Genomic DNA, 72089 nt, shown 5'->3' on the forward strand with positions numbered 1-72089 from the left:
CCATTTCCTCCTCCAGGGGATCTTCCCGACCCAAGGAATGAACTCATGTCTCTTGTGTCTCCTGCATTGGCAGACAGATTCTTTACCACTGAGCCACCTGGGAATCCCTGGAAAGGAGTACCATTCCCTAAAACATTGGCAGATGTGAAGGGGAAGATGGATTTACTCCCAGCACTTGACTATAGAACAGTTATTTCTAGGCATCCTCAGTGTGTATGTGTGTGTGCTAAGTCGCTTCAGTCATGCATGACTTTGTGACCCCATGGACTGTAGCCCACCAGACTCCTCTGTTCGTGGGATTCTCCAGACAAGAATACTGGAGTGGGTTGCTATGCCCTCCTCCAGGGGATCTTCCCAACCCAGGGATTGAACCCATGTCTCTTAGGTCTCCTACACTGGCAGGCAAGTTCTTTTCTACTAGCACCACTTGGTGTATTCCCAAACCTGTCCATGGTCCATGCATTTTCTTCTGTTTCAGCAACATTCTGAAAGTGCAGTGATCAAAGGTAGGCTGACTGCCAGTGCCACACTCCCTAACTGTGCTGGCCCCCTAATTGTCTTCTGGGCACAGCAGCTGGTTCTGCTCCTCCACAGTGCCCATGGATGCTGCTGCTGGCTCTTACTGAAGAAACTGGGAGAGGTGCTTCTGCTCCAAATTATCACCCCAAACCAAATCATCATGGGTTATAATGATGGCATTCAACTTCTGGTTACAAGTCCTCTTTGTTAGAATTTCAAAACTAGTTCTTGAAGACAGACAGAACTAGTCTCACTCCCTCCATTTCCCCTGCTATCTTCATCTCTTCCCCTGATCACTTTGAATTTCCTTCTTCCTAGTCTAGAACATAAAGGCACCATGTACATATGTTTATGGGAAAACACCAATGTCCAGGGTGGTCACCTGCTTTCCAGTTCTACCAAAAGCAAGAACACAGGTCTTCCTTTGAGCTAAACTGGGACACATCGTTGAAGTAACCACATCTTATGGGTTTTTATACCATTTAGCCACGGGTCATTACAGAAGAGGGTCCTTGAAGTTCAACTACATGGTACTTCTCAAACTGTTGAGGTGTGTGTGAATCACAGGGAGAATCTGTTAACAGGCAGATTCTCAAACAGTGGTTCTGGGAACAGGGCTTTGAGCCTGCCATTCTAACAAGCTTTGGAGTCATCTGCAGCCCGTGCTTTGAGAAGTCAAGTTCTAGTTTGAGGAATTTCCTCAGAGTACAGGGGAAGGAAGGAAATCACAGGCATTTATTTAATGCATGGCAGTGTGTCTGGTGTGGCTTACATGTTAAGCTAGTGACAGTCTCATGAATAGAAGAACAAACTTCCCCAACTCTCCTTCCACTGTCTTTTCTGCTGTAATCAGCGGTGTTTCCCTCGAGTCAATCTTCAAATGTGGGTAATGTTGGTATCTCATTTTGGCATCTAGAGAAGCTTTCTGCTAGTCACTATGGAAAAATCTCCTGAAAGAAGGTGATGAAATTAATATTTGCTAATATTTGGGGATTTGTTGCTAATTAAAAAATAAAGATCTAATATTTTGCTAATCATCCATGATACTGTGTATGTGGCAATTTATTAAACCTATGGAAACGTTCACATAACAGATTTCCTTAGCTGAAGTCACTGCTTCTTAGAATATGGTTTCATTCTATCTAATAGAAAGATAACTATAAAGTAAAATCCTGTGCATTTATTCCTTTTTAAAGATAATTGAATTGACAGTTTCAGTTTTAAACATAGATGGAATTTTCCTGGAAGAAAGATACTCCAGTCAAGCAGAAAGCCTTCTTCATTTGCCTATTATCTTAAAAATGTGCTTCTAAAGCAGGAAGCTTAATGAACCCTAAATCTGAGAGAACACAAAAATTGGGGTGCTGAAAACTGGAGTTCAGCAACACAAAAATAGGGCTTTCCAGCAGAGAAGGGAATTGCCCCCTCTGACAGAAACATCTGGCCCCCAATTCATACCTGGATTTCTTAATGTCTCATCCTTCTCCCGACCCCTCCCTTCCTAATGCTCAGGTTTACACAAGTGCTGGCAGAAAAGCAGATGGACTCCACTCACGGGCTGGGAAGAGCCAGAAAGACTAATGCAAGGTGCTCCCTTCTGACCCTGAGGTGACTGCAGACTTGATCAAAAGGGCTCTTTCCCTCCAGGGAGGAGAGATAATGCAGTCCTATTGCCGGCTGGAAACATGCCCTGTCTTTCCGAAGGCGGCCAGTTCAGCTGTGGTTTGTATGCAGAGTCCTCAGGAGGGTGTGCTGAAGCCATCAAACCCATATCCCCTGGAATGTCTCCTGGGATTCAGGCTCTGGCCAGAGAACAGAAATGAAGTAGCTGTTTCCAGCGATTTACAATTCTCCTAAATATGAGAAGGAAAATGTGTGGAGACATTTGAGCTCAGCAGGGTCCTTGCTGAGCGTTTTAGGGAAGTTCCCCCGTTGCTCCTGGCTGCATCTTGTAATTTTGCATCTCTGTGAATATTCTACCATTTGAAACCTTTCAGGAATACGAAAGTCATTCAGAGAGGAAAAATCCCTTTTTTGTTAACCAGCAATATGTAATATTTATTGAAAATCTTAAAATGTCTTCCCAAATTAAGATCTGATTAAAAAAGAAGCCAACTGTAGAGCCAGGAGGTCAGATTATGTACACATATATTCAATTCATGAATCTATCAAAGAGAAAGGATTAAAGAGCCCTTCACTTATATCTAAAAAGTTTGAGAGGGCTGTAAAAATGGGCCCTAATAACCATGTCTATGAAAATTTATATATACATATAACCCTAGGTTAAATCAAGCACTAGGTATAATATAGAATATAAAATAATAATCATTTACATTTTCTTTTGTGAGAGAATATGTTTTAGTAGATGAATTTGTTCAATATTTGCTAAATATACACATTTAGTTGAGACATGAATAGTACAGTAGGAAGGGAATTGATAGTGGTTATGAAAAACAAAGACATAGCATTAGTTTATGGTAATGGATCCAAAGTGATTTCTTTTTAGCCACATAGGATCTCAGTAAATAATCTGTAAGCCCCTCCAGAATAACAGAAACACGTTTAAAAATTGTATCCGTAAAGACTAAAGGAATTGAGTCTATCATGTAAATTCAAGGACTCACAGATTATTACAATTGGAAAAAGTTAGATTTACTATTATTAGTTAATACAGTCAATAAATTGGTAAAGATTTCTACATCATATTACTTACATATTTTAAACCAGTGACGACATCTAGAGCTTGCTTAGATCACATTACTGTCTAGCAATGGTTTGATATATAGAATGAACTATTTGGCTTACTCAGATTGAAGATGTAGGTCCTAAATAAACCTTCAGATATATTTTGTTTGGTAGTTCAGTATTGCTGTAGTTGCTTTAAAGAAGTATAACTTGATTAAGCTAGCATTGATTTTCTAGTTTATGGAAGGCCCTGTCATTACTTATTCTCTTACTCATAGCTTCTTCACACATTTAAATTAGTTGCCTAACCCTTGAGGGCATTTGAGTTTGCAACATGGCTTTATTGTCAGACTTCAAATGTTATAATCCTTCCCTTAATGTTGTACACTCTTTGAAAGCAGCACAGTATTTTCTTTGATTTCCTAACAGTAATTATCACAGTGTCTTAAGTAAATGGGTATTTCTTTCATATATTCATCTAACTCACAAATCTTTACTATGTACCTATTCTGTTTTACATACCACACTAGTCAGTGAAGATAAGGATGTGAGAGACAGTTCCAGCATGTGAGAGACAGTTCCAGCACACACTCTTAGAAGTCTTAACAGTTCCAGCACACACTCTTAGAAGTCTTAATAGAAGTCTTAATAGTCTTTAAGTGACGTAGGATTTGCTTATTTATTGATAAAATATGTCTTACCTTAAATTCTCTTCTATCATAACTTAAGAAAATGAAAGGATTACTATTCTCTTCCCAGAAGAAAATATATTAAAATAAGTAAATGTTATAGACTGAATTGTATCTTCTCACAATTCATATCTAATTCACAATTAAATTTCTAGCCTTTAGTACATCAAAATGTCACTGTATTTGGAGATAGAGTCTTGAGAGAAATAATTAAGGTTAAATGAGCTCATTAGGTGGATTCTAATCCAATATGGCTGATGACTTTATAAGAAAAGGAAATTTGGAGATAGACACAGAGGGAAGACCATGCAAAGACATGGGGAAAATTTGTATGGCAAAGAAAGAGAATCCCAGAAGAAACCAGCCCTGCTGACACTTTAATCTTGGACTTCTAGCCTCCAGAAATGCAAGGAAATAAGTTTTGTTGTTTAATCGCCTAGTCTATGTTACTAGCAAGTTAATACAGTGCAGTATTTTGTTGCTGTTATTTTGGTTTGTTTTTGTATATCTGATTTATTTAAATTCATATGTAAATATTCAAAACAACAAAATAAAAGTGAAATAAAAGAAAACACCTAGAAGAAAATGAAGAACATTTAGATGACATTGGATATGACAATGACTTTTTATCACAATACTTATTAGATACCATAATCTATGAAAGAAAGAATTAAAAAATTGTTAAACATCAAAATTAAAATAATTTTTTGCAATTAAAAATTTATGCTATGAAAAAGATAATGTCAAGAGGATAAAAAGACAAAACACACATTGGGAGAAAATATCTACAAAAATATAAAAAGGTGTTATCCAAAATATACAAGGAATTCTTAAAACAATAATAAAAACACAACCCATTAAAAAATGAGAAAAACACCTAGACAGACACCTCATCAAAGAAGATACACAGATGACAAGTAATCATATGAAAAAATGTTCAGCATCACCTGTCAATAGAGAATTGCAAATTAAAACAACAATGTTATACTACTGCCTATCTATTAGAAGGATGTGAGTCAACAGTAACTGGCAAAAATGTGGGTCAACAGTAACTCTTTTTCGTTGCAGCCACTTTGGAAGACAGTTTGGCAGTTTCTTATAAAACTAAATATACTCTTATCATATGATCCGGCAGTCATGCTCCTTGGTATCTACACAAAGGAGCTGAAAACTTATATCCACACAGAAACCTACATGCAAATGTTTATATCAGCTTTATTCATAGTTGCCAAAACTCAGAGGCAACAAAGAGGCCCTTCAAGGTGAGTGGACCAAATAAACTTCAGTACACACAGACAATGGAATATTATTAACCATTAAAAGAAAATGAGACACCAAGCCATGAAAAATATGGAGGAACCTTAAATACATGCTACAAAAAATTGTAGAAAGCAAATCTGAAAAGCCTGCATACTGTATGATTTCAACTATATTGCACTCTGGAAAAGGCAAAACTATGAAGATAGTAAAAAGACCAATGGTTGTCAGGGGATGGAGAAAAGATGGGGGAAGAAGGTGGTGGAGAAATGAATAGCCAAAGCACAGAGAATTTTTACAGCAGTGAAACTATTTTGTATGATACTGTGTTGGTATGTGTGTGCTAAGTCGCTTCAGTCATATCCAACTCTTTGTGAGCCTACAGATTGTAGCCTGCCAGGCTCCTCTGTCCATGGGATGTATATAACATGTCATTTTACATTTTTTCAAACCAATAAAATGGACCACACTGCAGTGGACAGTAATGTAAACTCTGGACTTTGGATGACTGTGATGTGTCAATATAGGTTCACTGGTTGTAACAAATGTACCACTCTGATGGCAGATGTTGACCATAATGGAGGCTATGCATGTGTGCAGTCTGGCAGATATATGGGAAATCTTTGTGCCTTCCACTCATATTGCCATGAAGCTAAAGCTACTCAAAAAAGTCTTCAAATACAAAATTAGAAAGCAATTTAGTTCTCAATGTATTATAAATTTTATAGCTTTGACATTTAAAATCATAACTTCTAAATTCTGGTCAAAACCAATAAATTCTTAGCAGATGCCTGAGTATTTTTGAGAAGCTGAAGATAAATTCACCAAGAATTGTAAATAGTAGTGATTTGGTAATGTTAGAAAATGAATCAGAGATTCGTAAAACATGACACCAATAAAGTCCAATAAAACTTATACTTGTGAAGCAAAAAGTTAAGAATGCATCCAAAGCTAGGCGTTCCTAGCTTACATAGTAACTCATCCTTTGTAGCCCAGTTGTGTGTTCTTCTCCATTTCATTTAGGGATATTTATTCTACATCCATTTATATCTGTCATTCCTTCCCTTATACTATCCATTTAATGTATCCTTGATGGTCAATTCAACAAATATTTATTGAGCAAAGTACTCTGCTTGTTCTGAAGGTTATGGAAAAATGAGGGACCTAATACAAACATCATATAACCAAAGTAAATTGTAGAATGTGCAAATGGCATAAGAGGATAATCAAGAGAATTCATAGTGAGAAAAATGAAATCAAGGTTAAAAGTATGTGGAAAGATTTTGGAACTTTTGAAGGATGGACAGTATGTCAGCAAGTGGGGAAAGTGTGATTAAGCAATGGAAGGAATCCGGACTTCCCTGGAGGTCCAGTGGTTAAGATTCTGTGCTTCCACTGTAAGGGTCTCAGAGTAGATCCCTGGTTCAGGAACTAAGATCCTGTATGCCATGTGGTGCTTGTCCAAAAAAAAAAAAAAAAAAGAATACGAGGAATAATAAAGGCAAGGGAACTTGAGACATGTTCTAGATAAAATGAGTAGCCTATTTTGGTGGGAGGAAAAAATGAAGAAAAAAACGAGACTTGGAAAAGACGATTGGAAATATTAGTTAAGAAGATATATGGTTGAACAAGATGAATTCCCTAGAAGTGTCTTGGTATTGGAATGTAGAAGTAATGGAAAACCAGTAAAGGAACTTAAGACATAAAGTGACTATTTAGAGCTGTGATTTTAGGTAAATTAACATGGTCATATTTAAAGAAGGATGAATTTGTTACAAGAGGTTTGAATAGTGCAATATATATACTCAATTTGAGACACAACTGAGAAAATTTACATATATTCTTGTAAATGGAACCATATTTAATTTTTATATTTGTACCTATGCTAAGGTAATAGATAATGAAATTTTTTTGAGAATTCTTTTGTCAAGAAAACCCCTCTTAAAGAACTGTATTCTCCTTTTTATAGTATGGCTATTTATATATAAATTTCAAGCAAATTAAATATACAATAAAATAAAGTCAATTCCACAATGTTTAACACCTTATGTTTTGGCCACACTTTGAAAGGTAGAAAAATAATGAGGACATTATTCCTGTTGTTCAGTTCATCTTGATCTGTTTTAGATTTTAAATTCCTAGACTGATGTAATTTCTTAGTGGAATTTTAAAAAATGTTTATTCAGATTTTTAGGTTGATTAAATGTAAGGTCTATAAAAATGACTAATGATATCATATAATATGAAACCTAAAACTCATTGTAGTTTAACTCTTTGAATGTTTATTCAAGTTATACATCAGACTATGGACAAATTCAAGTAAAGAATTAAGGGCTAAAGCAAAAGCTGTCTCTTTCTTTTTCAGTAGGAAAGCAGTGAACTTAAGTGTTCAGAGAGAGGATAATTTCTGCTTAGAAGGTGATTGTGTAGGTGAATCCCTTAAACTTGTCCTAAGTGAATTGATCCTGTATTCTCTGCTTAAGTAACTGGTCATGTGCTTGATCTAAGGCCAGTAGCAATCATGCACAGATGATGATTTTATATAAAAAATGTTTAATTTACTGACCAAAATCTAATTTATATACCCTTATCCAATCTATGGGGCTTCCCCGGTGGCTCAGAAGAAGCCACCTACAATGCAAGAGATACAGGAGGTGTGAGTTGATCCCTGGGTGGGGAAGATCCCCTGGGGGAAGGCATGGCAACCCACTCCAGTTTTCCTGCCTGGAGAATCCCATGGATAGAGGAGCCTGGCAGGCTACAGTCCATGGGGTCACAAAGAGTAGGACGTGAACTGAAGCAACTGAGCACGCACACATCCAGTCTATGAAGCCTGAATATTTGAGAAGAGACAGACCTGGCAATTACAAACAGACATAAATTTAATTTTAAACAAATTGTATACTGTTCCTCAAGTTTTTTATATAGAAAATAAAGCAGTATTTCTTACACAACTAGTGTTTTAGATTTTTCAGAGTTATCTTTTTGTTAAAAATAGTTAGACATTGAATCAGCAATATGGCTCATATTGAAAGTTGATACCCTCTGCTATTTTTTTTTCCTTTTTGTCTATGACAATGGGAGATGTTTGGTAGGTCAACATGATATTTGGTTTTTCCTCTGTTCTTTCAGGCCTAATTTTTTCAAACTTTTATTATATAAAATATTTTCTTGGATATAGTAGTGTAAGTTAAGAAAAGTATGAAAAACAATATTCTTACCATCTAAAAGTCTATCCACCATTCACAATTTAGTTAATTTTTGTATTATGTTTTCTATCTGTATAAATTATTTTTCAAAAAATTAATATACTGTATATAGTCGCATGGGATTTCCCAGGTGGTACAGTGATAAAGAATCCACCTGTCAATGCAGGAGATGAGCATTTGATCCCTGGGTTGGTTAGGAAGATTCCCTGGAGAAGGAAATGACAACCTGCTCCAGAATTCTTGCCTGGAAAATCCCATGGCAAAAGGAGCCTGATGGCCTACAGTCCATGGTGTCTCAAAGAGTCAGACGTGACTGAGTGGCTGAGCACACACACATATATATAGTTTCATTACTTTGCTTTTTTCTATAACATGTCCTGTATAATTTAAAAATTATCAATTTATCAATCCATGGGGTTACAAGAGTCAGACAGAATTTAACAACTAAACCACCACTACCACATTAGTTATTAGTATTATACATTGTTACTAGCTATTATTCAAAGTTATACCATTTAATGATTATACAGAGTATATTAGAGAAAAATTTTATTCTATTTAAAGTTTCCAAAATTCTGGAATTTTTCTATTATAGATTTTCTCTACTGCAAATAGAAGTCCTGCCACTATAAATACATAATTTGAGGCTCTTCTATTGTCTAGGTTAAATTATTATAAGCACAATTGCTGATTCAAATATTATAAACATATTTAAACCTCTTGAAAATTTTGTCAAAAGAAATTCTAAAATTTTTTTTATCAATTTATATGACGGAGGAAAAATGAAAACTATATCTAACTCTAGTCACCTTGGACACCATTAGTATTAGATGCAAAGGAAAAAAAGAAAAAAAATTTCAAATTATTCTACTCTGCATTTTTTGATTACTGATAAAAAAACTTTCATATATTCATGGGTCATTCATATTTATTTTTTGTGAATTTCCTTTTATGCCTTTTACACATTTGCAGAGCATATGTTTTCATCTTAAATATTTGTATATTCTCACAAAAGATTAATAGTGCTATTTATATGCCACATGCATTGAATTTTTTTTCAGTTTATCATTGATTTTTATTGGAACTTGGGATTATTTTTGACATGATAAAGTTTCATTTGTAAGTAGTCAAATATATCTTTTTTGTTTTTTACAGTTTTGATTAATATCTTTCCTTGTGTGCTTTAAAAAAACTTTCAGACAAATATTAATCTAGATATAGTACCTTCAATTCAATACATATTTATGGTATGACTTCTAAGTGCCTAGCAGTAATAAAACAGAAGTTCTAGGAAAATTAAATATGCTGCCTCGGTCCTCTTGTTTTGTTATTACTGTTGCATACTCTCTACATTATGTTAGGCATTATAAATTACATTCCCCTCCCCACAAGTGAAAATCTAGTCCAAAAATATAAGAGATTTTAAGTGAGTCCAGGACTATCCTAGGACTAGCTGTTTTAAAGAAACTGCTTTGAGAGGCTCAGATAACCCTCACCAATATTGGCAGTGTAAGTGTAGATTCAAATACTTTGCCCTATGAGTCTTGAAATTAGTCATAATATTGTCAGTCCAACATACTGTATACCAAGGTTGAATCCTGAACTCATGGGCTTATTCAGATCCACAGCCTTAACCTAAGACTTAACAATTGTGACAAAGTTGTCACAATCTGTGTGTCTTGGTTGCATCCTGATGAGCATTTTATTTCCTCCATGACTTGAGAGTACTGAATTAAATTATAAGCCACTTGGCTAGCCTCCTTGGCTAGGCTATGGCCATGTTGTGTTTTGGGAAGTCCAGATAGTGTATCACCAGTGTCCTTGGACCCCAGACACTGATTGGAATCGCCACACTGCAGGAGACCTGGGTTTGATTCCTAGGTTAGAAAGATCCCCTGAAGGAGGGCATGGCAATGAACTTCAATATTCTTGCCTGGAGAATCCCCATGGACAGAGGAGCCTGGTGGGCTACAGTCCATTGGGTCGCAAAGAGCCAGACACAACTGAGTGACTAAGCACATATTTACTCCTCTTTACAGGAGGACTCATCTATCACTTTTCTTTTGTTCTTAAATGCCAAGTAATTCCCTCTCTATACCATTTTCAGCTGGTGGCAAAGCTATTAAAAGTCATTATTAAAAATCAGGAAAAACAAAACCAAAAATTACCACATGCTTTTTTTAACATATATACCAACTTATTTCATTTATATGCATATACTCTGTTTTACATCTTGCCATAATGAATTGTATTGTATGTGCTACTGTATGTACTCTTACCTAAGCTAATATATCTGTGGGTGTACTACATTCCATCCCTCTTACCATCAAAAATATTCTGGTTTTTCAAATACCCTCACTGTATTTGGCATCAACATTTTCCTCTTTAGTGACCATTCTTCTCCACTGACTACCTGATTGAAAGCAGAAAGTTATAATGAAATAGTTTTGTAAACTTGCTATCTCAGAAGACAATTCTTCCATTCTCTCTTGAATTTATTTCGATAAAATTCTAGAAGGCCAGTGTTTACTAGAAAACAATATAAAGGACATTTCTAGAGGTAGGGAAGGCTCTATCTCTTGTTTTGTGTTACTTGTATATATACAATTGACCAAACTCATTAAACTAAATGTTTATGATCTATACTTTTTCAGTTCAGTTCAGTCGCTCAGTCATGTCCGACTCTTTGCAACCCCATGGACTGCAGCACGCCAGGCCTCCCTGTCCATCACCAGCTCCCGAAGTTCACTCAAACTCTGGTCCACTGAGTCAGTGATGCCATCCAACCATCTCATCACCTGTCATCCCCTTCTCCTCTGCCTTCAATCTTTCCCATCATCAGGGTCTTTTCAAATGAGTCAGCTCTTCACATCAGGTGGCCAAAGTATTAGAGTTTCAGCTTCAACAGCATTCCTTCCAATGTATGTTCAGGACTGATTTGCTTTATGATTGACTGGTTGGATCTCCTTGCAGTCCAAGGGACTGTCAAGAGTCTTCTCCAACACCACAGTTGAAAAGCATCAGTTCTTCAACACTCAGCTTTTCTTATCATCCAACTCTCACATCCATACATGACTACTGGAAAAACCATGGCTTTGACTAGATGAACTTTTGTTGGCAAAGTAACGTCTCTGCTTTTTAATAAACTGTCTAGGTTGGTCATAACTTTTCTTCCAAGGAGGAAGTGTCTTTTAATTTCATGGCTGCAGTCACCATCTGCAGTGATTTTGGAGACCAAAAAAATTTATAAGTCTGTCACTGTTTACCCATCTATTTGCTATGAAGTGATGGGACCAGATGCTATGTTATTAGTTTTCTGAATGTTGAGCTTTAAGCCAACTTTTTCACTCTCCTCTTTCACTTGCTCTTTAGTTCTTCTTCACTTTCTGCCATAAGGGTGGTGTCATCTGCATATCTGAGGTTATTGATATTTCTCCTGGCAATCTTGATTCCAACTTGTACTTGATCCAGCCCAGCATTTCTCATGATATACTCTGCATATAGGTTAACTAATTTGCAGGGTGACAATATACAGCCTTGATGTACTCCTTTCCCGATTTGGAACCAGTCTGTTGTTCCATGCCTGCCATCTTGCTGGGGCTTCTCTGCCCTTGGACGTGGTGTATCTCCTCACAGTAGTAGCTCCAGTACCATGCAACCCATGCTTTTTTACTATATGTAAATTATACGCCAAGAAAGGAAAAATGTGAACTAGTGGCGAATGTTCCCCATTCCCACTCCTCACTAACAAACAAATAAAAAACAAAGAAAGCACACATATGTCTCAGATGGTAAAGAATCCATCTGCAATGCAGGAGACCCAGGTTCAATCCCTGGGTCAGGAAGTGCCCTTGGAGAAGGGAATGCAACCCACTCCAGTATTCTTGCCTGGAGAATCCCATGGACAGAGGAGAGTGGTGGGCTATAGTCCATAGTGTTACAAAGAGTCGGACATGACTGAGTGACTTTTATTATGAACAAATAAGTCTTGAGAAGCTGGAAGAAAGTGTAAGAGAGGGCTAACTCAAAATAAAAATAATAACAAGTGGCATAATAGATACAACTGAATTTACCAATTCGTAATTTGTAATACGTCTTATTTTTCATTTGCATAATTTTATACTTCAGGCATTAGTTAGAATAATAACTAGTTAGTAATAATTATAATATAAATTATAAATATATATTCCTATAAAATATAAAATTATAATAAAATATAAATAAAATATAAAAATATAAGTATAAAATAAAATATAAATATATATAAATTATAAATATAATATAATTATAAATAATAATTAGTTAGAATAATTAGTAGAATATAACAATTTATCCAGGTTAAAGAACTTGTGAGCAATTTAGTAGGGGATTTGGTCAGTGGAATAGCTGTAACACCAGAACAGTGATCAAAAGGTATGGTTTATAGGTCCCTGGAAAGCAAGTGTAATTGGAGAAAGATAGTGAGAACGTTAGAGGGTATTTTGTTCGGATAGCAACATATTAAAGTATAAGACAGTTATGGTTGACAGACAACCATACAGAAATTAAAAGAGCATTATCAATGAAGTGCAAATCTCTGTCTTTCACTAGTTCAGCTGTCTTGAAAAAGTCATTACTCCTCTACTGCAGTTTCATCTGTCACAGAAAAGAGTATTTATTCATTCCCATATTCAGAACAATAATTGAAATAATTTACATGAAAGCATTTGGTAAACTGTTAAACCTCATACAAATATAAGGGATTATCAGGATGTATTTCTTACCATCAAAAGTCCAACATTATCTTTAATAATTATTTATGAAATGAATCAAGCCATTTATTGTAATCATTTCTGGAAAACTAGCTTTTATATGCACTTAAACATGTCTATCAAAATGTGTATGACTCAAATTTTTGTCAAAAAATCATTAGTTTTATTGAACTAATCAAAGAAAGACTTTAAATTGTAGTGGGTTTACCTTTTCCTTTAAGAGATTTGCATGAAACTAGCAAATCTACTAGCCTCAATTTTAATCAACAATTTTTTGTAGAAGTCCTTTAACAAAAGCCTCACAGCAGATGGTCACACAATAAAAAACATGTCCATTAGCTAAACATTAACACAACACAATACATTAGCTTGATGTTTTCTTTGATTAATAAACACCTTCTCATAATATAACAAATTGCTATGATTTTATTGTTACAGATGCTTTTTGTGGGAGGAGAAAATATGCAATTAGAGGTCCTGATTGAAAAACTAGCGTCTCATAAAGTAGAAAATGATTTCAGGTTTTAAAAAATATTTGCATTATATTAGCAAAATGCAAACCCAGCTAAAAAGGGTGTCCTGAAATATACAGTATTATGAATGATACAGCTTGTACATTACGTTTTTCCCTGATGAAAAATTCACATATTAATTATGCTTAATCTCTTCTTACAACCATGTTTTAAAAGATTTGCTTTACTGTAAGAATCCACTAATTTTATGCCTTTTTATTTTCTCTGTAATGAATATTCTTTCTATACTGAGAAGTATGTTACTTTAGGGAAAAGTTATAGACCTTGGTATATATCTATTTCCTAGGACTGCCATAACGAATTACCAAGAACTGAGTGGCTTAAAACAACAGAAATTTATTGACATAGTTCTGAAGGTGAGAATTTAAAAATTGAGGGATAGGCATGATCATGTTTCTGTGATAGCTCTAGGGACTGATTCTTCCTTATTTCTTCCTAGCTTTGTAGGGTAGTCCATCAATCTCTGATGTCCCTTGGCTGGTAGATATATCACTCCAGCCTCGGTCTCTATCCCTACAAGATCTTCTCTCACTGTTTTTGTGCTGTCTCTCCCTTCTAATATGGAAACCAGTCATGTTAGTTAGGGTCCATTCTAATGAAACGTTACCTCATCTTAACTTGATTACTGCTGCAAAGACCTATTTCCAAATTATGCTTCATTCAGAGGTACACGCCTGGAGAATCCCATGGACAGAGGGGCCTGTCAGGCTAGAGTCCATGGGGTCACAAAGAGTCGGACACGACCAAGTGACTAACACACACACAGAGGTATACAGAATTAGGTGTCAACATATCATTTTGGGGGACATAGTTCAACTCATGTCAGTACATATCATGTCGAATATATGGCAGGCCTATTGTTGAGATCACACACACACACACACACACACACACACACACACACACCCTAAGAGTTTGGTTAAAGAACATAATGGTTAAAAACAGCCTGGCTTCTGGTATGGGAAGGTCAGGAATCAAGTCTTACAAGGCCAATTCCTCTCTGTATAATCGTGGAAATTTACTTAACTACTTTGAGCCATGATTTGTTCATTGTAATTCTCATTTACAGAGTTATTGTGCAGATGTGAAGGTAAATGTAAAACTATAAATTGCTGGAGTTGGTTCATTGTAGCAGGCCAAGTTAGTTGAGACCACCACCCACCTGAACCAATCCAGTCTGAAGTTGGATCCCTAAGCAAGTCCTTTTCTTGCTGCATACTCCCAACACTGCCCCTTTTTCATCTTCACTATATCTTCTAAATGTACCTGAACTGTCTTGTGAAAACAAAGTTCATAATATTAAACTGCACCAAAAATATCATTGGAAGAGAGTAATGACACATGGGACATTACTGATTTGCTATTTTGTCTTTGCATCTTTGTAAATAATCAAATAATTAAGGCAAATTTATGTTATAATGAAGCAATTACATGGATTGAAACAGACCATATGACAAGAAGTCATTGTCTTAGGACTGCCTCAATCTGATAATTAATTGATTTCACCCTCTCTGTGAAGGACCCAATATAGCCCCCATAACAAACATAATTTCTTGCATTCTAACCTTCCTTGCTTAAAAAGTACAAGAATTGAAGGTTAGCCTACAAATTGTCGATTTAAAACTTGTTACCTTTGACATTACATTGACAAAAGTACTTTTAAATTGAAAGGCTTTTTTGTAAACTCCCACAGCATTGTCTCATAATTCTTTTTCTGCAGGTATTTATTTTTAAAAAATTGCTGTATTGATATATTCTTTTCTCAGAACTTTTCAGAGCTATTTGGAAAAGGGCATAAAGATACTCTTCCTTCATAACTGAACTAAGACTTTTTTGAAGTTTCTAGAAATAGGCATAAATTATTCCTGTCACTTCAGCCTTTAAAAAAAAATCCCTTTAGGCCCACCGAATCAGTGATGACATAGCCTTTCTCAGGAAACCCATAAAGACCTTGGTGCCTGCTTATGTGTTTAGGTCCACCTACATTCCTGCTCTCCTAGAAATGCCCTGAATATACAGTTACCAGATTTACCAAATGAAAATATAGGAAACCCAGTTACATTTTCAGTTTAGATTAAAAAACAACCTTTATAGTAGAATATGTTTGAAGTATTGTGTGAAGCTCACTTGTACTGAAAATAAAATACTGTTTATCTGAAATTAAAATGTAACTGTGTGTCTTGTATTTTATTTAGCAGCCCTACTTACATGGGCTGCTTAGGTTCCCTGTGAACTGTTGTCCCAAATCTATCTTCTTGCAGATAGATAGCACTCTGCATCTGCTGAGCTGGCTTACTCACACAGAACGGGCCAAAGTCCTGGAATGGGCAGATTCTCTTAGCCTGTTCCAATGGAACTTCATTACCTCCTAGGTACTCCTAGTACTATTGCTGTCTCTTTTCTTCCTGCACTTGAAGTAGATGGACTATCTCAGAACCAACATAATGCAGTTCTTCTTACCACTTACTGTGTGACATCAGACATCCAACACAACAGGGTGCATTTCCAGCAATGGTAATGTGAACACAAATAGAGATTGGATTTCATGGTGTCTATCGTTCCCTCTTGCTTAAACATTCTGAGGGTGTAAGTCCCTCAGCTTGGCATAATGTGCAAATATACTTATTAAATAAATGTGTATGAGAAATAGCCTAAGTATTTTTTCTGTTATTGTTGCTTTTTATTCCCTATGTTTTGGAGAATCTTAAAATCATTTAATATATGTTCACTTGTATGTAATTGTAATGTAGATGCTGAGGAATGTTGAAGGCTAAAGGAGAAGGGGGCAGCAGAGGATGAGATGGTTAGATAGCATCACTGACTCGATGAACATGAAATTGACCAAACTCTGGGAGATAGCGGAGGACAGAGAAACTTGGCATGCAGCAGTCCATGCGATCACAAAGAGTCCAACACGACTTAGCCACTGAACACCAACAATGTCTGCACGTGGGCCTTCCCAGGTGGCTCAGTGGTTAAGAATGCGGCTGCCAATACAGGAAGCACGGGTTCTATCCCTGGGTTGGGAAGATCCCCTGAGGAGAAGATGGGAACCCACTCAAGTATTCTTGCTGAAAAATCCCATGGGTAGAGGTATCCAGTGGGCTATAGTCCATGGAGTTGCAAAGAGTCAAACACAATGGAGCAATTGAGCATGCATGCACACATGTATGTACATACACATGTATGTATATGTGTGTTTAAGACAGATAATTGTGCTCAGTTTTAGTTGCAACAGACCAGAATTGAATTGGAAAAGTATCTGTTATATAAAAGAAAAACTGTTAACATGATATCTACCGCAGAGAAACTCTGATGACTCTATTCTTATTTGCAGAAACAAAATCCTCTAAATATTTGAAATGTACTCATCACTTGTCACAAGCTCCTTCTGTTGTGTGAATATATATACGTATATACATATTTAGCTAGTATTTAAAACCAAGCATACCTAATTTATTCCCTTTGGGGTTTTTCTGAGCATCAGTCTGTCAGTTCAGTTGCTCATTCGTGTCCAACTCTTTGCAACCCCATGGACTGCAGCACACCAGGCTTCCCTGTCCATCACCAACTCCCGGAGCTTACCCAAACTCATGTCCATCGAGTCAGTGATGTCATCCAACCATCTCATCCTCTGTCATACTCTTCTCCTCCTGCCTTCAATCTTTCCCAACATCGGGGTATTTTCAAATGAGTCAGTTCTGCACATCAGGTGGCCAAAGTACTGAAATTTAAGCTTTAGCATCAGTCCTTCCAATGAATATTCAGGACTGATTTCCTTTAGGATTGACTGGTTGGATCTCCTTGCAGTCCACAGGACTCTCAAGAGTCTTCTCCAACACCACAGTTCAAAAGCATCACTTCTTCAGTGCTCAGCTTTCTTTATAGTCCAACTCTCACATCCATATATGACTACTGGAAAAACCATTTCTGAGCATAGAATTAAATAAAATTAAAATTCCACTCTTCTTTGTACTTCTCTCTTCTTTGTGGTTGAACATTGTGGGTGATGTCCTGACCCACTGATTCCTAAGATAGACCCCACTGCCTTTTGTTGGTTTCAATAACAACATTAGAATCCAAGCATTCTAGGAAAAATATTTCCTTTGACTAAAGTGGTTGTTTAGTGTGATTTGTTGTATTTCTGAGGACTGCAGAGTTCATTTGCTTTATCCTCTTACCAATTCACTATTTCTTTAAATTCCCCATGGATGTAGCCTGCTAGGCTCTTCTGTCCATGGGATTCTCCAGGCAAGAATACTGGAGTGGGTAGCCATTCCCTTGTCCAGGGGATCTTCTCAATCCACGGATTGAACCTGTGTCTCCGACATTGCAGGCAGATTCATTACTGTCTGAGCCACCAGCGAAGTCCCTGAAAGTCACTATTTATTAACAAATGTACTATTTATTAGTAAAACACAAAATACTGCCTCTACATACTCTTTCCCATTTGTTCTTTGCTTTTATACAAGATAATTACACTGAAGGAAAATAAAATACAAGTTTTTATGTATCTCATTTAAAAATGCTGTACTGTACTTAGCTGCTCAGTTGTGTCTGACTCTTTGCCATCCCATGGACTGTAGCTCGCCAGGCTCCTCTGTCCATGGGCATTCTCCAGGCAAAAATAACTGGAGTGAGTTGCCATTTCCTTCTCCAGGGGATCTTCCCAACCCAGGGATGAAACCCAGGTCTCCCACATTGCAGGCAAATTCTTTACCATCTGAGCTACCAAGAAGTTGGATTATTTAAAATGACACTTAAAAATAAAACATGCATGCATGCTAAGTTGCTTCAGTCATGGCCGACTCTCTTTGACCCTATGGATTGTAGCCCGCCAGGGTGCTCTCCCCATGGGATTCTCCAGGCAAGAATGCTGAAGTGGGTTGCCATGCCCTCCATATGCATACACATACACAGTCTTTGAATCCTTTATCCCTAACTTGTAGAATATGAAAGTGAAGCAGTGCAACATGCCTCCAGCTGCAGGGACGTCATCTGGATCTCTGGAAGGCTCTGTTGAAGCTCTTCTCTTGAGGCTGATGGGAGGAGAAAGCACTCTGGACTCCACCCCCATGGAAGAAGAGGTAAAATCCTTCAGAATACAAATAGCACCTTTCTAAGTTCTTTTCTAAATCTCTAGCCTTTATCTCCTAGCTGTGGGAAAGGGAATTAGATATTACTACTCTTGCCTAGAAAATCCCATGGATGGAGGAGTCAAACAGGACTGAGCGACTTCACTTTCACTTTTCACTTTCATGCACTGGAGAAGGAAATGGCAACCCACTCCAGTGTTCTTGCCTGGAGAATCCCAGGGATGGGGAACCTGGTGAGCTGCCGTCTATGGGGTCCCACAGAGTCTATGGGGTCCCACGACTGATGCGACTTAGCAGCAGCAGCAAGCTAGTTTTAGATATTTAATTTTCAATAATTGTGTGTATTAGTAATTGGAATATTGGAATTATTACTGTAGGGTATCAGTCTAATTTTCTAATTTAATATAACACTAAAATCTTATTCACATCATAGTATAGCTGGAGCTCAAGAACTATCTATTGATTAACTCTCTTTTAAAATTCAAATAAATCTACTAGTCCCGATCATAAACCTTTATAGATAGCTGTGCATGCTCAGTCCCTCAGTCGTATCTAACTTTTTGCAACCCTATAGACTATAGCCTGCCAGGCCCCTTGTCCATGGGATTTTCCAAGCAGGAAAACTGGAGTGGGTTGAAATTTCCTCCTCTAGAGGGTCTTCCTGACTCAGAGATTGAAACCACATCTACAGAGTCTCCTGCATTGGCAGGCAGGTTCTTTACCACTGAGCCACCTGGGAAGCCCTCAAATAACAATTGAGATATTTTAAGATGCTTTATACAATAAACAAAATCCTCAAATAATTTCATGTTAGTATTTTAATAAAAACAGAACATGAAAATGTTAGTAGATATGTGATTATCTACTGTTTAATTTTTTTTTAACTATACCAGGTTTGTTTTCTTTATCTGTGAGTAAACATTCTATTCCTTTGTAAGTAGAAACTTTAAGGAATTAGTCATTTTTTGACTGTATAAGCATATTATGCAGTATTTTTAATGTAATTTAGGGTTAGAAAATTTTTAATTTATTCCTTTGGTTTGTTTATGACTATACAAAAATATAGAATACAATAATTTGAATATTTGAAGATTTCTTAGAGAATGCAGCATATTAAACCAAATCAGCAATTCATTTTTTCCAAGCTATATGTTAGCTTGCTGTTATAAAGTAAATAAATCTACTTTATTATTATAATGCTTATCATTTTAAAGTGTTTCATATACACTATCTAAGTTGGTTACAATAATTTTGCAAAGACAATTTTAGCATCTGTGTCTTATATATGAGGATGAGACTTCACAAGTAGAAATGTTGTACTTCAAATTTCATTGGATTTCTTTTAATATGAACTTTCTGTTGAAGTATACTTAGAGTAATGTGGTGAAATCACAAATGTAGAGTTTCATACATTTAAAAAAATGAACCCAGCCCCAAACCCACAACTGCAAAATTTCCCTGTGGAGCTCTCAGGTAGGCATCTAATGGATATGTCAGTGTAGAGTTTATGTGAGTTCTCTACTGCGGAGAAGGCAATGGCAACCCACTCCAGTACTCTTGCCTGGAAAATCCCATGGATGGAGGAGCCTGGTGGGCTGCAGTCCATGGGGTCGCTAAGAGTCGGGCACGACTGAGCGACTTCACTTTCACTTTTCACTTTCATGCATTGGAGAAGGAAATGGCAACCCACTCCAGTATTCTTGCCTGGAGAATCCCAGGGATGGGGGAGCCCGGTGGGCTGCCGTCTATGGGGTCGCACAGAGTCGGACACGACTGAAGCATGACTTAGCAGACTTAGCTACTGGGGATATATATATAGAGAAAGTATGAAATGTTTTGAAGGTAGACTCAATACAATTTACAAATGGGTTGGAGATACATATATATATATGATAATCATTGGTATAGAGAAGGTATTTAAAGTCATGGGTCTAAATGAGATCACTTAGGCAGTAAGTATAGATTGTGAAGAGTGTAGAACCAAAAATGGCCTTGGGGTCACTCAACATTCAGAATGTAGTACAAAACAGGAGAAATCATCAAAATATCCTGAGAAGGACTAATGAGGTAAGGAGAAACCAATGAAGTGTGTGTTAATTCAAGTCCAAAGAAAAGCAGATACCAACTGAAAGTTAGATATACAAGAGATTTTTGGAGGGGTGGGGAGTTTTAAGGAAAGAGGGAAGGGAGCCAAGGGAGTGACGGGAAATTTCTGATCTTGATGGAGACCTGAGCATCATGAAAACAGAGAAAGAGGAGGGAAGTTGAGGGGAATGAGGTGACTTCAATGCAGTTCTAGGAACATTTCAGTCAGGTGATGGTAAGTCCTAAAGCTGAAGTCCCCATTTGAGGAGTTTTATCTCTCTCAGGATCATGTGTTAGTGCTGATGCTGTGAATAGCAATTTGCTGGAAGCAGCCAATCTGCAACATGGGTTCAACACCCACACAGGAGTGGATCCGAGAATGTTGGGGCAGGCAGTCCCTCAGTTATGCTTCCTGTGGCAAGATGAAACAATGGTGTATTTTCATGGTACCATGGTATCCTAGAAAGCATGGTATCCTAGAAACAAGAGGGATGGAGTGTTGAATTATGTGAAATGCTGATGATAGGTGGAAGAAGAGAGGACTAAGAACTGATGAGTGGATTTAACAGTGTGGAACTTGTTGATTAATTTGGCGTGGATAGTTTTGGTGGAATGGTAAGGACTAAAGCCTGATTGGATTGAGTTTAACAGTGAATGATGGGAGAGAAGACATCAGACTATGAGAACAGACTACTCTTTGAAGATGGTTTGTTACAGAGAAAGACAAATGAAATGATGAGCTATCTTAAGAGGGAAGTGGGGTCAAGATAAAGTATTTTTCTATTAAAAGATGGAAGAATTCAGCAGCATGTTTGTATGCTGATGTAAAAATTCAGTATTGAGTCAAAACACTTAGTGGCCCTGTGCTGGATTGATTTAATAATGGCCCTTCATGCATTATGCATCTTTCTTTCTAGGTCTCTGGGCAATATGGATTTTCTCCCATCAAGAGGTAAGACTCTTTTCCCTCAACTCTTGCTTCTGGGCTGACTTGTGACTTATGTTGACCAACAGAATGCTGCAGATGTGACATCGTATGCCTACTAAGGCTAGGCTTTAAGAAGCCTTGCAGCTTCTGCTTTTACCCTCCTGGGACACTACCCCATCATTTAAACAGCTGGCACCAACCATAAACATTTGCTTGAGGCTATCTTGGTCAATCCAGTCCCAGTATTCTAACTAAATCCAGATGACTTCAGCTGGGTGAGTGACATCAACCCTGAGCAGCAGAGGAATTGCCCGGCCAAGGCCAAATTGCCAATCCACCATTCACAAGATGTAAGGAATAACTGGTTGTATGTCAGTATTTTTTTGAGATAACTTATTAATGGTAATTGATAACTGGTAGAGATCCCAAGGGCTTTCCAAGTGGCACAAGTGGTAAAGAACCCGCCTGCCAATGCAGAAGACTTAAGCCGGTTTGATTCCTGGGTTGGGAAGATTCCCTGGAGGAGAGCATGGCAACCCGTTCTTAATATTCTTGCCTGGAGAATCCCATGGACAGAGGAGCCTGGCAGGTTACAGTCCACGGGGTTGCAAAGGGTTGGACACAACTGAATTAACTTAGCATACATGGACACAGAGATCCCAAACACCTCTTTGAAAAATCTTACTTTTAGTAAAAAAGATCCACTCTATGTTTTAATGTTTATGTTAGATAAACTAAAGAATGTTCAATGAAGTAAATGGAGTACGTACTTTATCATGTCCGTGTCTCAACTAGCTACACGTAAGGCCTTTCTTTCTGGACTGCATGCACTTTTACTGCCTTTGCTTTTCACTTTATTTAGACTCTTCTTGTCACAATTGTTGTATTTTATACTGTATTACAGACGTTTGTGTTGGTTTAATTTCTTAAATAGGTATGACATTGAAGAAAACATGTCTATTATGAGACAACTTGAATTATTTTTTCACTAGGTCTCCCTACCCCTTTTCTTTCCTTCCTTCTCTTTTTTTTCTCTTCCTAAATTCCTACAGAATTCTTACAGTATCTGCAGAAGTAAGTGTTATTGAAGAGACCCAAATAATTCTTTATTTAAAATAATAAAGGCTCTCTTAAAAATGTAAGTGTAGGAAACTAATCTCTACAATATAGTCTTTGGAGTTAGGACTTCCTAGATGTAAAATAAAATTCTAAATTCCTCAAAAAGCTTCTAACTGCCTGATGTATGCTTTTATGTAGCACCTAAGTTTTTAAAAATCAATTATACAAAATATTTCTTTTACTCACCAGAATGGCATACATGTACTTTACCACTTAGCCATGCAACCTTGAACAAGATGATTAATCTTTTTCTATTTCATTTTCTTCATTTTAGGACTGTCATAAACCTGCTGCCTAATCTTATATATAGCATTAAATGATATCATATCACATCAAAAGATGCAGAATATCATAAGCACTGAATACTATTAAAAAGTATTATTATCATACGATGTAATATTTAGTTTTTCTCATTATCACTTTAAAATATTAGGTTTGCCAAATAATTTTAGAGGAAGGCTGACTCCTTATTAACCAAGTTAAGTGTTCTGTCTAATGACATCCTTTAGCTACTTTATACCTATGTTATTGGCAATCAACTACCTCCTAAGTCTGTGACAGTAATTATTGGATTTGTTCTCTACAGAAAAGTTACTACTTCCAGTGTGTCAAATGGATTTAATTAATTTCAACTATAAAGATGTAAATGGAAGTTGGAAGAATATTATAAAAGAAAAGATAAAGTCATTAGTAATAGTCTCAGAGTTTATTATCTTCAAAAATAATATTTCCTCTAGATTGTCCAAGAAAGAATGAAGTTACCATCTACTGCCCTAAAAAGTCCTGACTAAAATCTTTGGGGAAAGGGTATGAATAAATGGTTAATCATGGCTAACCAGGTCCATAAGAACTCATTACTTCATGTTGTTCATATGCTAAAGTTGTACCACATATGTTATTATAAGGCATCTTGTGGCCGGTATACAGGATTGCAATTCATACTAACAGATGTTTGGGAAGGAAATTATTTGTTTAATTTGTTTATGAGTCAGAGGATTTTTGTCTGAATGTAATTATAGGAGGAGACCACAATTTATGAATGGATTGTATTCCAAAAGTGCATTTGTGAGTCACTTGTTTGGGACTAAGAACATACTTTTATGTATAAACTAGGTTAAATGTTAGTGTTTCCCAAGCAAGCCCACAAATAGCTGCTTTAACCCATTATTTGGCTGATAGTATCTGCCTATTATTTCTATGTCCCTGGAGGAAGGATGTGAGGAAAAAACAACCTCTTCCCTTTTCTGGCATTTGTTTGGATCCCACAGCCTTTCCCCCTTTCCAGCCTGCTTTTCCAGTGCTTTCTCCAGAGACCTCATAAGCCCAAACCACCCTGAAGGGCTGTGACTCTGGTCTGACGCATCCTTGGCAAAACTCATGCTATTCCAGGGTTATCTGCCTCTTCTTCCCCACCATCAGTGTGTTCCGCCTTTCGATGTTGCTGCTCTCAAGTTATAATAAGAAAGCAATGTAACTTTCTAATTCTTTTTACACAAATGGGATTAATGATTATCTTAGGAATATTTATAATTTAAAAATAGATGTGTATTCATACAAATGACTGTATTCAGTGGAATTTCTGACTAACAAATTAAAGGAAAAAAAAAATCCAGACATATTAGAGTGTTGTTGAATCCAAGTTCATGTAGCCATCATACAGTGAGGCCAAACAAACTGAAAAGTTGGAGTTTGGAGCAGAGAAAGGTTTGTTGCCAGGTCAAGCGAGGAGAACAGAGCAGTTCATGCTCAAAAGGCCCAAACTCCCTGATGATTTTAGGGAAGAGTTTCTATAGGCAGAATTTGGTGGGGAGGTCTGCTGTTGTGTGACCTTCCTCTGATTGGTTGGTGGTGAGGTAGCAGGATGGTGGTCCAGGACTCTCAATCATCAGTCCCCTGGTTCCAACCAATCTGGGGCCCACATGCTTGTGCTCAGCCTCCACTGGGATGGGGACCTTAGTTCTTGTAGCAGAACTCAGATATGCATCAGATTGCTATGTATAACACTGGGGAGGACTAGGACCCCGCCCCGTCACTGCACTGTTTTCCTGGACTGCCTTTCCTTTGTTTGTGCCTTCCCTCACTACTTGCAGAAACTGAATCTGCCCTTTGGGACTCAGGGAAGGAAGAAGAGGCTGGAGCTTTTTTCCTTTGAACAAGAAATGAGGGGATGAGGAAAGACTTCTGTACCTGGAAGTGCCCTCAGGGTCCTGCTTGATTTCGGGAGTAATGATATCTCAGAGGCAGAACCAACATGTCGGCATTTTTCTACTGTAAAGAGAAAATTAATTAGTTGATATAATGAAGAAAATACTATTTGAACTGAATTGAGGATTATAACCCAACAGGCTCTCAGAAAGCTCTGAGAACTCTTCGACCCATGAGAGGTCAAACCACACTTAGGTAAATTTTGAGACAGAGGGCTGCACATTGAATGAGGTAATTTTGCCAGTCTACTCAGTCCAAATCTAAACCCCTTACAAGAGTGAGGAATGCTATCTTTCAAGGAGTTGTCTTGTAAATGCTAGGACAGTGTTGCTCTTTGGAGAAGGCAATGGCACCCCACTCCAGTACTCTCGCCTGGAAAATCCCATGGATGGAGGAGCCTGGTAGGCTGCGGAGAAGGCGATGGCACCCCACTCCAGTACTCTTTTGCCTGGAAAATCCCATGGACGGAGGAGCCTGGCAGGCTTCAGTCCACGGGGTCGCTGAGAGTCGGACACAACTGAGCGACTTCTCTTTCACGCATTGGAGAAGGAAATGGCAACCCACTCCAGTACTCTTGCCTGGAGAATCCCAGGGACGGAGGAGCCTGGTGGGCTGCTGTCTATGGGGTCGCATAGAGTCGGACACGACTGAAGCGACGTAGCAGCACGACGTAGCAGCAGTAGCAGTGTTGCTCTTTATGGTTGAGCAACTGTTCTTGCCCGTGGGGGAAGTTTAGTTGATGCACAATGTAGATACACAGTATCCAGTATGGGGAGGTGGGAGCAAAGAGCAGAGAAAGTTTTTATATATTTAAATTTTTGTCTTATCATAAAATATGGATTTTATTTCACACTACCCAAGAGTCTGTCCTAGGAATCATCTCCTGTGATTGAATTTTTTCTTAAAATATTTTTCCCTTTGCCCTTCATGAAATAACATGTTCTCTAAAATTTTTACCCAGCAGTTCTCATTTTATTTCATATTTCACTGAAAAATACTCATAATTTCACTGATAAATACTGAGCACAAAAAGGAAAAGAAAGAACGATTATATATGCATATACATTTTAGTTTTCCTGAATGTACCTTTTTCATTTCACAAATCTATAGATACTAATTAATTGATTAAGTAAGTAATTAATTTTGTTTGTTTCCAAAATAGGTAATTCTTTCCTCTGCAAGTAAAAAAAGTGACTATTATTTGGGACTCTGTTATATGTCTAGTGCTTAGCCCAGTGCCCTGATACTTAAATCTTCAATATACACTTAATGAATAAAACAAAGAAAATTTAAATCTGTGTATATTTGAAACATGCAACAACAAAGATACAAAAGTACTTGAGTGGAAATAGCAAGGTATGCTCTATGGCCTAACAGATATCTGTTTAGGAAAATAGACAATGGGATAATTAGACCTGGTAACTCTAGATACTCTCTTTTTCTGGTGAGGATAAGAGTTAACTTTTGTTTTTGTTATGAACAATAAATGCTCAACGTTTCCACCTAGAAAATCATTGTGATTTACTTGTAGAAGAAAATGAGAAGTTGAGAAAGAAAATGGTATTATAGTTGTTCTCAATCAGACACCATTCACATTCTAGAATCAATTGGTTTCGTTTAGAGAAGAGGGACTTTAATAGTAAGGTGCACATAAAGGAGAGTTTTAAGTCACTTAACGCACATGTAAATGAAATTAAAGCACTCTGGGGTTTTACCCTGGGGAAAAAAAACCTCTTAATTTAAATATTCAACCCGAAATTAAAACAACACAGTTTTATTTAGTGAGGTAATGCCACACAGTGCAATAAACTTAAAAGTAATCCACCAAGACTGTCATGTTGGAGGCACTTTTATTTGGTATAAACAGCTCTTCAGTTTCCAGAGCATTTGGGTGGCCCTTTCTGATTTACACTTGGAACACTGACATGTGAAACATGTCTGTGAGGTCTGGAAAGAACACATCACTACGCAACAGATGGAGCTGCTTGTTTATTAACAGGTATTACTTAGACTCACTCTTGATTAAGCTATTTCTAAGACTGACTATGCAGTGCTACCAAGTTCAGACTTTTACGTATTATGGCACACATTGATAGTTTGGCAGATTCTTTTCAAATGAGTCATCTAGTCTTTATTTTCAATTATTCTTAATACTTTAAAAGCAATTTTAACAGCGAATACTGCCCATCAGGATTAAATTCATTATAATAATGAATACCTTCTTAGTTCCAAATGCTCATACACAACTGTGACTTTACAAAATATTATTTTTGTACTTAACACTACAAAGTCTAAAATAGTATTAGTCCACGTATTTTCATAACAAATACAGAGAGTTTGATGTAAACTCTAGAGTTATCCTAGAATGGTCACTCTTACAAATACACTAACACAAAGAGGGATTTCTTGTTGGAAAAATTTCTGCATGTTGATTTTCACTTTGAGACTATGAAGTTCTTTGAATGTCAATATTGTTAATACATTGTTAACTCCCTGTGCCAATAAATATTCAAAATGTTTACATAGAGCTATTAATAAGATTATATATCTTTATCTATTTATCTAAACTTGCATGTTAATAGTATTATTATTAATATACACTAGTATTTATTAATCACTTATTAATAGCTGATGGTTTGTGTAGCTTCTTTAACACATTTTACTGATTACATCATGACAATTCTGGGCAATAGGTGTAAGAATTCTTTCTTTCTTTTTTTTTTTTTTGATAGATAAGAGCTGGATTTATTTAGAGAGAAGCACATTCCATTCCATAGACAGGGTGTGGGCCATCTCAGAAGGCGAGAGGCCAAAATTATCTCCATTTTACAGGTGATGTCATAGAGGAGTTAAGTAGCTTACCCAAAATCAAAATGAGTAAAGTAAATAATGAATCTGTCATTGAAATGAAATTGAAAGCTTTTTTGTTGGCCATAGTCACCTTTCCATAGAAATTGTTGTAGGAATTTGATTTGTAGAAATAACAACATGAAAGAGTAAGCTTTAAAAAAACTGATCTTCAACTGAGAGTTGTCTGTAATCAAAATCTATATTCCCCAACTCTCTACTGACCCTCAAACCAGATTCCATCTACTAAGCTCATCCCTGTTCATTCTGTTTCCACCACCACCAAAACTTCACTTCTACAGTTCCTCTATTTTAAATCTACCTAAACCTCACTACAAAATATTCTACTGTAGCCTGAGCCTTGGATTATCTTTGTTTTGTGACAGGCCATTGCTGCATTATTTTCCTTTGTTTTATGCTGCCTGTGTTTTATTCACCTAAAAAATAAAATGAACCCCACAAGTTAACACTCCATTCTCTCGCTCATTGCCATGTTTCTAATTATTTTCTATTTAATATATATGCTAAAACATTTTATACACATGTTTTGTGTGTGTGTATATATATATGGTCCTATCATGATATCACATACCAAAATAATACTTAGTGCAAATTAATTAACTTTGTGAAATTAGTAGAACCAATAAATTCATATTTGTATTTTGATAATATTACACAAAAACATAAAACACTTTAAAGATTTTAGCATCATAAAGGGTACTGGAATCATTATTGTTTGCTTATCCAAAGCTATCCCTATATCCATCTTCTTTATTTTTTAATAACAAAAACTAGATTTTATTCACTTATTGCCATTGATTTGACCAGTAAATAAAGTCCAAGCTAATCATAAAAGATCCATTCCCCTTGACACTGATTGCTTCAGGTGTTAGCACGTGATGCAAACCTAATGAATACAAAGTAAGGAAACATCTGCTGAGGCATTTCCCAGAAAGTTTTCTCAATCTTAAACTGGAATAGAAATTAAGAGCTTTCTCAGTTTTTGTGCCTTTGTATGTTGCTGAGTAAAATGATGATGCCTAGCATTTCTGCAGCCCTCCTATGACTTTGAAGGGAAACACAATGAGTTTCTAAATTAGCTAATTTAAAGTCATTCTTTCTACAGAATTTCTGTAACATGAACTAATAGATCTTATCATATGCAAGAATAAATCTTAATATATGTTTTATTTGGTTGGGTCTTTTGTTACCCATAGCAGATTACAGCCTAACTACTATAAATAGGTTAACAAATACAAATACTATACGATCTCACTTACATGTGGAATTAAAAACAAAACAATTTTTTAAAAAGCAAGTTCAAAAATACAAAGACTAGATTGGTGGTTACCAGAGGTAAGGGTTGGGGGATTTGAGTGCAATGGGTGGAGTCAAAAGTTACGGATTTTCAGATATAAAATATTCGTCATGCAGATGGAAAGTACTGCATGATGACTATAGTTAGTAATACTATATTGCGTATTTGAAAGTTTCTAACAGAGTAGATCTTAAAGTATTCATGACAAGGAAAGTAAGATTTCTGTTGTAATGTATATGTATATGATGGCAGATGTTAACTAGACTTACTGTGATGAGCATTTTGCAGTATATACAAATATCTAGTCATTACATTGTACCCTTGAAACTAATATAATGTTCTATGTAAATTTTATCACAATTTTTTTTAAAGAAAATATTGCTTATCAGGTACTCACTCTAAGTGGATACTTTAAGTAATTAGAAAATATTTCAGTGTTATTCCCTTTGGATGTAATAATTTATTATAGTGCCCTTTTGAGAATTTGCATTATGCCACTCTTTCATTGACAAAAGTTACTAACTCTTGAAGAAGCAAAATAAATTGTTAGTATGAAAGGAATTAACTTGAAAGGGTTTAACTAGAGACAGAAGAAATGTCAAATGAGCAAAACTTTCTTCCTAACTAAAAAGGAATTTACATAAGTTGTTTATTACAGAATTCTGTGAGTCATTATAGGATTCATATACTAAAAATGTATGTTTTCTCCTAGTTTGGTTAAAACTGTACCATATGTTTCCACACAGAATCCTACAAATTTCTGATTGAACAAAGCATGATCACCACACACTTTTTTAACCAATAGAAAATAATATCATAAAGAATATTAAAGCAAGATGATCTTGATTTACTCTCTGGTTTACTTCCTCCCAAATAACAACTTGAGCCCACTTGTCCTATTAAAATGCATAGACTTTGAGGGGAAAGATGAGCAAAGCATCCTAAACTTGCTAATGTAGCACCTTTTGACAGGTTGCTGTGTATAACATGATTGATCATCACAATGAGAACAGAAAAAAAAAAGCAGAGATGAAATCATGTCAACCAGAGGGAAATAAATGTTCTATTAATCTTCTAATTATTTTTTGAATAAATTGAGCTGACTTTTGCTTTCTAGAATTTGTCCCACCACTTTGATATGTTTTACCTGTTCAGAAAAAAAAAATGTTTAAAATTTTTAGTAAATTATCATCAAGGCCATATGATATAACAAGTGGAGTGAATACATTATTTGGGGTATTTTAAAAATGTATATATATATTTCTTCCTTGTTTATAGGAAAATAGGTCTTAATTTCTTTGTCCTTGTGTTTGTTTTTTATTTCTTGACCTCTTCATTTACAAAGAGGTGCTTTTCGACAAGTAGTTAACTTCTCTGAAAGTCATTTTTTCTTTTTGTACAATTGGTTATTATCATCTACGTCACATAATAATTAGGAAAATCACTGTAAATATCATATAGAAAAGCACTTACATATTACTGGCTTAAAGTAGGTTTAGAAAAATTTGGAGGTTATCAATCTTTTCCAGTGAAAATATACCAAGTTTTTTCAAATTAATGAACGTATGATCCTAAAATATTATTTTGGAAGAATCATGTTAACAAGACAGCCAAATAAAACCTCCCTTGCATGTATCCCCTCCTCAACAACAACAATTTGGCATCCATCCACAGATAAAAGTGCCTTTTTAGGAGCTGTGGGATCCACAACTAACTGCCAAGGGACCTGGGAGGAGTCCCATCCACTGTGTGTGTGGTAATAGGTCAACAGACTTTACTTCCAGCTGTGGACCCTGTAGTGACCTGTGAATCAGCTGCAGACTCTCTCAGCCACAGTCTGGGAGTCCCTGGAGCACATTATCTTACACCATCAGGATGTAAGAGACTCTGTGAAATCAGGAGTCTAGCGGAGAAGTCCCAGTTATAAGAGACTACTATGAAGAATTATATGCAAACACATTGGATAACCTTGAAGAAATGGATAAATTCCTAGAAACATGCAACCTGCCAAGACTGAAGAAATAGAAAATCTGGACAGATCTATGATGAATAGGGAGATTAAATTAGTAGTTTTAAAATTCCCAACAAAGAAAAACTCTGGACCAGATGGTTTCCCTGCTAAATTCTATGAAACATTTAGATAAGAATGAGTGGCAATCTTTCTCAAACACTTCAAAAACAATTGAAGAGGAGGAGATATTCTCAAACTCATTTATGAGGCTAGCATTTTGCTGATATCAAAGTCAGATAAGGACAGTACAAGAAAAGAAAACTACAGGTTGATATCCTTGATGAATATGGATGCAAAAATTCTCAATAAAATAACAGGAAGCCAAATTCAACAGCATTTTAAAAGGATCATCATGATCAAGTGAGATTTATTCCTGTGATCAAGTGGGATTTATTCCTGTGATGTGTGAATGGTTCGGCATATACAAGTTAATAAATGTGATATACCATATTAATAGAATAAAAGGTTAAAATATATATGATAATCTCACTGGCTGGAGAAAAAGCATTTGACCAAAAGCATCCTTTCATGATTAAAAACTCTCAACAAATTGGGTATAGTAGGAACAAAACTCAACATAATAAAGGTATAAATGACAACCCCCCAGCTAACACCATACTTAATATTAAATAGTTGAAGCTGTATCCTCTAAGATCAGGAACATAAAAAGGGTGCCTGCTTTCACCACTTATATTAAAATATTACTGGAAAATCTAGCCAGAGAAATCAGGCAAAAAAAAAGAGAAAGAATATCCAAATCAATAAGTAAATGTAAAACTGTTGGCTGATTATATGACCTCATATGTAGAAAAGCTTAAGAGACACCATCAAAAAAGTATTAGAAGTAATGAACAAATTCATTAATTTTGCAACATACAAAATCAACATATAGAAATCAGTTGGGTTTTTAATATACTAACACTGAAATATCTGAAAAAAAATATTCAATAATATCAAAAACAATAAAATACTTGGGGATAAATTTAAATAAAAGAGTGAAGAATCTGTACACAAAAGTATAAGATTTTGATGAAAAATATTAAAGAAGTCAAAAAAATGGAAAGATAGCCTTCTTTATGGATAAGAAGAGGTAATATTGTTAAAACATCCATACAACTCAAACACATTTATGCATTTAATAAAATCCTTATCAAAATTCCAATGGCATTTTTCACAGATACAGAAGAAACAATCCTAAAATTTGTATGGAACCACAAAAGACCACCAAATAGCCAAAGAAATCCAGAGAAAGAACAAAGCTGGAGACATCACACTTCCTGATTTCAAAGTAAATTTCAAAGCAATAGTTATAAAGGTAGCATGGTATTGGCATACATATAGAACCATAAACACATGGAGCAGAATTAAGACCCAGAAATAAACTCTTGCACATACCATCAAGTAACATTTGGCAAGAGAGTCAAGAAGACTCAATGGGAAAATGATGGTCTCTTTAAAAACTTGGATTGGGGAAAATGGATAATCACATACATAAGAATGAAATTGGATGCCCTGTTACACACAAAAATATTATTAACTAGAAATGGATTAAAATCTTAGGCATAAGACCTTAAACCACAAAACTCTTAGAAAAAAGATAGGAAAAGCCTCCTTAACATTGGTCTTGACAAAGATTTTCTGGGTATGACACCAAAAGCATAGCAACAAAAATTATTAAATAGGGTTATATCAAATTAAAAAGATTCTACACAGAAAAAAACAAACACAAAAACCTCAAACAAAAAACTAGCCAAATGAGCAAACTTAACACAGTGAAAAAGCATCATATGAAATGAAGAAAAGTAATTGCAAACAAAGCTTATAAGGAGTTAACACCCAAAATACATAAGGAACCCATACAATTTAATAGCAAAAAAAAAAAAAATCCAGTTAAACAATGGCAGAAGAGTGGAATAGAAATTTCTCTAAAGAAGACATTCAGATGGCCAACAGGTACAGGAAAAGATACTCAACATTACTGACCGCCAGGGAAATGTAAATCAAAACCATATTGAGATATCACCTCACACCTGTCAGAATGAAGATTATCAAAAAAAAATAGAGATAATTCAGCAAAGGAGTGGAGAAAAGAAACTCCTGTGCTTTGTTGGTGGGAATGTAAGTTGGCATAGCTGCTATGTAGCGTATGGAGATCTTTAAAAATTAAAAACAAAGCTACCATATGATTCAGCAATCCACTTCTGAGTATATATTCAAGCAAAATAAAATTAGATACTCTAAGAGTTGTCTTCACTCCCACACTCATTGCAACATTACTCAAAATAGCCAAGAAACTAGGGAAATGTCTGTCTACATATGAATGGATAAAGAAGATGTGGTAAATATAGACAATGAAATGTTATTCAAGCATGAGAAAGATGTAAATCTTGCCATTTGTGACAAAATGGATGGACTGTGAGGGCATTATGTTAAATGAGTGAAGTTATACAGAGAAAGACAAATATTGTGATATCACTTATAAATGGTATCACTAAAAACATAGAAACAGGTAGATTGGTGGTTGTCAGGGCCTAGGGAATGGGAAAATGTGGAGATATTGGTCAAAAGGTACAAACTTTCAGTTAGAAGATGAATAAGTTTTGGGTATCTAATGCAGTACATAATGACTATGGCTAATAATACTGTATTTTATAAAGTAATGAAATATAATTGTAATTATATATATTATTATTACATACTTTAAAGTTGCAAAGAGAGTAGATCTTAGGTTTTCTTACCACAGAGAAAGAAATGATGATTATGTGGCAATGGAGGTGTTAACTAACCCTCCTGTGGTAATCATTTAGTAATAGACAAGTGTATCAAATCATCACATTGTACAAAATACACTTACACAATGTTATATGGCAATTATGTCTCAATGCAACTGGAAAAAAAGATAAAATACTTTACCTTGAGAAATGTTTGAACACATCAGAAGTTAGGTCTAACAACTGAAAACTTTTTAAACCTGATACATTTTGAGAATTGATTATGTGGTCCATTATGCAGATGTTGCTGCTTGAAGTCCATAAGAATTGCATTTAAAGGATAGAAATGGTAAGAAACCCTCCATCAATAAAGTATTATCATGCATATGAATCAAATATTAAAAATGGAAAATGACACATATTAAGCAAAACAGCCAGCTAATGAGTATATAAATACATGAAAATTATTTAAATTATTGGAATATAGTTCCAAGGTTTCTATGTAACTCAAAATATAATTGGAATGTGAATTTGAAGTCAAGTGGGCCTTAGGAAGCAACACTGTGAACAAAGCTAGTGGAGGTGATGGAATTCCAGTTGAGCTATTTCAAATCCTGAAAGATGACGCTGTGAAAGTGCTGCACTCAATATGACAGCAAATTTGGAAAACTCAGCAGTGGCCACAGGACTGGAAAAGGTCAGTTTTCATTCCAATCCCTAAGAAAGGCAATGTCAAAGAATGCTCAAACTACCACACAATTGCACCCATCTCACACACTAGTAAAGTAATGCTCAAAATTCTCCAAGCCTGGCTTCAACAATATGTGAACTGTGAACTTCCAGATGTTCAAGCTGGTTTTAGAGATGGCAGAGGAAGCAGAGGTCAAATTGCCAACATTCACTGGATCATCAAAAAAGCAAGAGAGTTCCAGAAAAACATCTATTTCTGCTTTATTGACTATGCCAAAGCCTTTGACTGTGTGGATCACAATAAACTGGAAAACTCTGAAAGAGATGGGAATACCAGACCACCTGACCTGGCTCTTGAGAAACCTGTATGCAGGTCAGGAAGCAACAGTTAGAACTGAACATGGAAAAACAGACTGGTTCCAAATAGGAAAAGGAGTACGTTAAGGTGTCACCCTGCTTATTTAACTTATATGCAGACTACATCATGAGAAATGCTGGGCTGGATGAAGCACAAGCTGAAATCAAGATTTCCGGGAGAAATATCAATAAGTTCAGATATGCAGATGACACCACCCTTATGGCAGAAAGTGAAGAAGAGCTAAAGAGCCTCTTGATGAAAGTGAAAGAGGAGAGTGAAAAGGTTAGCTTAAAGCTCAACATTCAGAAAACTAAGATCATGGCATCCAGTCTCATCACTTCATGGCAAACAGATGGAGAAATAGTGAAAACAGTGGCAGACTTTATTTTCTTGGGTTCCAAAATCACTGCAGATGGTGATTGTAGCCATGAAATTAAAAGACTCTTACTCTTTGGGAGAAAAGTTATGACCAACCTAGACAGCATATTAAAAAGCAGAGACATTACTTTGCCAACAAAGGTCCGTCTAGTCAAGGCTGTGGTTTTTCCAGTGGTCATGTATGGATGTGAGAGTTGGACTATAAAGAAAACTGAGCGCCAAAGAATTGATGCTTTTGAACTGTGGTGTTGGAAAAGACTCTTGAGAGTCCCTTGGACGTGAGGAGGTCCTACCAGTCCATCCTAAAGGAGATCAGTCCTGAGTGCTCATTGGAAGGACTGATGCTGAAGCTGAAACTCCAATATTTTGGCCACCTGATGCGAAGAGGTGACTCATTTGAAAAGAGCCTGATGCTGGGAAAGATTGAAGGCAGGAAGAGAAGGGGACGACAGAGGATGAGATGATTGGATGGCATCACCGACTCAATGAACATGAGTTTGAGTGAACTCCGGGAGTTGGTGACGGACAGCGAGGCCTTGCATGCTGAAGTCAATGGGGTCGCAAAGAGTCGGACACGACTGAGCGACTGAACTGAACTGAAAATATAATGATTCTGTTGCTTATAAAAATAACTTAACATGTTTTAATTTCTATTGTTTTAAAAAATTCAGAGAAAAACAAATATCAATATAAGGATGTTATGTTTAGTTGCCATCAGGATAAACATCTACCGTAGCCTAATAATGAAAAAATTTGCAAAATTACAATAGAAATGTAATTTCATTAGGCAAGGAAGTCAAATGACCTCAATAAGTGTGAACATTATATTTAAAGAGTAGTAATTACTTTCTACTTGTCAGATCTAATGCCAATTTCTATGGCAAATTACAGAATTAAATAAAGCAAAACCTCTACCCTCAGGGATGTACTGTTCAATAACTGTGAAAACATAGATGAAATGAAATTGAAGAAAATTATGCTTCAAACAATTTCACTTGATACATTGAATGCAAACGCAGGTCTAAAAGCAAACTTGGAACTGAAAGTCTAACGAGATCAGAAAGCAGTAGATACATACCATTAGGATAAGCTGTCATTCAAAATGACACTGATGACAATATTATGACTTTCTTTTACACATGACTATGATGGATTGTAATGAAAAAAGGGGACAGAAGCAATAGAGAGGGTAGCATTAGAGGTATCATTTCCAGATTCAGTGAATAAAGTAAAAAAAAAAACTGCCTCTAGAAATAATAACTATTTCACCTTTACTTTTGTTTATATTATCTCAATAGATAACTTAATAATAGATAATATTTCTAAAGGAATACTGTGTTTCTGTTAAGTAAAATTTAGGATGTTATAAAATTTAAAAAAAGACACTTGCTTAGATATTTTAAAGTTTGATTCATTACATGTGAGATTACGTGGATTTGGTTTTGGATTTTCATTATGGAGAAAGAAAATTGCAAATGTATTTTTCATGTTGAGAAAAATAGGTGTTAAGGAGTGCATGAAGAGAGTTGTTCCTTACTTGATTATAGTAAAGAAAATTAATTGTAAGTGTATTTATTTTTGTTATCTTTTCTCATAAGCAAAAGAGAAAACATACTGACAGATAAAATGCTTATCCACTTACTAATTTTATGAGAGAAATCACTTTCCTTAATGACTATCACTTTTCACCTGATAATAACCATTTGAATTGTGGGCACAACAGTGAGAAAAAAATAGTGTTAATATGCCAGCTTGATGGAAAAAGACTGTGGAAGGCATCTGACTCAAGGTGGAATGAGTGAGGAAAATACTGAAAGAATATTTGTTGAAATGAATAAAGAATTAATTTAGGAGGTGCTAGTTTATTAATTTTTACTGCTTTTATTCTGTTTTCTAAAAATATTGCAATTGATTTACTAATTCTCTTATTAATACTTAGGTTCTATTTCTGGCATTAACATATATTGCTATAAATAGTTATATACATACATATATACATATATTTTGTACACTCCTTTGAGAGGTTCTCTAGAGTAGAGTAACCAGAGATAGAATTGCTATGTCATTTGGGATGCATGTCTTCTATTTCAGTGTTGCTAAGCAAGAATCTAGAGAAGTTACTTTGCATCTAGATACAAATTGCATTATTGGATATTATAATGGTGTTGAATTCATTATAACAATTTTCGATTTTAGATGCAGTAGTAGGTCTTTGTTGTTAGAGGATGTCTTTAGAACTTTACCTTAAAAAAGAATGGCAAATTGATCTCAATTATTAATACCAAAATTTTCACTTCTAATGGCAATAGTTTCCTAGAGTTTATGAAGAAGAATTTTGAGGCCATGATTAAATTTTGAAGAAAATCTTATAATTCATAATAATATTTGTCTTGTTTGGGGTGTTGGGAATTTTGGCATATATAAAAAGTGTGAAATTGTTCTGAAATAGACTCAGAGAGAATGGTGTAGGATTCCTAAAATTAGGCATTAGCTATGATATAGTTGTTTTTTATTCTCTTATAGACAATGATTAAGCTAGTTTATTATGCTTTAACAATAGAAAATTTAGTGAGAAATATTGTTTTCTTCTACATATTGATACTGTCATTCTCTCTTAAATGACTAACATAAAGAAATAATGAAATCTGTTCAATAATTTCACACAAAAAAGGAGATGCTGTGCATTAAGTCTGTTTTTGACTTGTTGAATATTTTCCATGAGGACTATTTTCCTTTGAGTTTTGGTAAGATTATGGATATACTCCATTTTTAATTTTTTCCAGAAGGTAATTTTTAACATTTTAACAGTACATCTATTAATGTCTCATTAAATAATAATAACTTGGAAGATTTTTCAGACACACACATGCACATGCACACATATAGGTAATTTATATTCTGCTTAAAATTTTAGCATGGTTACATGACTATTAACTGTTATTTGATTTTTTTTTTTTTTTTTTTTTTTTTATAAATTTATTTATTTTACTTGGGGGCTAATTACTTTACAATATTGTAATAGTTTTTGCCATACATTGACAAGAATCAGCCATGGGTTTACATGTGTTCCCCTTCCCGAACCCCCCACCCACCTCCCTCCCCCTCCCATCCCTCTGGATCATCCCACTGCCCCGGCCCCGAGCCCTTGTCACATGCATCGAACATGGAATGGTGCTCTGTTTCACATATGACAATACACATGTCTCAATGCCATTCTCCCAGAACGTCCCACCCTCACCTTCTCCCTCAGAGTCCATAAAATTGTTCCATGCATCTGTGTCTCTCATTCTGTCCCGCATATAGGGTTATCGTTACCATCTTTCAGATTCCATATATATGCATTAGTATACTGTATTGTTGTTTTTCTTTCTGGCTTACTTCACTCTGTATAATGGGCTCCAGTTTCATCCATCTCAGTAGAACCGGTTCAAATGTATTTTTTTTAATGGCTGAGTAATATTCCATTGTGTATATGTACCACAGCTTCCTTATCCATTCATCTGCTGATGGACATCTAGGTTGCTTCCATGTCCTGGCTATTGTAAACAGTGCTGCGATGAACATTGGGGTACACGCGTCTCTTTCAATTCTGGTTTCCTCGGTGTATATGCCCAGCAGTGGGATTGCTGGGTCATATGGCAGTTCTATTCCCAGTTTTTTAAGGAATCTCCACACTGTTCTCCATAGTGGCTGTACTAGTTTGCATTCCCACCAACAGTGTAAGAGGGTTCCCTTTTCTCCACACCCTCTCCAGCATTTATTGCTTGTAGACTTTTGGATAGCAGCCATTCTGACTGGTGTGAAATGATACCTCATTGTGGTTTTGATTTGCATTTCTCTAATAATGAGTGATGTTGAGCATCTTTTCATGTGTTTGTTAGCCATCTGTATGTCTTCTTTGGAGAAATGTCTGTTTAGTTCTTTGGCCCATTTTTTGATTGGGTCATTTATTTTTCGGGAATTCAGCTGCAGAAGTTGCTTGTATATTTTTGAGATTAATTGTTTGTCTGTTGCTTCATTTGCTATTATTTTCTCCCATTCTGAAGGCTGTCTTTTCACCTTGTTTATAGTTTCCTTTGTTGTGCAAAAGCTTTTAATTTTAATTAGGTCCCATTTGTTTATTTTTGCTTTTATTTCCAATATTCTGGGAGGTGGGTCATGGAGGATCCTGCTGTGATTTATGTCGGAGAGTGTTTTGCCTATGTTTTCCTCTAGGAGTTTTATTGTTTCTGGTCTTACGTTTAGATCTTTAATCCATTTTGAGTTTATTTTTGTGTACGGTGTTAGGAAGTGTTCTAGTTTCATTCTTTTACAAGTGGTTGACCAGTTTTCCCAGCACCACTTGTTAAAGAGGTTGTCTTTTCTCCATTGTATATTCTTGCCTCCTTTGTCGAAGATAAGGTGTCCATATGTGCGTGGGTTTATCTCTGGGCTTTCTATTTTGTTCCATTGATCTATATTTCTATCTTTGTGCCAGTACCATACTGTCTTGATGACTGTGGCTTTGTAGTAGAGTCTGAAGTCAGGCAGGTTGATTCCTCCAGTTCCATTCTTCTTCCTCAAGATTGCTTTGGCTATTCGAGGTTTCTTATATTTCCATACAAATTGTGAGATGATTTGTTCTAGTTCTGTGAAAAATACCATTGGTAGCTTGATAGGGATTGCATTGAATCTGTAGATTGCTTTGGGTAGAATACTCATTTTCACTATATTAATTCTTCCAATCCATGAACACGGTATATTTCTCCATCTGTTTGTGTCCTCTTTGATTTCTTTCATCAGTGTTTTATAGTTTTCTATATATAAGTCTTTTGTTTCTTTAGGTAGATATATTCCTAAGTATTTTATTCTTTTTGATGCAATGGTGAATGGTATTGTTTCCTTAATTTCTCTTTCTGTTTTCTCATTATTGGAGTATAGGAATGCAAGGGATTTCTGTGTGTTAATTTTATATCCTGCAACTTTACTATATTCATTGATCAACTCTAGTAATTTTCTAGTAGAGTCTTTAGGGTTTTCTATGTAGAGGATCATGTCATCTGCAAACAGTGAGAGTTTTACTTCTTCTTTTCCTATCTGTATTCCTTTTATTTCTTTTTCAGCTCTGATTGCTGTGGCCAAAACTTCCAAAACTATGTTGAATAGTAGTGGTGAAAGTGGGCATCCTTGCCTTGTTCCTGACTTTAGGGGAAATGCTTTCAATTTTTCACCATTGAGGATAATGTTTGCTGTGGGTTTGTCATATATAGCTTTTATTATGTTGAGATATGTTCCTTCTATTCCTGCTTTCTGGAGGGTTTTAATCATAAATGGATGCTGAATTTTGTCAAAGGCTTTTTCTGCATCTATTGAGATAACCATATGGTTTTTTTCTTTCAATTTGTTAATGTGGTGTATTACATTGATTGATTTGCGGATGTTAAAAAAACCTTGCATTCCTGGGATAAAGCCCACTTGGTCATGATGTATGATCTTTTTAATATGATGTTGGATTCTGTTTGCTAGAATTTTATTAAGGATTTTTGCATCTATGTTCATCAGTGATATTGGCCTGTAGTTTTCCTTTTTTGTGACATCTTTGTCTAGTTTTGGAATTAGGGTGATGGTGGCCTCATAGAATGAGTTTGGAAGTTTACCATCTTCTGCAATTTTCTGGAAGAGTTTGAGCAGGATAGGTGTTAGCTCTTCTCTAAATTTTTGGTAGAATTCCGCTGTGAAGCCGTCTGGTCCTGGGCTTTTGTTTGCTGGAAGATTTCTGATTACACTTTCGATTTCCGTGCTTGTGATGGGTCTGTTAAGATCTTCTATTTCTTCCTGGTTCAGTTTTGGAAAGTTATACTTTTCTAAGAATTTGTCCATTTCTTCCAAGTTGTCCATTTTATTGGCATATAGCTGTTGGTAGTAGTCTCTTATGATCCTTTGTATTTCTGTGGAATCTGTTGTGATCTCTCCATTTTCATTTCTAATTTTGTTGATCTGATTCTTCTCCCTTTGTTTCTTGATGAGTCTGGCTAATGGCTTATCAATTTTGTTTATCTTCTCGAAAAACCAGCTTTTAGTTTTGTTGATTTTTGCTATGGTCTCTTTTGTTTCTTTTGCATTTATTTCTGCCCTAATTTTTAAGATTTCTTTCCTTCTACTGACCCTGGGGTTTTTCATTTCTTCCTTCTCTAGTTGCTTTAGGTGTAGAGTTAGTTGATTTATTTGATTTTTTTCTTGTTTCTTGAGGTACGCCTGTATTGCTATGAACCTTCCCCTTAGTATTGCTTTTACAGTGTCCCATAGGTTTTGGGTTGTTGTGTTTTCATTTTCATTCGTTTCTATGCATAATTTTATTTCTTTTTTGATTTCTTCTGTGATTTGTTGGTTATTCAGAAGCGTGTTGTTTAGCCTCCATATGTTGGAACTTTTAATAGTTTTTTTCCTGTAATTGAGGTCTAATCTTACTGCATTGTGGTCAGAGAAGATGGCTGGGATGATTTCAATTTTTTTGAATTTACCAAGGCTAGATTTATGGCCCAGGATGTGATCTATCCTGGAGAAAGTTCCATGTGCACTTGAGAAAAAGGTAAAATTGATTGTTTTGGGGTGGAAACTCCTGTAAATATCAATTAAATCTAATTTGTCTATTGTATCATTTAAAGTTTGTGTTTCCTTGTTAATTTTCTGTTTAGTTGATCTATCCATATGCGTGAGTGGAGTATTAAAGTCTCCCACTATTATTGTGTTATTGTTAATTTCCCCTTTCATACTTGTTAGTATTTGCCTTATATATTGTGGTGCTCCTATGTTGGGTGCATATATATTTATGATTGTTACGTCTTCTTCTTGAATTGATCCTTTGATCTTTATGTAGTGTCCTTCTTTGTCCCTTTTCACATCCTTTATTTTAAAGTCTATTTTATCTGAAATGAGTATTGCGACTCCTGCTTTCTTTTGGTCTCCGTTTGCATGGAATATGTTTTTCCATCCTTTCACTTTCAGCCTGTGTGTGTCCCTAGTTTTGAGGTGGGTCTCTTGTAGACAGCATATATAGGGGTCTTGTTTTTGTATCCATTCAGCAACCCTTTGCCTTTTGGTTGGGGCATTCAACCCATTTACATTTAAGGTAATTATTGATAAGTATGATCCCGTTGCCATTTACTTTGTTGTTTTGAGTTCGTGTTGAAACATCCTTTCTGTGTTTCCTGTTTAGAGAAGATCCTTTAGCATTTGCTGGAGAGCTGGTTTGGTGGTGCTGAATTCCCTCAGCTCTTGCTTGTCTGTAAAGCTTTTGAATTCTCCTTCATATCTGAATGAGATCCTTGCTGGGTACAGTAATCTGGGTTGTAGATTATTCTCTTTCATTACTTTAAGTATGTCCTGCCATTCCCTTCTAGCCTGAAGGGTTTCTATTGAAAGATCAGCTGTTATCCTTATGGGGATCCCCTTGTGTGTTATTTGTTGTTTTTCCCTTGCTGCTTTTAATATTTGTTCTTTGTGTTTGATCTTTGTTAATTTGATTAATATGTGTCTTGGGGTGTTTCGCCTTGGGTTTATCCTGTTTGGAACTCTCTGGGTTTCTTGGACTTCTGTGACTATTTCTTTCCTCAATTTAGGGAAATTCTCAACTATTATCTCCTCGAGTATTTTTTCATGGCCTTTCCTTTTATCTTCTTCTTCTGGGACTCCTATGATTCGAATGTTGGGGCGTTTCATATTGTCCCAGAGGTCCCGGAGGTTTTCCTCATTTCTTTTGATTCTTTTTTCTTTTTTCCTCTCTGCTTCGTTTATTTCCATCATTCTATCTTCTACCTCACTTATCCTATCTTCTGCCTCCGTTATTCTACTGTTGGTTCCCTCCAGAGTGTCTTTTATCTCCTTTATTTCATTATTCATTCTATATTGATTCCTTTTTATTTCTTCTAAGTCCTTGATAAACATTTCTTGCATCTTCTCAATCTTTGTCTCCAGGCTATTTATCTGTAACTCCATTTTGCTTTCAAGATTTTGGATCATTTTTATTATCCTTATTCTAAATTCTTTTTCGGATAGATTCCCTATCTCCTCCTCTTTTGTTTGGCTTTGTGGGCATTTCTCATTTTCCTTTACTTGCTGAGTATTTCTCTGCCTTTTCATCTTGTTTAGATTGCTGTGTTAGGCGTGGCCCTTCTGTATTCTGGTAGTATGAAGTTCCTCTTTGTTGTGGAGGTTCCTCACTGCGGTTGGGGTTGGACAGGTGGCTTGTCAAGGTTTCCTGGTTGGGGGAGCTTGTGTCGGTGTTCTGGTGGGTGGAGCTGGATTTCTGCTCTCTTGAGTGTAATGGAGTGACCAGTATTAATTTTTGAGATGTCTATGGATTTGGTGTGCCTCTGGGCAGCCTGTATATTGATGCTCAGGTCTATGTTCCTGCGTTGCTGGAGAATTTGCGTGGTATGTCTTGCTCTGGAACTTATTATCTCTTGGGTGGAGCTTGGTTTCAGTGAATTTATGGAGGCTATTGGATGGTCTCTTATTAATTAATGTTTCCCCTGGCTTTCAGTCTTATTCTTGCAGTAGCCTCAAGACTTCTCCTTCCATACAGCCTCAATAATAAAACTTTTAGGTTAATGGTGAAAAGATTCTCCACAGTGAGGGATACCCAGAAAGGTTCACTGAGTTACATGGAGAGATGAGGTGGGGGGGGCGGGTTGAAGTGACCAGGAGGGGAAGAGGGGAATTCAAATGTGGAGAGAGCAATCTAGCCAGTAAGCACTTCCCTCTGTGCTTTCCACAGTTTGGAACCCTCAGAGTGATTCACAGATACATAGAGAGGGGGGAGGAAGGTAACAGAGGTGAGCATGAGTAGAAAGGGAGGAATTAAGAGGGGAGAGAGAGATCTGGGCAGTATCCTGTTCCTGAAGTGTTCTCCGGTACCCAGAACACCCTCAGAGATTCACAGAATTGGGTTGAGAAGAGAAGGAGGAGGGTGGGAGATAGAGGTTCCCTGGGGGAGAAGAAAGAGCATCAATAGGGGGAGAGAGTGATCAGGCCAGTGATCACACTCCTGAGTAAAAATGGGTCCTAAAGATTGGGTTCTTAAATGTACAAAGTTGATATCAAATATGTAAAACACAGATTAAAAATCTAGAGTAGAGGTTAGACTCTTATAAAACTTACAATCTAAAAAAAAAAAAAAAAAAGAAAAAAGGGAACAGTGTAAAAAGAAAAAAAAAACAGTAAAACAGTAAAAAAAGAAACAGTAAAAAAATGTAGAACAGGAAAAAAACATTAAAAAAAAAAAACACAAAAGGTATAAGATATATGTATGTAGTTTGCTTCAAAAATAGGGTTTTTTTTTTTTTTTTGCAAGTTAATAGTGGGTTATGAAAATGAAAGTTAAAGGTGTAATAGAGGACTTGAAGAAAAAGGAAAGAAGAGAAAAAAAAATTTTTTTAATTAAAAAAAAAATTAAAAAAAAAAATTAAAAAAAATAATAATAGTAAAAAATATATATATCCCGGACTTTCTCTGGAGCTGTTGTGAGCAGTGTGGGATCTGCTCAGTTTTAGATAGATCCTTATTCCTGCTTATACTTTTCAAGATCTGTAGGTCCTTTTTAATGCAGTCGGTATTAGCTACAGGGATCTTAATCTGTTGGCCTGTCCCTTCCAAAGCGCTTCCCTCTGTTTATTTGGCTTCTGTTTGGAGATCTCTTCAGTATCTAATTTCCGCCCTGCAACAAAGCGGTGGAGGTGATCTCTTTAGGTTCGCTTGTTCAATCGTGCTGTGGGGAGGAAGGAACACTGCAATTCTGGCGTGTGTGTGGTAAGCTCGCAGTGTCTCGGCCGCACTGGGTTCGCCCCCGCTCACGGCGTGTGTGCTTTCCCCGTCTACCCTGCTCAGGCTTCAGGTTACTCGGCCGGGGAGCGGGCCCTGAGCTGCGTGCACTTCCCAGGACTAAGCCGCTCAGGTTCAGGCTCCCGGTTACTCCACAAAGGCGCAGACTCGATTTTGCCCGCGGCTTGTGCCGTTCCCGGTCGGAGCTGCCCAGGCGGCCAGGAGTTTGGCGAGGGCGCTGTCCCCTGTTGGGGCGGTGCGGCTTATCACCTCCCTGGTCCCCGCCTCTGTTTACGGGCGCGCCCGGCTCCGGTGTGCTTTGTGTCGGTTCTGGGGAGCTGGCCTCTGGCTGCGACCCTCCCGGCTGCTGTCGACCCTCCGGGATCTCAGGCAGTCTTTGCTTAAAAACTAGGAGCCTGTTTGCAGTTTGGTAGGGGGTGCCCTCTCTGGAGCCGAGTTTGCCCCTTTCCGGCTCTGGCGGGCCCCGCCTGCCCGCTGTGTCCGGCGGGGGATGGCGCAGTCCGCAGCCGGCTAGCTCTCCTCTGGTATCGCTCAGTCCTTTGTTCTGTGAGCGGGCCGGCAGTGCCTTAGAGTTGGGCTTTTCGCGGGATAGTTCTCTCTCTCTCTCGCTGTCCCACAGTTTAGGTTACTATCTCACGTTAGCTCCCTCAGATTGCCCTCGGGGCACTCGGGCCCGGTCCTTACCCTAGGCAATGCCGCCCGCTCCTCTCCATTCAGCCCCCACTTGCTGGTGGCGGATGATGCGAGCGTCTGGGGTTCTTTGCTGGGAGTTGCTTTAGGCACGTAATCTGTCGATTTTATTTATTTTTTCCTCCCAGTTACGTTGCCCTCCGAGATAAAAAATCCTCCCCCACACCCGCCGGTGAGAGGGTTTCCTGGTGCTTGGAAATTCCTCCTCTTTTACGACTCCCTCCCCGGGACGGGTCTCCGTCCCTAACTCTTTTGTCTCTCTTTTTATCTTTTATAATTTCTCCTACCTCTTTTGAAGATAATGCGCAGTTTTTGTGAAAGCCTGACGTCCTCAGCCAGCCTTCAGAAGTAGTTTTGTGAAGTTTGGTCAGCGTTCAGATGTTCTTTCGATAAATTTGTGGAGGAGAGAGTGGTCTCCCCGTCCTATTCCTCCGCCATCTTCTGCCGATCTCCTGTTATTTGATTTTTGACGGTACTCACTCCTATTGTTTATTTTTCTCATGAAGGCATAGTATTCATTAATATGAATACTAATAAGTATCTACTATTTTTCAGCTTTGTGCTATACAATGGCTAAAAGAGATAGCTTTGGTTGGTTATTTTCATTTTGTAGGATTGCATGATCTCAATAAACTAAAAGTTATATATTAATAGACTTCTTAGAAAATATAACTGACTATTCAGATCAAAATATTAAATTGTTTTATATCATTCATTCAGACATCTGCTAAATTAGTATGAAAATAATATAAATGTGTCTGTCACACAAAAATAGTATGAAAGAATAATTTTATGAATAGAGAAAATAAGCTACAAAATTATTAAATAACAATGACTTGGTATTCAGCATATATAAAATTGAAAATAGGCACTGATAAAATTTTAGTACTAGGTGCATATGTCCATCCTAAAATTTACTTCTTTTATTATATTTAGAACTAAGGAATCATCACTCCTGGGGTACAGATTAATTAAACTAAACTAAAGCAAAATATAAAAGTAATAGTATTTTGTGTTCATTTGATATGAAACATTATATAGTTTGCATCAAACAAAATTTGGAAGTGTTAACATTTATGAAATATGAAGACTTTCTTGTAAAAGAATCAACTGGCTTGGAGAATTTTCCAGGAAGGTTTTAACATTCTGTCATATAAAATTAATTATCTTGGTAGCTTTATAGATAAAATAATCATATTAGAGATATTATAGATAAAATAATCATATTAACTCATGCTTTCTATTTCCTCTTTTCATATTTGAAACCACTACAACCACCTAGTTAATCTTACTTGAGAAGTCAAAGATATTTTGAAAGAGTTTCAAAGTATATTGCAGAGCCATTAGCCTTATTCCAGAATACTATTTTACTATTTCTTTCTTTTTTTCTTTTTTCTTATTTTTTACTATTCTTTTCCTTGTATTATTAAAAATAAGATGTGTGAAATGTTCACTGCCCAAACTTAGGCACTCCAATGATTCATGTGAATCGTTAGACGTAACAGCAATTCAGTAAGAGCCTAGAAATTGTCCAATGTATTCCTTTTGATATGGGTCACACCAAGGGGAAAATGTATTGAAAACCATAAATTTTATAAGTGTCACTTTACCAGTTATTTCTGTTGAAAAGGTTATAAAATAAAAATTGATGTTTACTTTTCAAGAATGAGAACAAAGTCTACAACCTTTATGAAAAATATTTGCCATGTAATAAATGTGTTGTTATGCCTAGACTGTCTAGTATCTTGATATAGAGTTCCTATCATGTTGGTTCAATTAAGTTCTTGTTATCTATATTATTTATCAGAAATATATTTATCAAAGGGATGAGGAATCTCCAATAAAATGGACTATATTGGTTCCCAGTATTTTGACTCCTACACTGAATTTTATTGTTATTGTAAAGGAATTTTTTAAACTTACACTCGAACAAGTTCTGCAATTATTGATGTATATTTTAGTGTTTATTAAAATACAAATTCACAAGAGGTTGCAAAGATATTTTAGACAATTATCATATATCTTTCACTCAGTTTCCCCCAAAAGTTTTATTTTATACAACTATAGTGTAGTGTCAAAGTAAGGAAAGTGATATTGACAAAGTATGTATCTATAGTTATATGTCATTTTATCATGTGAGAAATCACATAACTGCCATTACAGTCAATATAGAATTATTGTGTCACCAGAAAGATTCCTCTTATGTTACCCCTTTATAGAAGTACCCACACTTTCTCCCCAACCACTACTAACTCAGAGAAAATACTAATTTGTTATCCAGTTGTATAATTTTGGCATTTCAAAATGCTACATAAATCAATTCAAGCCAAATCAAATAATATGTGACATTTTGAGACTGGTTTTCTTCATTCTATATCCTTGAAATCAAAACCCAAGATGTTGTGTGTAGTCCTTGAACAATTTTAGGATTCCTTTTGATTGATCCTTAGTGTTTTTGAGTGTATTTTTGTGTTGATTTTAGTGGTTATTTTAGGTATTACATTTACATACATAATTTATTATAGTATATTGATATATTTTACTAATTAGAGCGATATATAGAGAACTTATTTCCCTTTAAAATAGTTTTCTCTGACCATTTATAATGTTAATTTTCTTAAGTACTTCCTTTCTATACCTTGAGAAGCTCATTTTAACTGCTACTGCTAAGTCACCTCAGTCGTGTCCGACTCTGTGCGACCTCATAGACGGCAGCCCACCAGGCTTCCCCATCCCTGGGATTCTCCAGGCAAGAACACTGGAGTGGGTTGCCATTTCCTCCTCCAGGGGATCCTCTTGACCCAGGGATGGAACCCGCATCTCCTGCGACTCCTGCACTGCAGGTGGACTCTTTATCTCTGAGTCACCTGGGAAGCCTGTACCATTTATTACCAACATATATTGTGCAAAGGACTGTATATGGGAATTTTTGAGCAAAGAAAATAAACTCTAGCACAAATTTTGATGTAATTTAGCTACTGGACAGATACCAACTTCAAAGTCCTCTAGGATTTTCTTATTATGTCAGTTCTAATGTCTTGTTGAGAGTATGCCTGGACTTTGAATTAAAAAGCTGAAAAATAACTGTACCATATTGTTTATTAAACCTTAAAGCTTTCATGGGAATTTCAATTTTCTTTTGGAAAGTAGATCTAGATATTTCAGTGCTTGTTTAAGTAAGACAAATAAATATTATTGCACATATATTTTTCAAATGTGATTCAAAACATAAGGAGCTACAAGCTATCCAATATTATAGATATTTCAGCCACAGGTAAGGTGATACAATGTCTTGGGTCAGTGATATCCAAACTGTTATTCCAAAGACATTCCATTCTCATTTGTCTTCATAATAATGTCTTACCCTTATTAAACAGATACTTATTCCTTTTTACCATTTTAAGTAATTATAATTTCAGACCCAGACTTCTTAATTGGAATATCAGTTGTTTATTTAAATAGAAATAACTAATAAACATATGGAAATAAGATAATTTATATAACCTGCAGCTTTCATACAAATAAATACTAGCTTTTCAAATGTTTGTTAAATCTTAAAGATACTTTTAATGAACCTGTGTTAAGTTTTAGACACAGTGATAACAACAAATGTGTGTTTTTCTAAATCTCATATTTAACTAAGCTTTTTAAGAAAATGTTCTTTTTTTATAGAGACTATAGGACTTTAATCCTATAATCAAGGTAATGGCTACATTGCAAAAAAACCTTTATGGTTAAAACTAACTTTTACTTCATTTAATTTAATACCATAATGAACTAGATTTTCAATATTATATCAAATCCCTTCCATTTTAAATAATTTATCAGGTGGCAGTGATAGACTAGGAGGGAAAACAGAAACACTATTTAAGACTCAGTGTAAAAAGTGAGAGATCCAGAGGTCCTTTACATTTTACTCTGTGCTTCTCTAGTAGTTCGCTGTGGGTATCACCTGTGATAAATCATAGATCCCTTGCACTATATCATCATCATTGTCATCCAAAGGCATTCAGAACTTACCAAGGTATAAATTACTGCTCAAGAGATGGTTACCCACACTGGAGAAAGGGTTCACATTTTTGAGCTTCTGAAATACTCTGTGATAAAATAATTAGCCAGCTAGAATCTGGTTTAAATATTTATTAGACACCAGGGGGAGTAGGTATTATTCTTCTGTTTCTCATTTTTAAAATGAAGATAAATGCTTGGCAAGTAGTTCATACATTTCAAGGGAAAAGAACATTATATTTTTAGGAAATTATTGAGAAAAACATGACTTATCTTTATCTTTAATATGTACTTTGGGAGTGATATGAATTTTAAAAAAGCTTTTCAAGGCATCAGAAAAGAAAAAAAATTCACATAAACTATCTTAACCCAATAAAATTCAATCTAATAATTTATCAGGAAAAATTCTACTCCATCTCCAAGATTTAGTGTCACATTTTTTCTCTGGAAAGCCCTCCCGAATTCAATGCAAAGATTACATGCTCAGGGTACCCACCCCAGCATTCTGTGGCTAGGTGTATGTATATATATATATTTCTTTGCCATCTTGAAAACCTTGAGGACAAAGACAATCTCTAGGGTTCCCTCTTCAAACATGACAAACTGAATGTCTGAATTTTAGTAAGCAATTGAGGAATGAATGTAAGAAAGCATCAGTATGCAATATTTTCATTTTGATTGAGGCAAGGATAGCTTATGAGTAATAGGTACATCTTTTTTTTCAGATTTGCACCTGAAATATATATATATATATATTTTACAACCCAATATAAAACACAGAAAGACAATTATTAAAAGGGCAAAATATTTGAATATTTTGCCAAGAAAAGTATGCAAATAGTTAAAACACATGTAGGAATATGGGCTTTACTGGTGGCTCAGATGGTAAAGAATCTGCACTTAGTGCAGGAGACCTGGGTTTGATCCCTGGGTCAGAAAGATCCCCTGGAGAAAAAAATGGCAACCCACTCCAGTATTCTTTCTTGGAAAATCCCACAGACAGAGGAGCCTAGTGGGCTATAGTCAATGGAGTTGCAGAGTCAAACACGACTGAGAGACTTACACACATGTAAGAATATGCTCAACCTCTTTAGTTATCATAAAAATGCAAATTAAATCCAAAACTGAGATGTCACCACGCAATTACTCAAATGGCTAAAATAAAATTGATAATTCCTAATGATGCGCAGAATTTGAAACAACTAGCAATCTTGTATGTCATTTCTGGGCATACAAAATTGGATAGTTACTTTGGAAAATATTTTGGCAGTTTCTTATAAATGTAAACACTTATCTTATACTCCTTTCATCCCACCCCTAGATAATTTGCCCCAAAGAAATAGACATGTGTTCACACAAAGACCTGCATGCCAGTATTCATATCAGCTTTATAAAAAGGAGAGAGCAAAAACTGGCTACAACTCCAAATGTCTGTCAACTGGTGAATGGATAAACAAACTGTGGTATATAAATTTATTAAGTTATTATTCAGCTATTAAAAAAGAATTAATCTTTAATACATGCAACAGCATGGATGAATCTCAAAACCATATGTTAAGTGGAGGAAGAGAAGACAAAAATACTATATGATTCCATTTATATGATATTCTGGAAAAGACACAACTGTAGCGATAGCAAACAGAACAAGAACAGTGTTTGCAAAAAGTTTAGGACAGAAAAAAAAAAGATTGACTACAAAGAGACATAAGGATATTTGGGGGTGAGTAATGGATGGGTTCTATGTCTTACTTGTGATGATATTTATTCAACTGCGTATATTTGTCAAAGCACATCAAGCTATGGGTGTGAAGTGGTTTTATTCTGTCTCCATAAAATGAGATACTTAAACACCCCAATGATGTTTAAGTAGATACCCAACTACTTTAAGTGAAATATATGTCCCTTCACTGATTCTCATCTTACTTCTTTTTCCAGAACGCCCATAACTTAATAATATATTTACTGATTTACTTATTTATTATGTTTATGGCTTACTGTCTGAATCTCCTGCTAAAATATAACTAACATAATTGTATACTAAAATAATACTGTATTTAGCAGTGGGCCACCCAGATTCCCCACTCAGGATTGAGTCACTCATTACCCTTAGTTTCTACAAGTGATGCACATTGACACACGGACATGGATCTTTCTCTCGGAATTTCTTCAGGTCCTGGAAAACCACCTAGCCTAAGCTGACATCCCCTTCATGAAGGAAACACACACTTGTTGATGCTTTAGAGGTCAACAAAATATGGTCTGCAGACCAGATCTGGCCTGTAGTCCATGTTTATAGGGTGCAGAGGACAAAAAATATTTTCTTTGTATTTTTAGATGGTATTAATAAAGGAGCAAGAGGAAGAAGACAATAGGGAGGAGGTGGAGGAGAAATGAAATATGTAATAGAGAATGAATGTTACCCACAAAACCAAAAGTATTTACTACCTGGCCTCTAAAGAAAAAGTTTGCTGACCCCTGAAGTAGTTGATGTAAGGAATTAAAGGCCTTATTTGCCTGTAGGGGTAAAACCTGAAGGAACATCTATAAGATTGACTGAGGCCATTTTTTTGTGACCATATACTAGTTCCTTCCTTCACTCCTAAATTGTGGATCCCAGTGATGACTCCCACTAAAGACCTTGCATGCATATGTTTGTTTCAGAATTTCCCATTAGATTTGTCCCTGAAAGAAGACTCAAAACTGAAAATGGATTTGGGCCACTCACTGATAAGTAAGTAATGAACACCTCTTCACTGGTAGTAGATAGAACACTAATATCCTCTGTAGATGGTACCAAAGTTAAAGTTTTGTTAGTAGTCCATTAGGATGGACTACTACTATAAAAGAATTCAATAGCAAGTGCAATATTTCAGGAAAGTGAGGGTTTAGGGGAAAGTGTTAATTTTAAGAACAGTACAATCAGATGGGTTTTGTTTAAATACCATTGCCATATTGAAAAAATACAGTGATCAAAAAGCTGAAGGTGTCTGATCTCCAAATGACGGTGAAGTGTAAATGTGAGAATTCTTCCTTAGCAGCAGGTAAAGAAGTCCTTTGTTTCTTGCATGTACTTAAAGGGCAGAAAAACTGAGATCCAGGCTTACGAATTAATAATAAAAATGATAAAGATACATTCAGAGAGATTTGAATTCATGACTTCTTAAGTCTGCTTTCCCAGAGTTAAGGCTTTAGTTGGGAAGAGTTGAGATCCTGAGAATACCTAGGAAACATCCAAGTCAAAGGAGGCAAAAACCAAAAACTGTATATATTATATTCCATATCCCTCAAAACTTGGCAAACATGACCTAGTCCTCCTTGTTAGAGATAAGTATGCCTCTTGCTTAAAGAAAATATGCACCATATATCCTCCTCAAGACCTATACTCACCTTACCTTTCTGCTACCAAATCAATAAGTAGGTCAAATCATAGCATAAACGGATCAAAGAAACATGAACCTCCTAAGAGTAAAAGGGGATATGCCTCCCCAAATTGTAGGACCTAGCCAAACGCACATAGGTAAAATTCAGGAAGTATGCATGGGACTGGATTTAAAGGTTGCAGGATTGATGGAGTAGAACATATGGTTTAATAAAGGAATATTTATCTTAAGGTATTTTCTCCTAAGATACAGTATTTAGCTCACTGGTAACGACTATAGGAGATAGTGCTAACACGCTGCTAAGACGATTTTTGGAAACTTGTTGAAAGTAATGGCTCACAGTAAATAAAGTAGAAATCTCAAAATTATGAGACAGGTAGTATAAAAAACAATAAAAGAACTCATAGAATTGGGCTTGCAGAAGTAGTATACTATGTATATTAGTCAGGGTTCTCCAGAGAAACAGAACCAATAATATCACCAATATTTCATATAATGTATGAATTGGCTCACACAATTATGGAGACTGAGAAGTCCCAAGATCTACAGTCATCTAGCTGGAGGCCCAAAGACCTTGGGGAGTCAGTGGTAAGTTGTAGTCCGAGTACAAAGGCCTGAGAACCAGGAGAGCTGATGGTATAAATTGCATCCCAATTCTGAATCCAAAGACAGGAAAAGTCTAATGTCTCAGCTAAGAGACAGCAAGCAGAGAGAGCGAATTATCCCTTACTCAGCTCTTTTTGTTCTAGTCAGGCCTTCAAAGGATTGGATGGAGCCCACCCACATTGGGAAGGGTCATCTGGTTTACTCAGTCTACTGATTCAGATGTTTTTCTTATCCAGAAACACCCTCAGAGATACACTCAGGATAGCGTTTAACCAAAACTCTTGACACCACATGGTCCAGTGAGGTTGACACATAAAATTAACCATGATAAGTAATCAGCCTTCTTCACTCAATCCCACTCAGTTAGGTTTTTTGAGAAGATCAAGAAAATAGACCAAAATTCTGTCATATGCTACAACATGGATGAAAACTGAGGACATTATGCTATGTGAAATAAGCTAATCGTAAAATGATAAATACTGTATGAGTCCACTTATCTGAGATACCTGGAGTAATCAAAATCATAGAGACAGAAAGAAGAATGTGGTTGCCAGGGGCTGGAAGGAGGGAGAATGGGAAATTATTGTTTAATGGGAATCGAGTTTCAGTTTTACTGGATGAAAAGAGTTCTGAAGATGGATGGTGATGATGGTTGCATACAATATGAATGTACTTAATATCACTGTAATACTTTTAAAGAGTTATGATAGTAAATTGTATGTTATGCGTATGTTACCTCAATGAAAAATTGAAAAAGTGTTTAACACTGAATGATTATCATGATAATAAAGAAGATAGGAAAAATGCATGAGATCATAAATGTCCACATATATATTAAATCTTTAAGAAAAAACATCCGGTAGCACGGTGTCTAGAAATGTCCTTGAGGGGAAATTGCTTATTAGTGACTTAAAGGGAACCATATCATCCATTAAATTACTAACAGTATATCCTCCCACACCTGGATTTTCCTTGGAGGTCATCCTCCTAAACATTAGCCAGATTTGACCCTGCTGAGCTTGAGAGCTCTGATGAGCTCATAGCCCAAGGTGGTGTAGTTTTAAGAGTGCCTTGCAGTAAGAGTATATCTGTCACAGATGAAAATGCAGGAGCATATTTATATCTCCGTGTAATTCATTCGTTGCTTTTTATAAACCTAAAGTTCTCCAGGGAGTGACACAAATTCCCATAATATTCCTATATGTATTTCAATTTGTATTTTGATCTCTAGCTGACAGACTTTTTAATAATAACCAGAATACTCCCTAGTGATTGCATACATATAGACATTAAAAAGTAAAAATTTAGCTTAGTGATTAAAGTCAGCAATTCAGTTATTCTGAATTATTTTTCCTTTCATCCTGCTCTGATTTTCATTTGAGTAATACAATTTCAGGTTTGAATTTATATCAGCTGTCTCCCCAGCATCCTATGGAATGTTTCTCAGTGGGTGCTCAGTTAATCACTGCGTGGAATACTTTTTTTTTCCTGGACACTCTTGGCTATTTTCCATAAGTATGAACAGAGCAAAAGTTTTTAAATAATTTAGAGATTGTACAGTAAGCACCTACTATGTTCAGGTACTAAAAGTTATAAAAATGAATAAGGCATAATATATAAGAATAACACATATGAATAAAATAGAGTAAGTCAAGACCTTATTATATTGCCAACAACATAATACAAATAAGACTGACTAGGGTGTCTGCAAGCAAAGAGATATGACTCCATACTTCTTACAGATATGAGAAAAAAAGTATTTTTTAAAAGTATTTCCAGATAGTAACCTAAATATCCACTTTAACTCCCATGAAATATATGGATCTGGGAAATTATTTCAACACTGGAGCTTGTCCCGAGCTGCACAGATGAGTAGAACTCTGAACCCACTTGCCAAATGGCAGGGCCCCAACATAGTTCCCAGCACGAGTACTGCCCTGTGAACCATATTTCATAGAACCTGTTCGTTTCCATGGCTCTGATACACTTCTGTGAGGTCTCCTGAGGCCCCTACACCCTGCTGCCGTGGCCCTCAGGGTGCCTAATCAGCCTAGTGGGCTATGATTGAACATCGGTGCCCTGTGGAGTCACCTCGCTCTCTGTTGCAGTTGCTGGTTTTTCCTCAAGGCCTACATAGTTTTGACGCTGTTGTTTTCTAGTATCCAGCCTTTCAGGGGAAGATTCCACAGCAGTTCTTTAGGGGCCCTAGTTCTCTTATTTTAGCACTTTGGCTTCTCCTTCTCAGCACTCAGGACTCACAGGTTGGTGAACCTGAGATGCCCTGTGAGAGGTGGTGGGAAAGAGACAGCTGAGTGAGAAGAGTGATGTGCAGCCTTTTCCTGTGCTTTAAACCATCACTCAGTAGTTGACCCTTTCAGGTTCATTATGGGTATTTTCTGCCATGTGCTCATTTTCCTGAAATCTAATAGGAATCATATCTTATTCCTGTTTGATTACCAAGCATTTTATCACAATGCTTGGCATTTTCTATGGGGCAATAAATGAAGACCGCCTCCTGTTTTTGTTTTTTTTTTTAAGTTCTGCTCCTTTTTTTTTTTTCTTTTATTTCTTCCTACATATTTTTATCTCTAGTTAGCACTTAAATTTTGTAATTCTCCAGAATTCCATACAGTACCTTTTTGTCTTCTCCTTTATCACCATCTTCCTAACTGACCAAATTCACTTTCACGACTTGAACTGCTACCTATAAGCAATAGATAGCAAGTCTTTAACTAGAGTCTGTTTTTTTCCCCCAGTCCAGACTTGTATATCTAATGGCCTGTTGGACCTCTTGATTCAGTTTTCACAATCACATTCAGTGTGGTCAAAGTGGAATTTGTGATGTTTGTCTTCACATTACTGCTTTCTCTTGTGTTTATTATTTTATCTAGTGAATGTCTTCCTGATCATCTGAGCCTGAGAACCTCTTAGCTCTTTGGATTCTTTCATCTCCTATATACCATTATTGACCAAATTTATGTATTATAAATTCCATTTAAATTCATTCATTCATTCAAATATTCCCATATGCATCAAATTATGGAATGTCACTATATATCATGTAGTGCTTTAGCAGCTTGAGACACTGGAAAACACCAACGTAGTCCACAGGCATACATTTTATTTCCAGAGACAGACAAGAACTAAGTGAACAAGGATACATAGATATAGATATACAATTTAATTCTAGGAATAAATAAAGCAAAGATGCAGATAGATATTCCAGCAGTTATGGAGGAACTGGTTCCTAAAAGCTTTTCTGAAAAATAAAGCTTTGAACAAATATGCAAAAGGATGAAATTCACAGATCTGTGGCGGGAATGTTCAACAAGCAAAGAAAAACTCTTTGTTGGAACAAGATTGACAAGTTGAAGGAAGAAAAGAGTGATCACTGAAAGATGAACTCCCCAGATTGGTAGGTGCCAAATATACTACTGGAGAAGAGCAGATATATAGCTCCAGAAGGAATTAAGAGGCCAAGGCAAAGTGGAAACAACGCCCAGTTGTGGATGTGTCTGGTGGTGAAAGTAAAGTTCGATGCTGTAAAGAACAGTAGTGCATAGGAACCTGGAATGTTAGGTCCATGAATCAAGGTAAACTGGAAGTGGTCAAACAGGAGGTGACAAGAGTGAACATTGACATTTTAGGAATTAGTGAACTAAAATGGAACAGAATGGGCGAATTTCATTCAGATGACCATTATATATATACTGTGGGCAAGAATCCCTTAAAAGAAATGGAGTAGCCCTCATAGTCAACAGAAGAGTCCAAAATGCAGTACTTCAGTGCAATCTCAAAAACAACAGAATGATCTCTGTTCATTTCTAGGGCAAACCATTCAGTATCACAGTAATCCACGTCTATGCCCCAACCATTAACACTGACGGAGCTGAAGTTGAATGGTTCTATGAAGATTTAATATGACTGTCCAGAACTAACACCGCCCAAAAATGTCCTTTTCATCATAGGGGACTGGGATGCAAACGTCAGAAGTCAAGAGTTTCCAGGAGTAACAGGCAAGTTTCGCCTTGGACTACAAAATGAAGCAGGGTAAAGCCTATTAGGTTTAGCCAAGTTTAGCCAAGAGTTTAGCCAAGAGAATGCATTGGTCATAGCAAATACCCTCTTCCAAAAACACAAGAGATGACTCTATAAAGGGCATCACCAGATGGTCAATACTGAAATCAAATTAATTATATTCTTTGCAGCCAAAGATGGAGAATCTCTATATAGGCAACAGAAATAAGACTGAGAGCTGACTGTGGCTCAGATCATGAACTCCTTATTGCCAAATTCAGACTTAAATTTAAAAAGTAGGGAAAACAACTAGACCATTCAGGTATAACCTAAATCACATCACTTACAGTTATACAGTGGAAGTGATAGATAGTTTCAAAGGATTAGATCTGATAGATAGAGTGCCTGAAGAACTATGGGTGGAGGTTCATGACATTTTACAGGAGGCAGTGATCAAAACCATCCCCAAGAAAAAGAAATGCAAAAAGGCAAAATGGTTGTCTGAGAAGGCCTTACAAATAGCTGAGAGAAGAAGAGAAGCTAAAGGCAAAGAAGAAAAGGAAAAATATACCCATATGAATGTAGAGTTCCAAAGAATAGCAAGGAGAGATGAGAAAGCCTTCCTAAGTGATCAATGCAAAGAAATAGAGGAAAACAACAGAATGGGAAAGACTAGAGATGTCTTCAAGAAAATTAGAGATACCGATGGAACGTTTCATGCAAAGATGGGCACAATAAAGGACAGAAACGGTATGGACCTAACAGAAGCAGAAGATATTGGGAAGAGGTGGCAAGAATACACAGAAGAACTATACAAAAAAGATCTTAATGATCCAGATAACCACCATGGTGTGATCACTCATGTAGAGCCAGACATCCTGGAGTGCAAAGTAAATGGGCCTTGGTAAGCATCACTGCAAGCAAAGCTAATGGAGGTGATGGAATTCCAGCTGAGCTATTTCATTAAAAGATGATACTAAGAAAGTGCTGCACTCAATACTCAGTGCAGTGGCCACAGGACTGGAAAAGGTCAGTTTTCATTACAATCCTAAAGAAAGGCAATGCCAGAGAATGTTCAAACTACTACACAATTGCACTCATTTCACACACTAGCAAAGTAATGCTGAATATTCTCCAAGCTAGGCTTCAACAATATGTGAACCAAGAACTTCCCGATGCTCAAGCTGGATTTAGAAAAGGCAGAGGAACCAGAGATCAAATTGCCAACATCCATTGCATCATAGAAAAATCAAGAGAATTCCAGAAAGACTTCTACTTTTGCTATGCTAAAGCCTTTGACAATGGGGATCACAACAAACTGTGGGAAATTCTGAAAGAAATGGGAACACCAGACCACCTTACCTGCCTCCTGAGAAACCTATATGCATGTCAAGAAGTAACAGTTAGAACCGGACATGGAAAAACGGATTAGTTCTAAATCGGGAAAGGAGTACGTCAAGGCTAAATATTGTCACCCTGCTTATTTAACTTATATGTAGTGTATGTCATGCAAAATGCCAGAGTGGATGAAGCACAAGCCAAAATCAAGATTCCAGGGAGAAATATCAATAACCTCAGATATGCAGTTGACACCACCCTTATGGCAGAAAGCAAAGAGGAACTAAAAGAGGAACTAAAGAGCCTCCTGATGAAGGTGAAAGAGAAGAGTGAAAAAGCTAGCTTAAACTCAACATTCAAAAAACTAAGATAATGGCATCCTGTCATCACTTCATGGCAAATAGATGGGGCAACAATGGAAATAGTGACAGACTTTATTTTCTTGGGCTCCAAAATCACTGCAGATGGTGACTGCAGCCATGAAATTAAAAGACACTTTTTGCAAGAAAAGATATGACCAACGTAGACAGCATATTAAAAAGCAGATGCATTACTTTGCTAACAAAGATCCATATAGTCAAAGCTATGGTTTTTCCGGTAGTCATGTATGGATGTGAGAGTTGGATCATAAAGAAGAATACCAAAGAGTGGAGTACCAAAGAATTGATGCTTTTGAACTGTGGTGTTGGAGAAGACTCTTGAGAGTTCCTTGGACTGCAAGGAGATCAAACCAGACTATCCTAAAGGAAATCATCCTGAATTATTCATTGGAAGGACTGATACTGAAGCTGAAGCTCCAATACTTTGGTCATCTGATGCAAACAGCCGACTCATCAGAAAAGACCCTGATGCTGGGAAAGATTGAAGTCAGAAGAAGGGGACGACAGAGGATGAGATGGTTGGATGGCATCACCAACTCAACGTACATGAGTTTGAGCAAGCTCCAGGAGATGGTGAAGGACTGGAAAGACTGGCATGCTGCAGTCCATGGGTTGCAAAGAGTTTGACACGACTCAGTGACTGAACAACAACAGCAAATAACATAGTGTAAATTTTTGAGAGGTCAACTAAGGTCAGAATATGTAGTGTCTTAATGGATTTTAGATTTCATTTTTATAGAAAGCTATTAAAAGTTTTAGAAAATTAAAATAAACTGATGTGATTCCCAAAATTTTTAACTCTAGTGATGTCCTGGGAAATATTTAAGAACTAGATCTTGGCAAGGAAGGAGAGCATTTGCTACTGTCTACCCAGGTCATTCAGTGGTAAAGAATCCACCTGCCAATCAGGAGACCTGGGTTCAATCCCTGAGTTTGGAGAAGGAAATGGCAAGCCACTTCAGTATTCTTACCTAGGAAATCCCATGGACAGAGGAGCCTGGTGAGTTCAGTCCATGGGGTGGCAAAGAGTTTGTGTTATTCCCTAATAATTAATTGCTCAGACTTTCTGAAGTTCCATGTTAAACCTCATATCAGTTCAGTTCAGTCACTCAGTTGTATCTGACTCTTTGCAACTCCATGGACTGCAGCACGCCAGGCCTCCCTGTCTATCACCAGCTCCTGGAGTTTACTCAAACTCATGTCCATTGAGTCGGTGATGCCATCCAACCACCTCATCCTCTGTCATCCCCTTCTCCTCCCGCCTTCAATCTTTCCCAGCATCAGGGTCTTTCCAATTGAGTCAGTTCTTCACATCAGGTGCCCAAAGAATTGGAGTTTCAGCTTCAGCATCAGTCCTTCCAATGAACATTCAGGACTCATTTCCTTTAGGATGGACTGGTTGGATCTCCTTGCAGTCCAAGGGACTCTCAAGAGTCTTCTCCAACACCACAGTTCAAAAGCATCAATTCTTCGGCACTCAGCTTTCTTTATAGTCCAACTCTCACATCCATACATGACTACTGGAAAAACCATAGCTTTGACTAGAGGGACCTTTGTTGGCAAAGTAATGTCTCTGGTTTTTAATGCAAACAATCTTTATCTACTAGTACAGATAAACCAAAAGGATATACATTATTGCTATGATGAACTTTAGCATTGTATTTGTTGATATTTTTGGGCTTCTCTGATAGCTCAGTTGGTAAAGAATCTGCCTGCAATGCAGGAGACCCCGGTTCAATATTTTTATTTAATGAGTTATTTTCAGCATAACTTACTATACTTTTTAAAGCATGATTTCCTTTAGTTCTTTGAATATATCTGCAAAATTTGAGCCTTCTCTCTGCTATGTTTCCCTGTTGTTTTCTGTATATCTCATTTTTTGTTGTTAAAGACTATTTTAGATCATAAATTGAAGCAACTCTGGATACTGATTCTCTATCCTTGCTAGGAATCATTGTTATTTTCTTATTTGTTTTGTGACTTGGCTAGACTAATTTAGTCAAGCCTTTCTCTCTCTGTAATGTCTGATAGTTCTCCTAAGAGGGCTGTTCCTTGGGCATGTACAAAATCACCCTGGTTTGAAAGTGGTTTGAGCAGGGCTTTCTTTAGCTATCCCTCTCTGTTCAGCTGTCAGCCTCTATCAGTATCACACCCAGATGTTAGGCTTAACTAACTGTTAGCTGATTGCTCTATTGTCTTTTACAATGACCTAAAGCAAAAATTGTTCCAGAATCTGATTCAATTAAATACAAGGCCCTTTGTAGGAAAAGTTTCTGAGGCTCCTGCTGACTTCCTGAGGACTCTTTAGCAATCTGTTTAGCTCTCTCTTGCAAGCTAGCTGACCTGTGGTTTAGCTTGTTGCTTTAAGGGAGCTACCAGGCCACTTTTAATTGCATGCCACCAGAATCTCCATCGCTTTCCAGGTAGCCCAGTGGTAAATAAATTGAAGAGAAGAGATCACTGTCTGCTCACCTATTTCTCAGCAAAATTTTGTGGTTTAAAATAAGGTCTCAGTCTTGATATTCTCTGAACATAAACTGCTTTTTCCTCTATGATTGAGAAAAGAAAGGAATAAGGAGATGAAATAGAAAACATTTCTGTCTTTTCTGCATGTATGTAACGAATTGGTGAAGCACCAAAAAAAAAATGCGTACAACGGAAATACAGTACTACAAATTCAAACTGTGAATATCCAATATAGAGTGCAGTCTCAAGGACAAATGCTAATTCAGTTTCTAGCTCTGTTACTTACTAAACTGAGTTTGGGGTCATGTTCTCAACCACTCAGACTCAATTTCTTCATATTGTGAAATGAAATATTTCCTGCCATATTCGTGGGCAAGAATGTCACAGCCGTCAGTGATTTCAGGACTCCAAATGTGAATGAGGGCTCCCAAAAGGGAACACAATGCCTGTGATCCAGATCCAGCAGATGCCGCCATCCCGCACAGTGACTGCTGAGGAGCTTGGGGGAATGCAAGAAGCAGCCATCCACCACATCTACCACTCCTTATGGTGAACAAGGAATGAAGGATGTAAACAATCAAGAAACAGAATCTGGCCCCAGATAGCTAAGGTGCATATGAAAGGAATAAACTCAGTGTGCCCAGAGGCTTGCATCTTCCTATACACAGAAGAATGCTAAATTCCTTAGCTTGATATCTGGTTTTCCTTACTTAACAATAGTCTCTGATGTTCTGACTGCCTTCCCCCTTTGTTACAAACTCCTATAGAGCCTGACACCCTCTCCCGCCTCCTCGGGAGCACTTTAGTCAGGGCTACTGAGGTGCTGCCTCCGGAGCTTGGAGTTCTTAACATACCCACCAAGAAAAATAACTCTCTGCTTTCAGGTTGTGACTAATTTTTTAGTCTACAAATATGTACAATTAGAACATTAACATCTAGAGGAAGAAATGAAACAAAAATATGACATAAACCAATTCTCCACTAAGCAGACCATCATGTGAAATACAGCTCAGGAAGCATGTATCAGCCTAGAAACATTGAGAAATCCATCTCCTGTTGTTAAATGTATATGAACTTCCTTGTAAGTAGAATGATTTCTATTTTATATCTGAATAATATGAATTCTGTTTCCACAAATAGTTAATCTGTAAGGCATATTTTTATTTAATATATATAACATATTTATTTTAGAAAATGGAATACTTTTAATGTGGCCCTGTTTTTTTTTTTTTTTTAATTCAGCCTTCAGTTGTTTTTTCCTCAACTGTATCAAGGCCCTACTGTGCATATAGCACTCTAAGAGGCATTAACACAACCTCAGCATGTTTATGGTATCCACCTGCAAGGAAATCAATTTTTTACAGACTATATCTGGTCCTTTGAAAGACAGACACTTCTGGTTTTGTTTAAATACAGCTTTAACTAGCATGACATAATACCTGAAATTCTATGTTAGCCATCTCTTGCAAAAAATCTTTCTGGTAAGCTGTCCATTTCAAATTTTACATGCATGTTTTAAATCATTTGGTTTTGAGTTAATTATATTTGAGTCTTCATTGAAATGAAATCTTTAAAGGTGTTGAATTTCATGGATGACTATTTAATAACATCCATAAATCTAACACTTATATACATATGGATGAATTTGATAAACTGGTGTTATATATTTGGGGGTTTTATGCAGGATTTAAGGTTCTAAAGTTTGTTATATTTAAAATAATGCATAACATAATTTGACAGGTCATAATAGAATAGTATTTTTGAGATAACAATCTATGTCCCTTACTTCTCCAGTATGCCTTTTTCTCTTTGGTCTTTCAAAAATGAGTAATTGGTCTGTGCTCATTGCTCCCAGGAAGGGACATGGAAGGTAGATAAAAACCTTGCAGATTTACTGTGTGTCCCCATCCCACCCCAAACTTAAGTCCTTTGTCCTATATGAAAAAGTAAGTGCATTTAGGGCCCAAGACACGTCCTATAAAACATTAAAAGAAGCAACTATAAAAGAAATAGCAGTGAAAGCTCACTGATGAATGGGAACTAAAACTCACCTCAGTTTTCAGATGTGCTGCCAACTAGAGAACATGAACTAGAGAAGCTGAGTTTCTTCTTAGGTGAGCAACTCTAACTCAGCACTGTTTTTTTGTGATACAGGAATGAGTGTCTTCTGAATCCCAGTTTTTAAAATTTCTGGTGAAAACTAGAAATACAGATTTTAAAGTTTTGGCAACCATTAAAAAAAGTTTTTTTTAAGTAAATCTGTGTAAAAAAATAATTCACATGTCAAACAGTGAAGACATTTGGGGTTGATTTTTTCTGATTGGTTGTGAATTTGCCACATTATTTTTGGTTTTAGAGAAACAGAGATTAGGGATGAGATAACTTTGGAAAATATTTTCAGGAAAAATATTTTCCTGTTTTATCAAACCCATTTTGTCCAGATTAGAAGAGTCTGGGATGCTGTGTGAAGAGAAACAGAAGGCAGTGAAAACATAAAAGTATGTGGATCTCCCCAGAAGGGGCCATGTGCACTGAGGAGGTGGAAACCCTCCAGAGAAGGAATGGTTTTGTGACTCTGAAATGTGACGACAGAAAAACTCTCATGAACTTCTGGGCCCTCTGCCACGTTGTACAATATTGACTACATTCCAGGATCCCTGAAGTTGTCACAGATAAGGCAGGCAGGAGACACAGGAGAAAAAGACCTTGGGGAAGAGTTGTGTGGCTGACAGAAAAAGATGAGAAAATGCTTTCCTCCTCAGGAAGCCTGAGCATTCCATAACCTCCTTTTCTCAGTTCATCTTTGCCCTTTTTTCTTAAATACATCCACTAGAAATTTTACTGAGGAAAATAAGGTAAAAGTTTCCTAGCAGTGCAGCAGTATTAGGGGCTCAAATTAGTTATAGCAAAATAAAGTTATATTTTTGTACACCTGAATTTAAGTGTGTTACCCCTTGAGTCGGACACGACTGAGCGACTGAACTGAACTGAACCCCTTGAGGTAAATATTTATCATTTGTTGCTTTTACAGACTTTAGTTTTTGTATCTCTCCCTACATATATAACTACTCTGGCTAGGTTGTTCATTCTAGGATACATATGTAAATTCATGACACTTTGAAAGACATCTGCACTAAGATAAGAAAAGTCAACATAATGTGATAATGGTAAAAGTACAAATTTAAAAATAAAACTTTGATAGGGGATGAAGGAGTCTGTGGGCCTAGAAAAGAAAACAAGGGTCTCAAAGACCCTTGCTGAATCATCTAACTTTGGAGAAAACCAAACTGAACTTTAGGTCCCACCCTGATGCTCTGGGCTGGTTGTGTCTACCTGGGAATTATCAACCTCTGTCCAGAAACCTTCCACCTTCTACCTCTGCCAGGGACTTATCACCCCCTGCCTAGAGGACTTATCACCCCCTGCCCAAAACCTCTCACCCCATGTTCAACTACAAATGCCATCTCAACTAAAGAATACCCAAAACATCCCATCTGACTAACATTTCCCTTATCGCTTCCACAAACCTCCCTTTAAATATGAAGCCTCCCTGATCCTTCTCACGCTCAGCCTGGTCGTTAGGCTGACTGTCGCCACTCCTTGCCTGAATAAAGGTAACCTACTTTGGCTGAGGTCCTCTCTCCTTTTCTGCCTTGGCCTGAACTATACCTTACAGGGGATTTGAACAAAATTAGAGAAATTAACACCAAAGGAAGACTTCTTATGAAAAACTGTGTCTGCATATATTACAAATAGGTACTGGAAGTAAAAAAATGTGAAATGTAAAAAAAAAAACACCTAACTGAACACAAATGTCAAAAAGATGGGAATACCAAGCCACCTTACCTGCCTCCTGAGAAACCTGTATTCAGATCAAGAAGCAACAGTTAGAACTGGTCATGGAAAAACAGACTGGTTCCAAATTGGGAAAGGAGTACGTCAAGGTTATATATTGTCATCCTGCTTATTTAACTTATATGCAAATACATCATGCAAAATGCCAGACTGAATGAAGGACAAATTGGAATCAAGATTGCCAGGAGAAATATCAATAACCTCAGATATGCAGATAACACCACCCTTATGGCAGAAAGTGAAGAGGAACTAAGAAATTCTTGATGAAAGTGAAACAGAAGAGTGAAAAAGTTGGCTTAAAACTCAACATTCAAAAATTGAAGATCATGGCATCTGGTCCCATCACTTTATGGCAGATAGATGGAAAACAATGGAAACGGTGACAGACTTTATTTTCTTGGGCTCCAAAATCACTACAGATGGTGACTGCAGCCATGAAATTAAAAGACGCTTGCTCCTTGGAAGAAAAGATGTGACAAACCTAGACAGCTTATTAAATAGCAGAGACATTACTTTGCCGACAAAGGTCCCTATAGGCAAAGCTATGGTTTTTCCAGTACTTAGGTATGGATGTGTGTTGGACCACAAAGAAGACTGATGCTGAAGAACTGATGCTTTTGAACTGTGTTGTTGGAGAAGACTCTTGAGAGTCCCTTGGACTGTAAGAAGATCCAACCAGTCCATCCTAAAGGAAATTAACCCTGAATATTCATCAGAAGGATTGATGCTGAAGCTGAAGCTCCAATACTTTGTTCACCTGATGGGAAGAGCTGACTTATTGGAAAGGGCCCTGATTCCGTGAATGATTGAAGGCAGGAAGAGAAGTGGACAACAGAGGATGAGATGGTTGGATGGCATCACCTGGCTCAATGGACATGTATTTGAGCAAGGTCAGGGAGATAATGAGGGACAGGAAGGTCTGATGTGCTGCAGTCCATAGGGTTGCAAAGCATTGGACATGACTGAATAACTGAACAACAACAACAAAACACAAATTTAGAAGACTCTCAGCATTTCTTGTCTTTTTGCAAAGACTGTTTGATGGTGGTCTGAGGGATAGTATATTACTTTTATATTTTTTCAAGTAGTCTTAAGTTTTCATTAACTGTTTTTATAATCTGCCCAAACTCTCATATAAGTTGCTAGAAATGTTTGTTTTGCAATAGTTTTTAGAAAGTTTGGATAATCTTGATGCATAGTAATCAGTTATTAATACACAAATATTAGAGTTGAAGTCACTCAGTCATGTCTGACTCTTTGCGATCCCATAGACTGTAGCCTGCCAGGCTTCTCCATCCATTGGATTTTCCAAGTAAGAATACTGCAGTGGGCTGCCATTTCATTATCCAGGGGATCTTCCCAATACAGGGATTGAACCGGGGTCTCCCACAGTACAGGCAGACTCCTTAACCTCTGAGCCACCAGGGAAGTACCACACAAATATTAAATGGCACTAATTTAGAGACTTGACATTATACTACTAGTAGAAGTCTTGGAATTATCAACTATATATAACACATGGGATTTGCCCCCAAGAAATGTACTTCTGTTTTCTTTTAGTTGTAATTAACATATATGTATTCTCTACTGAACCTAGACAGCATATTAAAAAGCAGAGACATTACTTTGCCAACAAAAGTCTGTCTAGTCAAGGCTATGGTTTTTCCAGTGGTCATGTATGGTTGTGAGAGTTGGACTATACAGAAAGCTGAGCGCCAAAGAATTGATGCTTTTGAAGAGTGGTGTTGGAGAAGACTCTTGAGAGTCCCTTGGATGCAAGGAGATCCAACCAGTCCATCCTAAAGGAAATCAGTCCTGATTGTTCATTGGAAGGACTGATGTAGAAGCTGAAAAAGGAATACTTTGGCCACCTTATGAGAAGAGATGAAAAGACCTTTGAGAAGACCATTTGAAAAGACCCTGATGCTGGGAAAAATTGAAGGCGAGAGGAAAAGGGGACGACAGAGGATGAGGTGGTTGGATGGCATCACCCACTCAATGGACATGAGTTTGAGTAATCTCCGGAAGTTGGTGATGGACAGGGAGGCCTGGTGTGCTGCAGTCTCTGGGGTCGCAAAGAGTCAGACACAACTGAACTGAACTGAACTGATTCTCTACTGTCAGATATTTCCTCACTGCCACTCACTGTCAGGAGCGGCGGCTGCACTTTGCTGGAGCGGCCATGAGGAGACACCCCATGTCCAGGTCAGAGAAACCCTAGTAAGACGGTAGGCACTGGAGCAGGTGTGAGGAGATACCCCATGCCCAATGGCAAGGGAGATGCCAAAGCAAGAAGGTTCAGTTCAGTTCAGTCACTCAGTCATGTCCGACTCTTTGCAACCCCATGAATTGCAGCATGCTAGGCCTCCCTGTCCATCACCAACTCCCGGAGTTTACCCAAACCCATGTCCATCGAGTCAGTGATGCCATCCAACCATCTCATCCTCTGTCGGCCCCTTCTCCTCCTGCCCTCAATCCTTCCCAGCATTAGGGTGTTTTCCAATGAGTCAACTCTTCGCATGAGATGGGCAAGTATTGGAGTTTCAGCTTCAACATCAGTCCTTCCACTGAACACCCAGGACTGATCTCCTTTAGGATGGATTGATTGGATCTCCTTGCAGTCCAAGGGTCTCTCAAGAGTCTTCTCCAACACCACAGTTCAAAAGCATCAATTCTTCGGTGCTCAGCTTTCTTCACCGTCCAACTCTCACATCATACATGATCACTGGAAAAACCATAGCCTTGATTAGATGGATTTTTGTTGGCAAAGTAATGTCTCTGCTTTTAAATATGCTATCTAGGTTGGCCATAACCTTCCTTCCAACGAGTAAGCGTCTTTTAATTTCATGGCTGCAATCACCATCAGCAGTGATTTTGGAGCCCAAAAAAATAAAGTCTGACACTGTTTCCACTGTTTCCCCATCTATTTCCCATGAAGTGATGGGACCAGATGCCATGATCTTACTTTTCTGAATGTTGAGCTTGAAGCCAACTTTTTCACTCTCTTTCACTTTCATCAAAAGGCTCTTTAGTTCTTCCTCACTTTCTGCCATAAGTGTGGTGTCATCTTCACATCTGAGGTTATTGATATTTCTCCCGGCAATCTTGATTCCAGCGTGTGTTTCTTCCAGCCCAGCGTTTCTCCTGATGTACTCTGCATATAAGTTAAATAAGTAGGGTGACAATATACAGCCTTGATGTACTTCTTTTCCTGTTTGGAACCAGTCTGTTGTTCCATGGCCAGTTCTAACTGTTGCTTCCTGAACTGCATACAGCTCAACTGGAATTCCATCACCTCACTAGCTTTGTTCGTAGTGATGCTTTCTAAGGCCCACTTGACTTCACATTCCAGGATGTCTGGCTCTAGGTGAGTGATCACACAATTGTGATTATCTGGGTCGTGAAGATCTTTTTTGTACAGTTCTTCTGTGTGTTCTTAAGAGGGGCAAATTCGCATTTAAAATCAAACCCCATTCCCACCAGAGATGCTCAGAGGGCTCAAACAAACCTCTTGTGCACCAGGACCCAGGGACCCACAGAGACTGAGTCAGAACTGTGTTTGAGTGTCTCCTATGGAGGTACAGGTCAGCAGTGCACTGCCACGGGGGCAGGGCCTCTGGGTGCAGCAGACTTGGGTATGGCATTAGCCCTCTTGGAGGAGGTTGCCATTAACTCCACCATAGAGCTGCCAGACCTTACACAGGACTGAGGAAAAGACTCTTGGATGGCACAAACAGAACCTTGTATTCACCAGGACCCAGGAGAAAGGAGAAGTGACCCCACAAGAGACTGACATATACTTGCCTGTGAGTGTCCAGGAGTCTCCAGTGGAGGCGTGGGTCGGTGGTGGCCTGCTGCAGGGTAGGGGGCACTGAGTGTAGCAGTACATGCATGGGATCTTTTGAAGGAGGTCACCACTATCTTCATTACCTCCACCATAGTTTGGCCCCAGGTTAATAGCATGGAGGGAGCATAGTTCCACCCATCAACAGAAAATTGGATTTAAGATTTACTGAGCATGGCCCCACCCATCAGAACAAGACCCAGTTTCCCCCTCAATCAGTCTCTCCCATCAGGAAGCTTCCATAAGCCTCTTTTCCTTCTCCATCAGAGGGCAGACAGACTGAAAACTAAATCACAGAAAACTAACCAATCTAATCACATGGACCATAGCCTTGTCTAACTCAATGAAACTGTGAGCCGTGCTGTGTAGGGACACACAAAATGGACGGGTCATGATGGAGAGTTCTGACAAAACATGGTCCACTGGAGAAAGGAAAGGCAAACCACTTCAGTATTCTTGCCTTGAGAACCCCATGAAAATTACGAAAAGATAGGACAATGAAAGATGAACTCCCCATGTCGGTAGGTGCCCAATATGCTACTGGAGATCAGTGGAGAAGTAACTCCAGAAAGAGTGAAGAGATGGAGTCAAAGCAAAAACAACACCCAGTTGTGGATGTGACTGGGGATGGAAGCAAGGTCCGATGCTATAAGGAGCAATATTGCATAAGAACCTGAAATGTTAGGTCCATGAATCAAGGCAAATTGGAAGTGGTCAAACAGGAGATGGCAAGAGTGAACGTCAACATTTTAGGAATCAGCGAACTAAAATGGACTGGAATGGGTGAATTTAACTCAGATGACCATTATATCTACTACTGTGGGCAAGAATGCCTAAGAAGAAATGGAGTAGCCATCATAGTCAACAAAAGAGTCTGAAATGCAGTACTAGGATACAATCTCAAAAACAACAGAATGATCCCTGTCCGTTTCTAAGGCAAACCATTCAATATCACAGTAATCCAAGTCTATGTCCCAACCAGTGATGCTGAAGAAGCTGAAGTTGAACGGTTCTATGAAGACCTACAAGACCTTCTAGAACTAACACCCCAAAAAGATGTCCTATTCATTATAGGGGACTGGAATGCAAAAGTAGAAAGTCAAGAGTTCCCTGGAGTAACAGGCAAATGTGGCCTTGGAGTACAGAATTTAGCAGGGCAAAGGCTAATAGAGTTTTGCCAAGAGAATGCACTGGTCATAGCAAATACCCTCTTCCAAGAACACAAGAGAAGACTCAACACGTGGACATCACCAGATGGTCAACACCGAAATCAGATTGATTATATTCTTTGCAGCCAAAGGTGGAAAAGCTCTATACAGTCAGCAAAACCAAGACAGGCAGCTGACTATGGCTCAGATCATTAACTCCTTATTGCCAAATTCAGACTTAAATTGAACAAAGTAGGGAAAACCGCTAGACAATTCAGATATGATGTAAATCAAATCCCTTATGATTATGCAGTGGAAGTGAGAAATAGATTTAAAGGACTAGATCTGATAGACAGAGTGCCTAATGAACTATGGACGGAGGTTTGTGACATTGTGCAGGAGGCAGGGATCAAGACCATCCCCAAGAAAAAGAAATGCAAAGAAGCAAAAGGGCTTTCTGAGGAGGCCTTACAAATAACTGTGAAAAGAAGAGAAGTGAAAAGCAAAGGAGAAAAGGAAAGATACACCCATCTGAATGCAGAGTTCCAAAGAATAGCAAGGAGAGATAAGAAAGCCTTCTTCAGTGATCAATGCAAAGAAATAGAGGAAAACAATAGAATGGGAAAGACTAGAGATGTCTTCAAGAAAATTAGAGATACCAAGGGAACATTTCACGCAAAGATGGGCTCAGTGGCAGAAATGGTAGGGACCTAACAGAAGCAGAAGATGTTAAAAAGAGGTCGCAAGAATACACTGAAGAACTGTACAAAAAAGATCTTAATGACCCAGATAGCCACAATGGTGTGATCACTCACCTAGAGCCAGACATCCTGGAATGTGAAGTCAAGTGGCCCTTAGGATGCATCACCACAAACAAAGCTAGTGGAGGTGATGGAATTCCAGTTGAGCTATTTAAAATGCTAAAAGATGATGCTGTGAAAGTGCTGCGCTCAATATGTCCTCAAATTTGGAAAACTCAGCAGTGGCCACGGGACTGGAAAATGTCAGTTTTCATTCCAATCCCAAAGAAAGGGAATGCCAAAGAATCTTCAAACTACTGCACAACTGCACTAATCTCACATGCTAGTAAAGTAATGTTCAAAATTCTCCAAGCCTGGCTTCAACAATATGTGAACCGTGAAATTCCAG

General features: G+C 37.1%; 1 long non-coding RNA gene across 1 annotated transcript; it reads left to right on the top strand.

Annotated features, from left to right (window-relative positions):
- The first annotated feature begins 21317 nt into the window (after nucleotides 1-21317).
- Nucleotides 21318-23706, top strand: LOC145528762 (uncharacterized). Its single transcript, XR_014070636.1, has 2 exons — nucleotides 21318-21439; nucleotides 21742-23706. It is a non-coding gene; the product is annotated as an uncharacterized LOC145528762 (long non-coding RNA).
- The last annotated feature ends 48383 nt before the right edge of the window (nucleotides 23707-72089 follow it).

This window comes from Giraffa tippelskirchi, chromosome 2, assembly GCF_054371585.1.
Source record: "Giraffa tippelskirchi isolate mGirTip1 chromosome 2, T2T-mGirTip1v1.2.pri, whole genome shotgun sequence".
NCBI classification, from domain to species: domain Eukaryota; kingdom Metazoa; phylum Chordata; class Mammalia; order Artiodactyla; family Giraffidae; genus Giraffa; species Giraffa tippelskirchi.